Source organism: Rattus rattus, chromosome 1, assembly GCF_011064425.1.
Source record: "Rattus rattus isolate New Zealand chromosome 1, Rrattus_CSIRO_v1, whole genome shotgun sequence".
Lineage (NCBI taxonomy): Eukaryota > Metazoa > Chordata > Mammalia > Rodentia > Muridae > Rattus > Rattus rattus.
Genome location: NC_046154.1, coordinates 217,951,508 through 218,023,596, shown reverse-complemented (window position 1 = coordinate 218,023,596; position 72,089 = coordinate 217,951,508). Strand labels below are relative to the sequence as shown.

Genomic DNA, 72,089 nt, shown 5'->3' with positions numbered 1-72,089 from the left:
GTGAGTCTATAGGGTTATTTCAACTCAAACTGCCACATTACACTCCCTTTCTAGTAGAGTGCTTACAGTTTGTGGTCTGAATAGTCCAACAATGGATGTGTCCTTGTGAAAAGGCTATGGATCAGTGGGGTGTTTTTTTGTTTTGTTTTGTTTTGTTTTTTTTTTGTCCATAAAATAAAATATCTCAGTATTCCCAATGTGGTGCTGAAGTTCCAGGGAATCGCTGGACAGCAGCTAGTATTCAGTCTACGTTGGAATCTAAATGAAGTAAGTCTACCGTCAGTGAAGGAAAGACTTAGAAACAGGATAGATGAGCTTGCGGGCAAGAGTAAGGGCAAGGAGGCAAAAAACAAAGTCTCCCATGTTCCATGTACTCTTTGTAACTGCCCCAGAATGTATAGTCCAGATTTAGAGTGGGTCATCTCACCTCAAATGATCCAGTCAAAAAAATGCTTTCGAAGTGTGCCTTGCTGCTTGGGTTTTGTTAATTCTAGGTAGAGTCAAGATGACAAGCAAAGTTAATCATCACATCTTACCAGATCTGTCTTTCACATGCAATAAGTGGATAAAAACATTGATAAAGTCATTTACCAGGTGAAGAAGTAGCATACAAAATGTGGTAAAATTTTTGGTAGCTCTATCTCTGACAGAGGAATGATGGGTAATCCACGTTAATAATGTTAAAAGTAAATTCCATATATTTAAACCATTAAATAAATGACTGGACAAATGAAAAGACAGCTCTTTAAAATGAGATTCAGATATTTAGTAAGTACATGAAAAATGTTCAGTATTCTTAGGCATCAATGCAATGCAATTCTAAAGCACATTTGGAATTCCATCCCAACCCAGTCAAAATAGCTATCATCAGGAAGACAATAAAAATGTTAGTAAAAATGTAAATTAAACATAATACTAATACACTAGTGGTTGTAATATAAATTAGTCTAGTCCTTATACAAATTAATATAGATATTCCTCACACAATATTCAAACTGCTGTATGAGTCAACTATACCATTTCTGGGAGAATACTTCTAGTAATCTAAGTCAGTATGCTACAGAAAGACATACAGATCCATGTTTATTGTGCATCTAACTGTTCACAATAGCTAACTCAACTGTGGTGCCCATCAATAAATGAATAACTAAAGAAAATATACACCAGTATATACAAAACAGTATAATTTTCTATTAATTTCATTAAACTCCATGAATTTCATTAAACTCCAATGAAAGTAAAATTTATTTTTCTAGAAAATGGATAGGTTACTAGATCATTTTATTGAATGAAATAAGCCACATTCATGCATTTTCTCAATGTGCTTATATGTATAATTGATATAATGTAACATGGATAAAAGAATCCTCCATGCATAGTGGGAGACTATTTGAGGAAAAGAAAGAAATTAGTGAGAAGGGTAGGGAAAAAGGGGACTAGAGAGCAGAACACAGTCAAAGCACATGTTATACTTGAATGAAAGTATATTTATGGAACCTTTCACTGTGTGCATAAATATATTAAGAAAGAACACAGTAGGGGTCTCAGTTTCTATTTCATGAAATGAGAAGAAAAATTCTAGTTTAAATGCTTCTGTTTCAACTTCCTCCAAAAACCCCATAAACCAAATAAATGAATGGGAAAAATACCAAAGTATAATAAAGTGAAAAGGAAATAAAGATGGCGAAATCTGTAATGGAATTCTTTGAAAGAGAGAAAGGAGACTAGACCAGTGCTTAGCAATAGAATCTTTCACAAGGGTGTTCCACAGGAGACCAGACGTCTAAAGCACACTCTCTTGCTTTCTTATATGTGGCTTATTCTTATTTAATTTCTATCAATAGATCTGGGAAGGCTTTACACTTGCAAGGCCTAAGGGCTTGTATGTGGTTGTGAAGTTCAATAACAAAAGCTCGGAGTGGCTGAAAATGAGTATATTAACAAGATATCCTTTTTGACCAACATCCCGAACTAAGCAAATTCCTCCTATCATCAACATATAATAGGCCAGAACTTTTCACTCTCCTACTTTACTTTGGGTTTTCTTCCTTCTGAATGATAAGCATTAAAACACATGCAAAAGGAAACCCTTATTGTACTATTTCTATGGGAAAGAAAATAGATTTACCCTGTGATCTAGCTAGACCACTTGTGAATATTTACCCAAAGAGTCCAAGAAAATATATCATAGGGCTACTTGCACATCACTGTTTATATACAATACTAAATATGGAAACAGCCTAGGTAACCAAGGACAGAGAAATAGATAAAGAAAATACCACATGTACAGAATGGGGAAAAAGTTTAACCATAAAAATTGAATTATATTGTTTTCAGGAAAGTGGAGGAAACTGGCAATGGTCAAATAAAGCTAATTAAATGTCATGTAATTTCTCTCATATGCCTCCTAGATTTTATGTAGATTTTATGTATCTACATAAATTCATGTGTATAGGGCATGAGAGTACAAGTGAAATTATCTATTGGAAGAATAAAAACAGGACAGACTGGAGAGGACAGGACAAGGGAGGAAGATAGGTATGGAGGAACGAATATGTTCAACACAGAGAATATACTTGTATGAGAATGGCTTTGTGTAATACAATGCCATGTGCAAGGAATATAAACTGGATTTTTTTCCTTTGCACAATGTATCTTCAGAAGCCAACAAAATCACAAATACGGCTATTACTAAAACACTTACGTGGAACTCTCTTGAAACTCTCGAACCTTTTCTTGGGCATATACTGTCCTTTCTTAAGTATCTCACTTTCTTATAACAGTCATACTTAAATCTATTTTATTTTATTCCTCATCTACACTAATGTAAGAAAACCTACTTAAATTCATTGGTTCAGCAGATAAACTTGATTAGAAATGTATCTTTGGTCTATTGTTGCTGCTGTATTTGAGATGACACTCTTAATAGTGTCATCCAGTCCCAGAATGCTAAATGTCACTCTCTTCTGGTGACTTCTCAGTATGAAAAGCTGTTTTCTGACTTCAGACCTGTATCTGTCTGTCTATTGAATGCCCCCAACTAGATGTCTAGTAAGCATTTCCTACTTACCATGATTAAACAAAATTCCTGATACTCTAATCTTCCATCCACCCTAAGCACCTTCCCCAATAGTCTCCCTTCCTCAGTAACTGCATCTCTATCCTTTCAGTTTTCAAGCCAAAACCTTATCGTCTTTCTCTCATGCCCTACATCCTACCAGTCAGCACATTCTGTTGACTCTGTATTTGAAAACATATATACAATTTTACCACTTCTTATCACAAATCACTCACACTTGGATTATTATAACTACTTTCTTGCTGATTCTTGCAAAACCTCTTGTTATTCTTAAGATTAATATAAAAGCCAGTAGTTTTTTTTTTAAATAGTTTGTATTCCAGGTTTTGTTTTGTTGCTTTTAAGGCATGAAGTTCTCCTGTGTAGCTCATGCTGTCCTCAGAGTCATTATGTGGCCAATGGCAGCCACAAATTTGCAGCATATCTCCTACCTCTACCTTTTAGTGCTGAGTTTGCAAATGTGTGCTACTGTGCTGTTTCAACACTTCTCAGTTGAAGTTCATCCCACAGCTTCAACCATACGTTGACTACATGTGAGAATGCAGAAACTAATTATCTAGTGCCTTTCCATTTTCCTTCCCTACTAATCTCTCCCCTTTCTCCATCTGGCTTCAGTGGCCTCCTTGTTCTAGCCTGTTGCTCATGACATGTATTAGAATGATTCTATCCTATTTTCAAACACTCTCCTACTCACAATGTCCATCCCATCCCTGTATCCACTTTTATAATTTTTTGTATATGGTGCTAGTGGGATTGCACTAATAAATTTTCTCGTGACTTTTCTAAGGTTTGTTCTTTTTTTTTCAGTTAGAAATTTTTTAATTTTTTTATTTATTTATTTTTACACTGCAGAGTTTATTCCCCTCTGGTCCACACACTCTGACAGTTCCACCTCCTGTACCTCCTCCCTGCCTCCCCCTGTGTCTCCATAAGGATGTCCCCACCCCACCAGACCTCTAAACTCCTTGGGGTCTCCAGTCTCTTGAGGATTAGATGCATCTTCTCTGACTGAAGTCAGATCTGAGAGTCTTCTGCTGTATATGTGTCGGAGGCCTCATCTCAGCTGGTGTGTGATCATTAATGATCCAGAGTCTAAGAGATCTCAGGGGTCCAGGTTAATTGAGGCTGCTGGTCCTCGTCCAGGGTGGCCCTCTTCCTTAGCTTCCTCCAGCTTTCCCTATTTTAACCAGAGAGGTCAGCAGCTTCTGTCCATTGGTTGAGTGCACATATCTACATCTGACTTTTTCAGCTGCTTATTGGGTCTTTTAGAGGGCAGTCATAATAGGTCCCTTTTTGCAAACGCCCTATAACCTCAGTGATGATATCAGGTCTTAGGGCCTCCCCTTGAGCTGGATCCCACTTTGGGCCTGTCACTGGACCTTCTTTTCCTCGGGCTCTTCTCCATTTCCATCCCTGCATTTCTTTCAGACAGGAAGAATTATGAGTCAGAGTTTCCACTGAGATAGCAACCCCATCCCTCACTTGATGTCCTGTCTTTCTGCTGGAGATGGGTTCAGTAAGTTCCCTCCCCTCACTGTAGGGCCTTTCATCTAGGGTCCCCCACTTTGAATCCTGAGAGTCTCTCACTTCCCAGGTCTCTGGTACATTCTAGAGGATCCTCCCAACCTCCTTCCTCCCGAGGTCACCTATTTCCATTCTTTCTGCTGGCTCTCAGGACTTCAGTTTTTTCCCTCACCCAATACCAGATCATGTTCCCCTCTCCTCCCACCCCCACCCCCTCTCCCTTCCCTGTCCCTCCCTCCCACCGTTCCTCCTCCCCCACACTCCTTCCCCCCACCCCTGTGGTTGCTTTCTTCTCCCTTCCAAGTGGGACTGAGGCATCCTCATTTGGGCCCTTTAGCTTGTTGACCTTTTAAAGTTCTGTGGACTGTATCTTGGGTATTCTGTACTTTTTTTTCTGGCTAATATCTAATTATTAGTGAGAACATAGCATGCATGTTTTTTGGGGTCTGAGTTACCTTACTCAGGATGACATTTTCTAGTTCCATCCATTTGCCTGCAAAACTCAGGATGTCCTCGTTCTTAATAACTGAGTAGTATTCCATTGTGTAAATTGTGTAAATGAGCCACATTTTCTGTATTCATTCTTCTATCATGGGACATCTGGGTTGTTTCCAGCTTCTGACTATCACAAATAAGGCTGCTATGAACATAGCTCTAATCATGACTTTTGAGTCAATGTTTCTTCAGTGACTGAGGAACTGAGTAGAGCTCTTCTGAACTTACAAAAGTGACCACTACTTAATCTTCCATGTTTACTTCCTTCCGAGATGGTGCTTACTGAGAATAGGTCAGCAGCACCTCAGGGGCTTCATTCTCCCCAGCAAAACCTTCATGGAGTGTCTGAGTTACAAACTCACTGTTGTTTGTTGTGTTGTTATTGTCGTTGTCTCATTTTTCTTTTTATAATATAATTGTATAAGAAACTGCCTACTCCTGAGGCTTAGGGAACACAGGGAATAGGGGCCAAAAAGCCTGTTAAGAGCCAGAGGATCAGAGTTTGCTCTGAAACTGTGTCCTGGAAATGTCAGAAGCTACACCATAAAGTCTCACCAACATGACTACCTTACTGTAAACTGGAAAGGGACAGCAATAGACCTGTCAAAGTGGACGAGGAGATCTCACAAGGCCTTCCCTTTAAACAAAGAACTACAGGCAACTATGGAATGTGGTGAAGAGAGGAATAGTCTGCCTTAGGGACTAGCACACCAACTGGATGTCCAATACCAAGTATATTCATATAACACGAATTAAAAAAGAGACCATGAATTTGAAAGAGCAACAAGGGGCTTATGGGAGGGCTTGAGGGGAAGAAAGAAAATGAAAAGGATCTAATAATATTGTAATCTCAAAAAGAAAAGAAAAAGTTGTAAAAAGTCATAGACTTGATAGTTAGGGAAACGTGAGATAGATGTGTTAATTGGTAGCTTCAAGGAGCTAGAGTGAGGGAAGGTAAGAGGACAATTGATGCAATCCTATTTCAATTTAAAATACATATAAAAACAAACAAATGGATAAAAGATCAAGTTGACACCAGCTCTATTATATAGATTTTAATAATGTTGAATTTACTTATTAAAGCCTCTCTTATTTGTAGCTGGTCTTAACTACTTCATGGGTTCTTCTTTTTCCTACACTTTACACACACACACACACACACACACACACACACACACACACACACACACACACACACTGTTGGTTTTCTTTCCTAACAATAGATAGGACAGAAACAAGGATAGAGGGGGATAGGAATTAGGAAATCTCTGAAGCTAATATTTTTCCTCCTGTTTCTTCTTTGATCATGGTTACTAACAAACCACAAACAACTTCTCTAAATACTCTCTTGGGTCCCTGTTAGAATAGGTGAGGTCTCTGTGGAGGAGGAAGTATTTCACTAGGAGTGGGCTTTGAAGTCTCAGAAGCTCACGGTACGTCTTGTGGCTCAGTTCTCTGCCCGCTGCCTGTGGATGCAGATGTCTATCTCTAACTACTTCTCCAGTACCATGTCTGCCCTATTGCTACCACACTGCCTGTTAGGACAATAAAGAACTAAGCCTCTGAAAATATAAGCCAGCCCCAATTATGTGTTTTCTCTTATAAGAACTGCCCTGGTCATGATGTCTGTTCACAGCACATAACACCCTAACTAGACATACACTATTTCCTTCAAAATATCTTAATTGTGACAAATGTGCCACACAGTCTATTTCAAAACCACAATAATACACATCCCATGGTAATATAATGTAAACTGCCCTTCTAGCAAGAATAAAGTCACTTGGCCCTTAGATTGGTTCATGTACTGAAACATGCTCAAAGGAAGTAATATCTAATCAGAAGTCATATTAATCACCTCATTTAAGTTGGTAAGTTTTGAGTTCAGTAAGTTCTGTTTATTCTATGGCATTTTAAAAGCAGTGTATTCTCTAAAAAGATTTTTTAGTAGTCATTAAGTTTGATTTCTTTTGTAGAAACAAAGCTTAAAATGGGTTCCATACACTAAATAAAGAGCAAGAAATGGTGCGTTTTCCTAACTGTAACAATGATGGTGGCTGGTTCTAGTTCCCATGTCTGGTGGCAGATATTCTCTGCCTTCTCTAAGCTCACATCCTTAGATCACATGCTTTCACTTGACCTATCACATGACCACTTTCACACACTAGCTCAAGTTGTTTCTCACCAAAGTTCTAATAGAATGCGAAGGACTGGTGGGAATGCAAACTAAGGGCTATTAAGATGAATAGAGTTAGGGTAAGGTCATTGAGATAGAGAAAGAGAGGGATAATTAGGACAAAACGAAATTAATATTTACATTAAACTAGCCCCCACTATGTGGATTTAGATTAAAAAAATTCCCTATCTTTTTTCACATTTAGTAAATCTTAGCTAAGATGACACTTTGGGGTACTTTGGTGTAAAAAGCTAAGTGTATTTAGTAGATCAGAAGGTAAGAAGAAATAAGACATTCTTAAGGGTGGAAAAACATACTTACACACTTGGGTTACAACACAGTCCTGTGGAATGCAAATGTATTTCCAACAGCAGCACCAAGCTGAGTGAAAGAAGGAAGGTTTCCTAGGCAAAGGAGGAGTCTGATTATTGTAGCATAACTATCCTGATCAGTGATTCCGGAATTTTTAGGACCAAGATAAAATTCAACACTTTCACAAATGAGAGCTATTTTTGATCAACTCAATCAGTTTCATTGGTCAATGGAAACTTAACCCTGAGTGTCTTGGTGTGTGTGTGTGTGTGTGTGTGTGTGTGTGTGTAACAATTTGCTTGACAGGAATTAGGAAGCATTCTAGAAGCTGTAGCTATTGATCTGTCATATTTTTAAAGGCTTTCTTAGAATAACTGCTCGGTAATAGTTGCATGATGTATAAATATACATTTTCTTTGAGACAAATTTAAATTTTTTCTTTTGATTTAAGGTGTATTTAATTGTCCTTGCTCTGTTTCTGATAGTCTATTAGGTAATCATAGCCTGTGTAGCAAGCATACTTAATGGTGCCATTAAGTATGAGATGGAGACATTCCTATTAGGCTCAGGACAGGAGAGTGTATTACCTCTTCCAACAATAAATCACTTAGAGGAATTTTCAGTTTAGAAAAGCATAACATTTGAGAATAGCACATAAATTCCTCTCGAGATCTTTCAAAAATTAAGTTGACAGTATGCCTGATAAAGTTCCTCAGAGAAAATAAACTTTATCAGGAAAGTAAAATTTTATAATTTTATAATTTATATAAACACAGCTGGTATGAAAACCTGCAGCATAGAAACCTTCTTCTTTTAGGAGGAATGAGAAGTGCTTGAATAGGGTATCGCCCATCCTTATTGTGCTTAATAATTTTGGAGTGTGAGTGTTTCATGAGTCAAAAAGTAAATGCAGCACGAAGACACAAGGACTTGAGGGGAAACCACACTAGAACCCGAAAAGCCTTCATGACTTCCAAGAGGCCATGAAGCCTAATCTACAACTTTAAACATTAAGAGATTATCAGAGAGTGAAATAATAATTAGTACTGACCTCGTCCGAGCAGATTCTGTTTTAATTACTGTACAAGTATTAGTTACTCTTATCCTCAAGAGTCTATAAGATCAAAAACAATTCAATTTTATAGATAAGAAAATTGACTCAAGCATATGGCTCCATGTTACAGCTGGTAGATAGCAGGCCAAAATGCTGTCCCATATATGTTGCTGCTGGGTCCCTTAAAGACAATGGGTGGCGTTCAGGCTCTCCCTTTGCTCAGCTCAGCCTGGAGAGAGTGATCAAACAAAGACCCTTACTCTACCCGCCCTTGCCCCTAAATGAAGCCCTTGCAGGCTCTCATTTATCAACTCCTTTATAACAATTTTTATCTTTTGGTCTACTTTAAGAAAAAAAAAGGTGTAGAAAAAAGAATCTTCATTTTTAAAGAGAATTTTCTCTGAATTTTTTTTCTTTTCAAAAAAATGTTAAACCTGAGAATTACAAGAACAAAACCGGATCCACAATTTTTTGAGCCAAATTTGAAGCAAGCTTTAAAATACTAACCAGGATGCTGGACTCCATTTCTAGATTTCCAGAAAATGGCCATGAGTCACAGTTTTGCAGTCTTAGAAAGGCAAAACCATTGAGTCTTTCTCATGAGATCCAATCAGGGGCAAGCATGCATCCTGACATTCTTCCTGCTCACGTACCTCCCATCTCCACCCAATCAAGTACATCTGGTGCATAGGAGACAAACAAACCCGTTTAGGGGGAATTACAACTATGTAATCTCACAGGAACCACAGCCCCCAGCATTCAAGAAAGTTATCTTTCATTGGACAAGTGGAACTTAGGAGTTAACTTCAACCAAAGCAGTCAATGTTAAATGACATAAATAAGTCAAATGGCATTTCTACTATCACTGAAGTAGGAAAGTCATTCCCTTTTCCTTGCATTCTTGGTTACAGTGACTCTGCTCTATCGCTCAATCAAGCCTTTGAGGTATCTAGTTGAAGAGAAAGTAGGGCTTACCCAGGCAGCATAGAAAAAAGGTCCACATCCATAGAAATTGAAATATAGAAAATAAATGATAAAAAGCCTGACATGGAGCAGAGAGGAAGGGAAGAAGAAAGATGGAGGAAGAAAATAGCAGTATAAATAATACTTTATGTGCGATCCAGCAAACAGGAAAAGAGACCTTAGAAAAGTTTTAGAGGAAGTCGAGATCTTAATCTTGTCACCTTGACATAGGGATTGAAGATAAGCAAGTCTGTGGGAACAAGTGTGTATGAGGGAGTAGTACAAATATGTAAACCCCTCAGTAAAGCAAATGCTATTACTCACTCCAAGTAACTGGGAGGATTCCAGAAATGCCAGGAACTGACCCGTGAGCAAGGAAGTGAAGAATTAAAAAAATGGTAAGACAAAGTCTTTTAGAATATAATAAGGAATTTGAATTTAATTCTGAAAGAAATGGAAGTCAGTGAAGATGCTCAACCAGAAAAGAAGGATGGTCGGTCAAATTGCAGTTGGTGGACTGTAACACTGAAGGCCAGTTCTCATAGGGACATAAATCCAGATGGGGATGAAAGGACACGTGAGGTGAGTGGTGTGCTCTAGGGGTGCTTTGTAGAGCTCAGTAAGTAAATACAATGCAGAGCTTAGGAACAGGAATGGGACAGAAAATAGAAAAGGACCCAAGATTAAAACCTAAGGTTTCAATACACAAAAGGTGAGTGAAGGAAGAAAGAATAGTGAGATCAAAGAAAAATTTGGACTCTGGTCAACAGAGACTTAGCTAATGGGAAGCACATGAAGATGATGCCTATGATGTTGTCATATTCATACTCATCTAATCCACTGTCATTAAGTGTGACTTTGCCAAATAAGATTTTAATTTGAGCTTGTGTTTATTGCTTATAAAACTGAACAAATACAGCAAATAGGATAAATAGTGTTAATGATCTTGTTTTGGACAATATAAATTAGTGTCTAATAGAGGAAGGACAGAGTATGCACAATGTCTTCTTAAATACTGAAATCTTGACATTGATGACTCTGGGCACTAAAGACAACTATCCTATCAGGGCAAAGTTCGTAAGAGTTGTATTTCTTCTTGCTGTTATACAATACTCCTATGTCAAGAACAGTTGTAAGCTGCCCACAGTGCAAGCACAGACTCTAGAAAGATGGTGTGTCTAGTTATCCAATTAGTCTAGTCTACCCAAATTGTAACTGAGTTTTCCCCTTAGGATATTTTTTTATAGTTTTTTCAAAAGATTATTGTTTTAAAATTAGATTTAATATGGGATAAACTGTGTCAAGAAAGACACGAAGACACAAACAACAAAAACAGTTTCCTTTGGTGCATAAGTACCAACATTGAAAAAGCAATCTATTATCCTGCCTCATTTTTTGGCATTTCTATATCAAATTAAGTTGGATAAAAAGTTCCAAATCTTCTTCAGGAAATATTTTTGTTGTTTTCTTAAACAGCAGTTTTCACTTAATACAGAACAACTCTGTGGCAAATGCCCAGATTTTATACTGACATGTGTAATTTTCCAGAAGAAATGTCAAGTCCTCTTGCTGGCCCCTTAATTTGGATTGATTAGATGCAATGTCAGAGTTCTATTAAGAACATCTGAAATGGAGAATGCCTTGGAAAGTGGGCACATCCATGGTAATACTAATATTTTGCTTCTAGAGCTGGGATGTTTCGTGCTAAAACAGTACACTTCTCAGGGCTTGAATAAATAAGATCAAATTTCAGGCTAAATGGTGGAGTACAAACACTTGTGTTCAGATTCTGTTATTTTTACACATGTATACATGGCCCTCAAGGGAGTTTCTGATTACTGGTGATATGCATTAGCTTTGGGATCTCCAGTCACCCAGCTGTAACATAGTAATGGATGTGTGCATCCAATCCCAACACCTCCTGATCATCCTTTTTGCCCCCTGGGTCTCATTTGTCAAAGTTAGTCTTGAAATATTTGGAACAAGAGTCTTGTTTCCTTCAGTGCTGAATTAATAACCACACTGTTCTCACTATTTCTGATTATATTTGAATTTTCTGCTATAAGGAGTCTCTTACAATTCTTGCCAAGACTAGAGTCTATCTTTAAAACAACCAATGACATTTACCTTCAAGTAATAAACTTGAATAAAATATCACAGCACTTCCTATAAATTAAGGTTACATATACTAATAATCACTATAGCCACAGGGTGGTTTACTGAATCCATTAACTAAGAATTATCTCTTATATCTTTCCTTTATTCATCATGATCGTAGAAAACTGATTTTCTATACGTTAAGAGGTCACATCTGTTTACATGCTGTACTATGTTGAAAATGTATGTGTTCATATTTTCTTTCATACATCACAGATGCTAGCCCTTACATGACTGAACAGTATTGAAAGTCCTAGTCCAGCCTCAACTACAAAGTAAGACCTTATCTCAAAAGAGTAAAAACAGAAAAGTTCAAGTCTTTTGCTAAATACCTATTATATCCATTATGTAAGTAATATATATAAACAACCTATATCCATATAAACTACTTAGAAACTATTTTGAATTATACTGATATTCTATTAAGAATAACTGAGTCCTTTTTTTTCTGTCAAGAACTTTTAAAATAGTGGTTCTTAACCTGTGGACTGTAACCCCTTTGGAGGTCAATGACCTTTTCATAGGAGTCTTCTAAGCCATTTAAAAACACATATAATTGCCTTATGATTTATAACAGTAGCAAAATTACAATTAAGAAGTACCAACAAAAATATTTATGGTTGAGGGTCACTGTAGCCAAAGGACCTGTATTAAAGAATCTCAGTATTAGGGAAGTTAAGAACCACTGCTTAGGAAAGGCCATCCAGAGTCTGCCCCACCTGGGGATGCAGCCCACATACATACAACCATCAAACCGGACAATACTGCTGATGCCAAGAAGTGCGAGCTGACAGGAGCCTGGTATAGCTGTCTCCTGAGAGGCTGTACCAGAGCATGACAAATACAGAGGCGATTGCTCACAACCAATCACTGTATTGAGAACAGGGTCCCCAATGAAGGAGCTAGGGAAAGGATTGAAGGAGCTGAAGGGGTTTGCAATCCCCATAAGAACAACAATGCCAACCAACCAGAGCTTCCAAGGACTAAGCCACTACCCAAAGACTATACATGGACTGACCCTGGACTCTGACCTCATAGGTAGCAATGAATATCCTAGTAAGAGCACCAGTAGAAGGGGAAGCCCTTGGTCCTGCTAAGACTGAACCCCTATGAACGTGATTGTTGGGGGGAGGGCGGTAATGGGGGTAAGATGGGGAGGGGAACACCCATATAGAATGGGAGTGGGAGGGGTTAGGGGGATGTTGGCCTGGAAACCGGGAAAGGGAATAACATTCGAAATGTAAATAAGAAATACCCAATTTAATAAAGATGGAGAAAAAAAAGTTGTGCATGGAAATTCATTCATTTTTCTAAAAGATGGAAATCAAAATAATAAAGCTCTTTTAAAAATATTAGTTAATATTGAGCAGTAGTAAAATTTTAGCTACATTATACCTCATACTATGTCTGTAAACACAGTTACCAGCTTCCAAAGGTAATAGTGGGGCACAGTTTTGACCCTTGGGTTTGTTCTTTTTTTTTCTTTCTTTCTTCTTTCCTTTCTTTCTTCCTTCCTTCCTTTCTTTCTTTCTCTTTCTTTCTTTTCTTTTCTTTATTTCTGAAGATAACAGGTATATATGTACACATATATTTTTACAGCTTATTTTAATAAGCATTCAACCTCTACTCAGCCCTCCACCAACTAGAAGTAATGGCAGAGAAAATGTGTTGGAACAAAGGGGACGTATACATGTTTAAAAATAATTTATTGGGGGTGAGTCCAATCCTTGTTGTCAGGCTATCAGCAGTTCAGTTCAATATCAAACACTACACACAAACCAGCGACTACAGCCCAGTCCACTTGCCAGTCACCATACATGAACCAGCAAGAGCAGTTCAATCCGAAAGAAATCACAAAACTCACTAACCACCCTGAGGCTGCAGAAACAGTAAGAAGCCACAGGAATCCCAGGAGAAGTTCTTTGGCAAGTTTTTCTCTATAGCATCAACTCAAGTGGAGCTCACCAACACAATGTAAGGCGAACCGATGTGTGCTGCCATTAGCAAAGAATAGCGAGGCAGACCAAAGCAAACTAATGCTCAAGATCCCACTGTCTGTGGTGTCATATTTATATTCCTTCTGAGCATCATATGTCCTTTCATGTGTTTGCTATCTCAAAACATCCTCTCACCTGTGTCTGATTGTCTGGTTCAGGAAAACATTCTTCCATGTGTCTACTGTTAAACCCAGCAAAACATCATTTGACATAATTGACTTTCCAAAGAAAGCAAAAGTTTCCACTTTGTGTGTGTGTGTGTGTGTGTGTGTGTGTGTGTGTGTGTGTGTAAATATATCAGAAAACTGGAGGAAGCAAGATAGCAGAGTAGTAAAAGCAGATGATTGACTCCACAAAATTAAACTCTGACTTCCGAAGGAACATGGTGGTATATGTGCCCACACTTATGTACAAGGACACACACATACAAAGACACACATATGCGTGCATGCTCACCCATCACACGATTATACCCACACACAATAATAATAAATAAAATGAGGTATTTTAAAGCATTCAGTTCATTGCAGTTGCTATTTTTATTTCCCAGATGAAGCAGGGAAGATAAGATTCTTCATGACAGATTTCTGTAAATATAGTTACCAACTTCCAATGAGAAGGATGGTACAGCCTTGATTTTTTCCTTTTCTTTTTTTTCTTTTTTTTGTTTGTTCTTCTTTCTGAAAATAAAACATTTTAATGTAAAATATCTAAGAAAGATACATGATTATTTTCCATAACTATTTAGACATTTGTGTGATCTGCTGGAGCAAACACATCATGTTATAAAGCTGTTTGCTTGCTACACAGAGTTGCATAAATTTTCAGGCAAGGAAAATCTTTTAAACCTAATGACCACATTTATCAGAAACATTTGCTGCAACATCCTGGCCTCAGCTTCACATGATAGTCCCCTTAGATAACAGAAATGTGTTACATATCTTGTTGCATACCAGGGATTTACATATTATCAGAAGATGCTAAATTATAACTGCTAAAAATCTTTAAAAAATTCAAAACATCATACTTTAAATTATTATTAAGCAGGTAAATTGTGCTAGTAAATTACATCTTTCTATATAGATTAGAGATAGATATAGATTAGATATAGGTATAGATGAGATAGAGGTAGATAGATAGACAGATATTTATATATACTATACAGATATGTTTAATAAACTTTGAGTTTAAGTACATATATGTACTTAACTTAATGTGTATATTGAAAATACTGCCAGTCTGACAACTCTTCTTTTTTAAAGTATATTTATTTATTCTCTCATACATCTTGACCACAGTTTCCCCTTCCTCCTCTCCTCCCAGTCTCTTCCCAACCCACCTCTCCCCTATAGCCAGTCCATTTCTCCTCCATTTCCATTCAAAAAAAAGGCAGGGCTCCCAGGGATATCAGCCAGACATTGCCTATTTAGTTGCAATAAGACTAGGCACCTCCTCTCTTATTAATATTGAAAGAATCAACTTAATATAAGAAAATTGGTCCTAAAAGCAGGCAAAAGCGTCAGAGATATCCCTTCCCTGCACATACTGTAAGAGACCTATGAGAAAACCAAGCTATACAACTATAACACAAATGCAAAGGGTCCAGGTCTGTCCAATGAAAGCTCGCTACTGGTCACTTCAGTCTCTGTGAACCCCTATGAGCCCAAGTTAGTTGATTCTGTGACTAGTGTTTCATAAATGACATAAATGATAATCTTAAAACCCAATTACAGCTAGGCTTATTGTAACAGACCTGTAAGCCCAGCTATAATAAGTACTAAGAAAGGATTATTGTAAGTTCAAGAACTGCCTGAGTGGCAGAGTGAGTTCAAGGCCAGACTGTGCAACTTAGGGAGACTTGACATCAATATAAGAGAAAGTCTGGGGAGAGATAGCTCAGCCCTAGAGTGCTTGCCTAGTATATATAAGACTCAGGGTGTAATCTCAAGTAACCCCCCCCCCGAAATCCAGTGTTTATTGTATGAGATCTCTGAGAAGAAGCTTTTGACCGTTTTCTAATATTTAAAAGTAAAAATCACCAGAAAGCCATGAAAATAAATAGAAATCTGCAACTGACAAGGGTGGGAGGTAGGGAGCATCTCCAGGAAGAGACAGAGACCTTCGATAAAGGAGGCACCCAAGAATCAATGGGGTGTCCTTAGATGGCACTCACAGCATTGGGGATATGGAACTTGAAGAAGCCCCCCTCCTATAGCCAGGCAGGAATGCAAATAGAGTGATCAGGACACAAACCTACCCACAAAACGTTCAATGCAAATTTTATCCTGTCTACCAAAAATGCAGGCATGAGGGATGGAACAGAGGCTGAGGGAATGGCCAACCAATAACCAGCCCAACTTGAGACCCATGCCATGGGCAAGCACCAATCCCTAACACTATTAATGATATACCCTGTTATGCTTGCAGACAGGAGCAAGTTGTACTCTGAGAGGCTCCACCCAGAGCTGACTCAGAGAGATACAGACACCCACAGGCAAACAGTGGATGCAGCTTGGGGACTCTTATGGAGAGTCCCCAAGAATAGGAGGGAGGATTGCAGGCCCTGAAGGGGATAGGAACTCCACAAGAAGACCAAAAAAGTCTAGTAACCTGGACCCTTGGAGCTCTCAGAGACTGAACGCCAGTCAAAGAACATACACGGGCTGGACCTAAGCCTCCCCACATGTATGCAGCAGAAGTGCAGCTTGGTCTGCATGTGAGTCACGGACAACTGGAATGGGGGCTATCCCAAAAGCTGTTACCTGTATATGGACTGCCTTGTCTGGGTTCCATGGAAGAGGATGTGCTTAGCCTCACATATATTTGATATGCTAGTGGGAGGTCCCCACCCACTCACAGGAGAAAGAGAGTGAGAATAGGGAGAACTATGGGACGGGGTGACTGGGAGGGAGCTGTGAGCATGATGTAAAATGAATAAGTAAAATAATAGTAAGGGAGAGGAAAATAATGAATAAAACTTAGGTACAGCTCCTTTGAAAGAAACTGTACAGATGAAAGGAGCCTAAAATGCAATGTGCGTGGACCTCTCCCATAAGTTCTCCATTAACCGCACCTCAGTCTTGATTGCAGTGTGTTTCTTCTTGCCTCATGCCCGGCAATTGCAGGTGTAACATCGGGGTGTTTACTATCCATCTCACAGTTTATTCGGTGTGACCTTTGATGCAACCTCACTCTTTCTCCATCCTCCCATAACTGCTGTTGATCTCATGCAACAAAAATGCCAACCTGGTACCACTATGGGAATCGACTGTCATCGAAAACAGCTGCGACTATGCTAATTGTGACCCAATGATGAGACTCACTGCTAGGGCATGGCTCTAGGTTTGAACTGCTCTGAAAATATTTTACTCATGATCCCATAGATTTTTTCTTTTTCTTTTTTCTGTCACTGTCATTTTACATCAGGAGCTATCATCTCTTTTATTGACCATTATTTTTCTTTATTTTTATTATGTGGGATTTAAAATTTTAGAATAAGGATAAAACAAATGCATAGCAACCCCTTCAGTACCACCTGAACTGAACTCTTAGCTCCCAACTACCCCATGTCAATACTTAGAGGTAGTTTCAGTTCTACTGATGAGGCAATAAAGTTAAGAGAAAAACTAGAAATATACTAAATGTGTCACTAAGAATTAGAGTTTCTCAAATATGGTTTCCTCTCAGAAGCAGCAGTTGAGCCCTCTGCCCTGCTGCCCATATTTTTAGGCCAGTGACTTATGGGCTCTCACAGTGAGGAGTTCAGTGCGTCTGGAGACGATCTGCCATCTGTGAAGAAATGTTTAGGTTAAAAGATCTGCATCAGAGATTGGGAATGTTGAAACACAGGCAAAGAAAATAAATGTCTTGAGGAACGTTGACTTACAGAGAGCATATCTACCGCACATGAATATATTGTGTGGCTGGGGAAACCCGGATATTTCACCTCTGAGGGAATAGTTGAAGCAGAGAGTAATGGATGTGATGACAGTCAAGGGAATGTCTTGGATACTCCAAGAATTATGCTTGCTTTTCAATTTTTTTGTTAGCTGAGTCTCTAGGTAAGAAGCTCACACTGGGCTCTGTGGGCTCTGCTCATGTATGAAACACTGGATCAGTACCTACTAAATATCTGATATTGTAACAAAAGATTCCTGACTTTAAAAACACATTGCAATAGGAAAGGAATATACTCTGCATATGATGTTTTGTATTGAATATCTTGTAAGGGTCACACAAAGGAATAAGTAACTCTTGATTGGATGTGAAGGAAGACATCAGAGAAGATAAGGACCTGAGTTCAAGGGGCAGCCACTATTAATTGCTGACTTTAGTTTTCCTGAAAGCCATATTTAAGTCAAAGATTTTGGTGTAATCTCAGGATATAGTATGAGAAATGGAGATGGTGAGAAGTACAAGAGCATCACTAGGTAACTTGTGTCATTGTGTTGGTAAGACTCTGAGAGCTGTCTCAGAAATGTTCTAGTCAGCAGAAAGTCCACTTCCTGCTTTATTATGTCAGAATTGTTCTAAGGGCACACTCCCACGGGCAGAGAACACTCGTGAGCAGAGTGAAACAAGAAGCCATGGCTATGTAGGGGAGTCATTGTGACACTCAGTTTAATTGCTAACACTGCCCATCCATTGGATGCCTTGTAGATAGAAGTCACTCTGTTCAGCTATGTGGCAGTATGTCAACACAGGCCGCTCTCTTCAACTCTCAGAGTGGATGCTGATGGATGTCACTCTACTTCTCTTGTCATTGATCCCTTTAAACGCAGGAAATACTGAACCACAGATAATAGCCAACTTTCTGAGGTTTGGGGCAAGTTTTTTACAATGTTTTTTAAATGTGACCGAAACAAGGATTTGTGTCTGGTTTTAACCCTCCAGGAGAATTATGAAAACATGATGCTTAGAGCTCCAGAAGACATCTTGAAACTTATAGAAAGGGTTGCAGATGAGAGGCAGTATATTAATGATAACAGAGGAGAAAGAAGGGAAACCCCAAGTTTAGATACTTTGTTTAAGCTACTGAATTTGTAAGGTTGGAAATACCCAGACTCCTTGAACACGGAAACAAGACTGAATCCATTGGCTGTTTTAAAGGCACGTTGCAGAAGGGGCCATGGTAGACTTGGTGACCTGTTTGGATATGGATTATTGATGTCTATCCACTGTTTATCTATTCTTTCCAAAAACCCATCATTCATATGACTAGATAAAACATTAAGAATTTTATAAAGTTAAACATACATTGTTTTCTGGGACCCACACCTAACCCCATTTCTAGTGTTGGAACTGACAAAATGACTCCTGGGACTGTAGTGACCTTAATTGTGACATTCGGACTGAGTCCTCAAGTAGCTGTTGAATCATTTTTTATTTCGGTCCCCATCCAAGGCCTGACTTCCTTCCCATCCATGCTGGCTATCATCATCGTTGTCATAGAGGCCTAAGGACAATTTACACTACAAGCAACTATGTGTTTTCAGTAGAATCTGGAAGATGCTGGAGGAAGAATGAATGACACCATGTTTTTAAGTGTGATTGATGTCCCAGTGTAGGGAGGGGAATGTCAGGGTGTGAAAGAGTGGCTGGATGGGTGGGTGAGCACCCTCATAGAAGCAGGGGAGGAGGGATGGGATGGGGATTTATGGACAGGAAATGGTAAAGGGAATCACATTTGAAATGTAAAAAAAAAATCCAATAAAGAAAATAAGGGTTTAGGGATTAACAAGGAAGGAGGAAAAAGAAGGGAAACCTCTGGTTTAGAAAACTTTTTGAGCTGCTGAATTTGTAACCTTGTATACATCTTTCCCTGGACTTCTTGAACATAGGAAAGAAGCTGAACCCACTGTCTGTTTTAAAGCCATACATCAGAGGAATCAATCAGGGCCGACATGATAGGAGGTATAGAGTTTGAAGATAGGGTAAATGAAAGGGGCCACTGGCAGTCAGCTGCCTCCCAGGCACCATTTAGACTATATGAGTGTGTCAGCTTCCTCTGGTACAAATGGCGGGCTCCATTCCCAGGAACATATTTTCTCCCATATTGGGGAGGCCTTTTTGAGGCATATAACTACAAACATTTTAACAATCTTTGACATAAATAGCATGGTTGATTATCAGTAACTCCCATACTCTCATTCAAATGGTTTGAACACTGACCAGTTTTGATATAAATGGTAGTTGCTTCCCTTACCAAAGGAGAGCAAGAAATTTGAAATATGAAGGAAATCCTGTTTTTAAACTACAAGAATATCAGACTAAAGCCAAAGAGTAAAGAAAGTATATGTTGAAACTAAAATTATGTTAAGAAAATGGGAGTAATAACTACTTCCTTAAAGAGATAGGTACATAAATCCCCCAAGACAATTCTTCCATGTAGCTTCTTTCAGACTCATTAAAAGCATGCCTTCTCCCTTCCCTGCACCTCTGCTGTTGGCCTGATGGATACTGCTTGTGCTGATACACATGTGCTCTCATTCTCTCTCAAATCCTTCCTTACTCACAGCTCCCCAACTCTCACTGTGCAAGGACTCCCAGGCCCTCACTGCAGAACCTGACAGCTTGCCTGACTTCTATATCAGACAGCTTAATTTCCTCTATTCCTTTCTCTATCTTGTCTCCAGGGAGCCACTCTGCCTTTCTTATCTCTCTAGTTTTTCTTTCTATAACTCTGAATACATCATCCTTGAATTCCTTTCTGAATAAGTTTTAAAGTGCTTTATTGATTAAGTCCATAACTCTGCAAAAAGGGACTATGTATCCCCCAAATGATACCTAAACTCCACCCTTCATAATTATTCATACCCAAGGGAGGCCCTGGATCTATTGAACAGGGGCTCTTTCACAGGGATGGTCATAGTCTAATGCTAAGACACTGCATACTCACCCAAAACCTAACTCCGACTGATGTTCCTTGTCCAGCTCACTGGGAAAGTTGCACAATGTAGGTGTGTGGGGAGAGATGCACTAGCTTATCTTCTGAAAATTTTGTAAGAATTGTACTTAATTGTATACACTTCTCAAAAGAAGCCTGGCTATATCCTTAGTCTTCGTCACTTTCCCAACACTTGATAATGAATCTCTTCCTCTCAGTAAAGACAGACACAATGCAAAGCTCACATACTGGGAAACATTTATCTGAGAGAAGAAAAAATAACTTTCATCTATTGACGAAAACATTAATTCCATCTATAGGTCAGGCACCAGTAGAAGTGATAAGGTTATTATCAAGAGTGAGACTGAGAAGAGACCTGCCTTTGTGGAATTTGTATTTCAGAAACAGAATCAAATAAGCAGCCTTACTTCCGATGGTGATGATCTCTGCTCAAATAAAAACTGTAGGAGCAACAGCCGGTGGCAATCCAAGATGGAGGGACTCTTCAGAATGAAGGCCCAGGAAGTTCTCAAAAGATATAAAAGCTCAGCTCTATAAGACCCAAGGGAGAAGGCTAAGAACTGAGATGACAGATGCTATATTAAAGAGTTTGTAATTAATTATTAAATATCCTCGTAGAATTTTAGACAATGAATTGATATGATTATATTTCCACTTATGAATGACAATAACATGGAGTTAAGAGTAGGGGAAACTTTGTAAACAAACAAGTTACAAGTTAGAATCAAGATCATGGTTGCCAATATACATGCAGAAATATGCCTGAGACTTGGACAGGGTAAAGACATCTTGTATAATAAAGTTCTGTATAATAATTTGCTTCTTCGAAAGAAAAATGCACAAAGTAAAGAACATAAGAAGAATGTGGTCTGCATGTTATTCTTTATTGTTTCTCATTAGAACAATTGCTTTTTATTGTTAGAAATACATATTTAAAAGCATGTTCTACTTTTAATAATGATTGCTAATGGAAGGGTCCAGTATAGCCATTTGAGATCTGTGTAAGGAAGAGCCTTTCAATGGGTCTTCCACATGCTGCACTTAGAGCAACTCTAAAGGACATCCATTACCCAGCCCTCATCTGTGGCCAGGTAGGAACTCAGACTTTGTACGGCTAGAGAATTTAACAGTCTGGTTTTTTTTAGAGATGTGAACTGTCCTGATTTTAAAGAGTTGGCAATGGATTCAAATTAACTAAACAAAGTAAAATGAAATGCTATGAGAATACAAATGGGGGAGGGGCAAAGGAAGAAGAGGGAGATGTCAAATGCTTCTTCAATGGATTCATTCTACAAGTTACCATTCTACTACGTCTGCCATGGGATCCCCCTTACAACATCTTTTTGTGATAAATCTAGATAATATTATGGTACTTGGATTGTAGAAAACATTATTCAAATCCAGAAAATGAAAATATTCCAGAGCTCTTAAAAACAAAAAGAAAAACCCAGAAGTGTTATTAACCAGAGCCCTGGAGTCCCTATGGAAAAGAGAGTTGGCTGTGGCAAGAGTGATTCTTAACCTCTTATATACCTTACAGTCTTCAGATTCTACACTGTGGGAACCTCGAAAAGAAAAAGAAAAGAAAAGGAAGAAAAAGCCAAACCTTTCTGTTGACTCCAAAGCGGTGTCAGCAAATGCCAGACCTAGCAGGCCCTTTGTATTATAGGCTAAGGGTCCAAACAGCTGTAAATCGTTTATGCCAAGATCCTTACAAGTGTGACAAACACAGAGCATTCTAAGTGCCTCAGGGGGGCAATTAAAGCTAGGAGATCACAGATGACAAACTGAATACTGTGGCCACACCTCTTAGGGCTGACTGCCATGATGTTTTTTTCTATTCTCTCCTCATCAGAAATGAAGCTGGGGTTGGAAGTTACTTATACGTGGGGTTTCGTTTAATTTTGAGCAAAGGAATTTTGGACCTTCATAAGTCCTAAAAAGAAACGATTGCCTAGATGTTGAATTCATACATCTTTCTGTCTGTATCATCCTATACGATTTGCTCACACAGCTTTCTTCTAGATTTATTCAACCCACTGAAGAAACTAAGAACATACTCACTTGTCAGAAACTACATTGCTGCAGATGTGTAAGGGGCCTATATGGGAGCATCTTAAGTCCTGTTTTTATGATTTAGAAAGTCGTAATACTCTCGAATCTATGTATTGGTTTGATATTGATTTGATAATATGTTGTAATAAATTACTAGGAACATGGGGTTGGAAAAGCCAAAGTAATACATGGCAATAGAGTGTTGCTATGAGTATTTGTCTAACTGTCAGCTGTTCTGATGCCTTAGAAACAATTAGGGTAAATTGACATCCCTGCGGGACTTGGGCTGTATGTTATGTAAGGCAGCAGTGAAAAAAGAGAAATGGGGAAAGCAAAAAAAAAATAAATAAAAAAAATAAAGACCAAAACAAAACATGCAAAGTCTAAGGATAGCTCAGTCAATGGCATTTTACTCGGTAAGTAGGCATTCTAATTTTTGGCTATTATTCATAATATAATAAGATTTCATAAAATATAGGATCAAAATCCTTAAAACATTAAGATCAAAGTCTTCAAATCAATTAATTATATGGCTTCTAAAATGATGTGACTTCCTATTGCTTCTTATTGCCAACATTTCCATTTTCTTAGCATTTATAACCAAATGCTTCTCTTCAAGAACAGTACTCCATAAAGGACAAAGTTGCAAAAGTAGAAAAATTATGATTTCTCAATTGTATATAAAACTCACACTAGTTAGAGATTACTGTTAGTCTACTTTTTAATCAATCAAATAAATCTATGTTTATGATGAGAAACTGAGGATAAACTCAGACGATAATTAGGAATGAAACACCTGAATAAGATAAATTAGCAAACACCAGCAAGGACAAGAGTTTATACACATTAACTTTCTTTACATAATTGTGTAGGCAAATTCTTCATTTTGTTGTTTAGAATCCAAAAGCAAATGATAATCCTTGGCTATCTTTTGCTCCATGAAATAGCAAGAGATATCCAGCCAGTAATCAGTCAGCTTTGTGTTGTCTACTAATCTTGATCAGGGGGAAGTTTTGAACAAAACTGGGCCCACCCTACTGTTTGCCTTGCCAACTGCATCCTACTCTTCTGTCTTGCAAACAATGCTACAGGACTGTTTGGTTGATAATCTCCCAACCCCAGCCCCAGGAGGTAAACTTAGTACCAGTCTCTGTAGATTATAGAGTCTCTTTTCCTCTGGGCCCAAAGGTGAGCACAGGATCCTGGCAAGAAAATGAGACATAAGAAGAATCTCTTTGGGTAAAGTATCTGCCAACTTCTTCAAGTTCTGGATGTATGTTAAAAAAGAAAGAACCAGAAGCCAAAAAGAGCAGATATTGTGGGTCAGTGCATGCCAAGCCTTTACTTTTAACACTAATGAGAAACAAATACAGTTTGGAAAGAGGAGCATCTATGGAAGTAACCATTATACTTTTGTTAAAATTGATTACTCCGAGGCATTCTTCTCTGATGCTTTCATCAATATTCATTTTATTGGTCTCTGTTAAGTTAACGTGATCTTTCCAGTTTAATATGGTAAAATAATTAGGCACTGACTTCTTCCACTTACTGTGGTGCTAGCCAATCCATTCCTCAGAATCCTTGTAGATAAATGAAGAAAACCATAGTATATGACTCATGGGACTGTTGTGTGCATAAATGAAAATCTGAGTAGGAAATATACTGCTGTGATCATTGGCTTTTGGTTACTTTGCTAAATAATTTTAATGAAAAATTTTGGTGGAACTGTGATCAATATTCAATAGCCAATTCTATTATCTATCTAGCTAATAGTAAATCTGGGTAAAGGATAGATATAGAGAACCTCTCCCATGCCTAATACATATGTATAATTAGTTTATTAATTAAATGAGTTAATTAAACGTAAAATATGATACCTCAAATATAATTTAAAGTGAAACCTAGCAAAAAGACAAACACTAAGTAAACTTTGCCATCATCATTTTCAATCAATAGATTTTTTTTCTCATTTTGATTATAAATAGAAACAGAAAGCACAGCTGAAATTGGCTTTTTCAACACCAGCCCTTTAAAAACAGCAATTATCACCATTGTAACTAGAAAGGATTGCATGCTTGGGAATATAAATCAGCACAAAACTGATTTTCTCTGTGCTTCACATAAGTCATTATGGGAAAATCAAATTTTTATGGTACAGAGATCCACATTTGGCAGCGATTTATGCATAGACTTTTACATACGTAACGAACTAATAATTTTAGTATGAACATCTCATTTAGAAACTGTAATTGTTCTCCTTAGTGGTTCAGTTCCAAAGCCCAGTTCCCATTCTCTGGAATATTTTCTTTTAAATGGGGTTAAATTCTGCCTTATTTGTATTTAGGCTTCATACTTTCATCTGTACTTAGATTAAAAAATTTACCTAAGGATTTTTTTTTAATTTTGGCTTAAAAACTTTTATATAGGACTGGGTTTATGAAATGCAGTTTTCATTAGCTATAATAGGAAAAAGAAACTATGTACAGTATGGTTGTGAATATAGATTAGATATCCTCATAAAAGTACTGCTAAAAGTACTGTTCTGGAGAATAATCTCTTTAAGCATGAGTAGTAATTTTTTTAGCAGTTTTATACAATCTACATTACCAAATGATACTTGCATTTTGAAAAAGCAGCATTTCCCCCAATCTGTTAGTTGCTGTTTTGTCCTATTGACAGTGTTTTTTGCCTTACAGAAGCTTTGCAATTTTATGAGGTCCCATTTGTCAATTCTTAATCTTAGAGCCTAAGCCACTGCTGCTCTGTTCAGGAAATTTTCCCCAGTGCCCAGATGTTCGAGGTTCTACCCCACTTTTTTTTTCTGTAAGTTTGAGTGTATCTGGTTTTATGTAGAGGTCCTTGATCCACTTGGACTTGAGCTTTGTACAGGGTGATAAGAATGGATTGATTTGCATTCTTCTACATGCTGACCTCCAGTTGAACCAGCACCATTTGTTGAAAATGCTATCTTTGTACCATTGGATAGTATTAGCTCCTTTGTCAAAGATTAAGTGCTCATAGGTGTGTGTGTTCATTTCTGGGTCTTCAATTCTATTCCACTGATCTACCTGCCTGTCTCTGTACCAATACCATACAGTTTTTATCACTATTGCTCTGTAATACAGCTTGAGGTCAGGGATGGTGATTCCCCCAGAAGTTGTTTTATTGTTGAGGATAGTTTCCAGTATCCTGGTTTTTTGTTATCCCAAATGAATTTGGAAATTTCTCTTTCTAACTCTATGAAGAATTGAGTTGGAAGTTTGACGGAGATATCATTGAATCTTTACCAATCCTACATCCGATAGAGGGCTAATATCTAATATATACAAAGGACTCAAGAAGTTAGACTCCAGAGAATCAAATTACCCTATTAAAAATTGGGGTACAGAGCTAAACAAAGAATTCTCAATTTAGGAATATTGAATGGCTGAGAAGCATCTAAAGAAATGTTCAATATCCTTAGTTAGTCAGCAGGGAAATGCAAACCAAAACAACCCTGAGATTTCACCTCACACCAGTCAGAATGACTAAGATCAAAAAATCAGGTGACAACAGATGTGGAGAAAGAGGAACACTCCTCCATTGTTGATGGGATTGCAAGCTGTATAACCACTCAAAATCAGTCTGGAGGTTCCTCAGAAAATTGGACATAGCACTATCTGAGGACTCAGCTATACCACTTCTGGGCATATACCCAAAAGATTCTCCAACATATAACAAGGACACATGCTCCACTATATTCATAGCAGCCTTATTTATAATAGCCAGAAGCTGGAAACAACTCAGATGTCCTTCAACAGAGAAATGGATACAGAAAATGTGGTACATTTACACAATGGAGTACTACTAAGCTATTAAAAACAATGACTTCATGAAATTCATAGGCAAATGGATGGAACTAGAAAATATAATCCTGAGTGAGTTAACCCAAACACACACACACACACACACACACACACACACACAAACCACTCGTGGTATATACTCAACTGATAAGTGGATGTTACCCAAGATATAATCCACAGAACACATGAATCTCAAGAAGAAGGACGACCAAAGTGTGGATGCTTCAGTCCTTCTTAGACGGGGGAAAATATTCACAGTAGGAAATATGAATTTGGAGCAGAGACTGAAGAAAAGGCCATCTAGAAACTGCCCCACCTGGGGTGCCAGCTCATATGCAGTGACCAAACCCAGACAATATTGCTGATGCCAAGACATGCAAGCTGACAGGAGCCTGATATAACTGTCTCCTGAGAGGCTCTGCCAGAGCGTGACAAATACAAAGGCTCACAGCCAACCATTGAACTAAAAGCAGGGTCCCCAATGGAGGAGCTAAAGAAAGGATTGAAGGAGCTGGAGGGGTTTAGCCTCAGAAGAATAACAATACCAACCCACCAGAGCGCCCAGGGACTAAACCACCATCCAAAGAGTACACATGGACAGTCCCATGGCTCCAACTGCATGTGTCGTAGAGGATGGCCTTGTTGGGTATCAGTGGAAGAAGTCCTTGGTATTGCCAAGGCTCAATGCCCCAGAATGTCAGGGCGTGGAGTTGGGAAGGAGTGGGTGGGTTGGTGAGGGTACACCCTCATAGAAGCAGGAGGAGGGGAATGGGCTAGAGGGTTTATGGACAGAAACTGGGAAAGAGGATAACATTTGAAATGTAAACAAAAATTATCCAATAAAAAAAGGATTTTCATATTAATTCATTCTTATAAAAAGATTATTTTTAACTGATCTAACTCTCCATTTTTGAATGTCTTATTTTTGTTCCTACATTCCCTCTTCCACCTGTCCTAGGGTAATAAATCCTAAATTTATGACCAATCATTTGAACATTCTTATTAATATGTTATGCATAAATTTCATATGTAAAACTTAAGGCCTTTTTGACTGGTTTTATTGTATCTTGTTTTGTCATGTTTTACTGTTGACTATTGGAGGCCTGCTTCTTTTTTCCATTTATTGATTTATTGATTTATTCATTCATTTATTCATTTTACATCCAGATTGATGCCCCACCATCCTAGTACCCCCTTCACACAATCCCTCCCCGATTTCCTCTTCTCCTCTTCTGAAAGTGTGTCCCCATACTCCCTCTGGTGTATCAAGTTTCTGTAAGGCTAGGCACAGTATGTGCTCTCCCACTGACGCTGGGCAATCCAGTAAGGGGAATGGATTCCATAGACAAGTAAGATCTTTAGGGAGAATCCACATGAAGGTTGAACTGTAAATCTGCTATATATGTGCAGGGGTTAATGTCCAGCCTGTGCATGTTCTTTGGTTGGTGGCTCAGAGTCTCTGAGAGCTCCTAAGGGCCCAGGTTATTTGACTCTGTTGACCTTCCTGAGAGTTCCTAGACCCTTTGGAACTAACAATCTTACCCCCAACTCTCCATCAGAATCTCCGAGCTCCATCCAATGTTTGATTGTGGCTTTTTGTATCAGTCTCAGTCAGATGCTCCGAGAGCCTCCCAGAGGACAGTTTTGCTAGGCTCCTGGCAGCAAGCATAGGAGAGTATCATTAAGAGTGTCAGGGATTGGGAATTGGGTTGGGTAGAGAGTAGGGGGCGGTAGTCAGGGGTGGTAGGAGAAGGTTAAGTGTTGAATTGCTTATAAATGGCACCCAAGCAGGACCCAAAGCCTAAATTCCAGGAGGGCAAGCGAGTGCTGTGCTTTCATGGGCCTCTTCTTTAGGAAGCAAAGTGTGTAAAGACTGCCGTAAAGGACAAACAAGTGAAGTAATTTATCCATTACAGTGGTTGGAATAAAAAATGGGGATGAATGGGTGCCAGAAAGCAGAGTACTCAAATACGTGGGCACTAATTTGCAGAAACAGCGAGAACTTCAAAAGGCCAATCAGGAACAACATGCAGAGGGCAAGACGAGAGGGCAAGACGATGTCTCCAGGGAAGAGGACATCTGGTCTGCAACAGAAAAATGTTGCAGTGAAAACAAAAACAGAACAAACAAAGAAAAAACCTGGAAACGGAGATGGTGGCAGTACCAGTAAGACACCTCAGCCTCCTAGGAAGAAGAGAGCCTGGGTACATACGACCATTGAAAATTAAGTAACATCCATGAACGGAGTTGAAGTTAAAGTGACGATTCCTGAGGAGCTGAAACCATGGCTTGTGGATGACTGGGACTTGGTCACCAGACGAAAGCAGCTGTTTTTATCTTCCTGCCAAGAAGAACGTGGATTCCATTTTGGAGGATTATATAAATTATAAGAAGTCTTGAGGAGATACAGATAATAAGGAGAATGCTGTTAATGAGGTTGTGGCGGGGATGAAGGAGTACTTCGATGTAATGTTGGGTAGTCGGCTATTCTACAAATTTGAAAGACCACAGTATGCTGAAATCCGGCCTATCTCTCTCGGATGCGCGCATGCCCCAAGTGTATGGAGAGCCACAGTTACTGAGATTATTAATGCGAATTGGAGCGATGTTGGCCGATGCACCTCTAAACGAGAAAAGCCTGGCTTTATTACTGAGCTATCTACATGATTTCCTCAAGTACCTAGCGAAGAATTCTGCAACTCTGTTCAGTGCCAGTGATTATGAAGTGGCTCCACCCGAGTACCATCGGAAAGCCGTGTGTGGAACGCTCTCTCTCTCTCTCTCTCTCTCTCTCTCTCTCTCTCTCTCTCTCTCTCTCCTCTCTCTCTCTCTTGTGCTTGGATCTCTGTAAACAGTTTGGTTCTTAGTCATTCTCTTGTACAAATGGTGTACTTTGAAGTATAACAGAGTTGACGTTTGTTTTCTGTTTGATTTTAAACAGAGAAAAAAAAAGGAGTAACTGCTCCTTCTATCTTTCTTTTTTTCATTTCAAAGTTTCTACCAGTGTATCAGTGGTGGACAACAGAGAGACACTCTGTGGAGTGTTTGCCTAGTTGGCAACGCTGCTTTTGAATGCTGGTGGTTCTGTTCCTTTGACACTGCCCACTTTTATAATATGTGTTAATGCTCTATGACAAAACGCTCTGATTCCTAGTGCCAAGGTTCCCTTCAGTGCACATAACTGAACACTCATCCATCTGTGCTCTTTTTGTTTAAGTGGTGCTTAAAGGGCCTGTCCTTTGCAAGTCATCCATGTTGTTCCTTAGGCATTTTATCCTTGCTCAACAGTGAAAGAGCAGTGGCTTGTTTTCATGGTTTTTGTATTTGTGTCTAATGCACGTTTTAACATGATAAATGTATCGTGAAGATACAATTTTATAAAAAAGTCAGTCTTGTAGGAGTTGTTTTTCAGCTCTTCAATACATTTTTTCTTTCAATTTCAAAACAAGAACAATGAAAGAGTGTCAGGGATTGGTGCGTGCCTACGGGATGGGTCTCAGATTGAGCCAGTTTTACATAGACCACGCTCTCAGTCTCTGCTCCATCTTTTTCCCTGCATTTCATTTAGACAGGACAAACTTGGGATCAAAAGTTTCCTGAGTGGGTTTCTGCTTCTATCCCTCCACTAAGGGTCCTGCCTTGCTACAGGAGATGGCCTCTTCACGCCCCATGTCTCTACTGTTAGGCATCTCTGCTAAGGTCAATAACATCGACTCCTGGGAGCCTCCCTACCTCCTAGGTCTCTGGTACTTCCTAGACATCCCCCATCCCCTAGCAGATGCAGACTTCCATCCATTCTACTGGCCCTCTGGCCCTCTCTCCTGTCTCGCCCCACACCTGATACTGACCCTCCTATTCTGGCCCTCATCCCCTCTCCCATCGAGTTCCCTCCCTCCGTCTGCCTCCTATGACTAGTTTATTCCCCCTCCTATGCGAGGTTAAAGCATCCTCACTTGGGCCTCCCTTCTTGGGTCTGTGGAGTGCATCACTTTTCTACAGAGAAAATGGAGTGGAGTAAATATCCGGCAGGAGTATGGGGAAAATTAATATATCCATTAGGACGCTTACCTAAATAGTAGTAGAAAAAAAAGTAAGATGAAGTGTTGCGCTTAGAGTCTGTATTTCAGATGCCTTGAGATGCCGTTGCGTTGACTCCTGCTGTTACTCCATGCCACCTTGACTACCTCGCCTGTCTTAAGTGTGTACGTCATGGTCTTAGCTCTACACAAGCAGCACTGCAGATCGATCTTATAGCTTTCTGGTTTTCTCTGATGTTTAGTACTATTGCCATTTGCTTTCCTAACATTTTATATAATCTACACCTACATAAGATTCTGACCAAAAACAAATGAATCAAAACACTAAGTAAATGCAAAGATAATGAATCCACCAATAAAAAGTAATTGGAATAAATATCTGTGTGTGTTCATCTCTCCCCCCTTCATTGATTTCATAGCTTTAGCGTAATTTCCCTCATGCCATTGTGTACTTACTGACTGTATACTTGATATTATCTGTAATTTGCTCAATGTGTTTTGAATTCTCATTCATAGTACTCTTTGTTCTATCATAACCACCACAGTTTGGACGAATACGATTCCTTCTACTTTATACCAAAAAAAAGTATGAGTCTTTGTCAAATATGCAGTATTAGATCTTAGCACTGCCAGCATTGTTGATCCTTATTTCTTTTTCATATTCTGGAATTATTTGGGGCAGGGGTTGTTTGTTATCTTTAAAATAGTTGAAGAAAATCATCAAGATTTTGTGGCAAAAGGACAAACAACTTGGAATGTTATGTTCCCATCATGTTACACTGTCCAAATTCCTAAAGAGGAGTTGGGAAATTTTAAAAAGTTTTTCTCAATCTTTGAAACTTCAGTGAAGAAAACACATCATCAGAATATTGAAGGCATTAAGGAAGAAAAGCTTTCAGAGGGATTATAAAGATTACTTGGCTTTATTTTATAAAATAAAAACTAGCATGTACTGTAATAAGTCAAAATCATTGTGTATGGACTTAATTGTGTACTTCTTCAATTTGTACCCCAAATAATCTTAGTCATAATACAATGCCGCTAATTAATAATAATTAAGGTGGGTTTGTGTTTGTTTGTTTGTTTGTTTGTTTGTTTGCTGCTTTGAGATAACTTCTCACTGTGTTGTTCTGGTTGAGCTGAAACTGGTCTAGCTAAGTAGATCCAGCTGACTTTGAACTCACAGAAAGGAACCTGACTCTGTCACCTGTATGCTAAGGTAAAGACATATGTTACCTGCCTCACTTGGTCTCATTTTTTAACAGAGATAAGTAAATTCTGTAAAGATTATAGAAGCATTATTATGCAAGTCAATGTTTAGGGGAATTTTTATTTATTTCTATATCTCTATATTGCTTTAAAAAAAATTATCTACTGCTACCTTGCTGTTGTACTTTAGCAAATCAATATCCTTTGTCTTACCATCTCTTCAGCTATACACTTGTTTCTCATCCCTAACCTTTCTGCTGCCATTTCAGTTATTCATTGGTTTCCCTGGCTTTGTAGGAGAACCAGGAGGAGAAAAAGAAGGGGCAGGATGAGGAAGAAGCCTCCATGGGTTAGCTGTGAATAAATCATGGCTCTGAGGGCTGAACAATAGGAATCAAGAGCAGCCCTGATGAAACATAGTAGTAACACAGGGGCTTTGATAGGAAACTAGATTCTAACAACATAAGAGGTAGTTATGTGCCCAGCTCTTGTGCTATTTAAGGTTTATTGACAATATAAAGGTTGCGGACATCTTTTATCTGGGAACTAGATGGCCAAAGGTGGGGTGGAAACCCTGGGTCAGGATTAAATAATTTTTGCAACACATTTTTCATTTTGGATTGAGAATATATATTCTGTATCATGTGTAGAAATGACATCATGTTTTTATATTTTAGGGACTCACTACTAAGAAATTTTCTGAGTTACAGACAAGATTCTGAAATTAAGTTCTAAGAATCATTGAAACTATTAAGACAATGGAGACTTGTAGAAACAGATATAATGTATTTTTTCTAACAATGAGATGAACATGATTCTTTAGGATACATAAGTAGAATATTAGTGATATATTTAGGTTTCAAGTTGATAGGAGGTAGATTTAAGTTAACTAATCTTTATTGTTGAATGATTAGACTTATGTCACCTCAAAGGAAAGTCTCCGAATATGCTGTAAGGATGCTTTCCAAGAAATCTGACAGAAGTGAGCAGACCTACCCTGTACTTTACATCGCAAGGATGAAAATACTCTAATGAGATATTTGGGCCCCTCCAATTATGAAACTACTAAAATAATAGGCCTCCCACCAGACAAATTTACCCAGGAATCTCACTCAGAAGGAAAATTTGTCTCTCAGGAAAAAATTTCACAGTTATAACAAGTCATCAGATTGCCAGAGTCTGCAACCAGAACCATGACGGTGGTCAGGACTACACCTTGACCAGGACTGCCTTGTTATTTTCTGGATATTATAATACTGGTGCACTCCTGAACTCACAGTAGCCATGGTTGCCTGCACAAGATCAAGCCAGTCTGTGTTCCAGCATGTGGAGCTGTTTACCAACCCATACCTTTAACTAACAAGTTATGAAAAGTTGATGGCTTCTAGGTGAGGGAGAGTCAGTTTAAGAGTGAGGATCCAGGTAAGTTGATCATATTCCAAGATGCTATTATACCCATGAATTTATTCATGGGTAGCACCAAAAAAACTCCATGGGTTATTTAATGAAGTTAGTGGGTAAGGAGATGGAGTGCACCTAGAAGAACATAGGGGCATAAATAAGGCAAATGTGATAAAAATAAATTCTATGAATTTATATAAATATATATGGATATATGAAATTTATTTAAATTTCAAGGAATTAATAAAAGAATATATTTTAAAAAGAGCACAAGAATTTTGAGAGGAATAATGACAGGAAACAGGGAAAATTGAGTAGTGTATAATGTTGGGGTATGGGCATTATGCCTCCAGTATAGGATAACTCAATTTAAACTCCATTTATACATGGATATGTATATATTTCAGGAAGCTTCTAAAGTACATTTCAAAGGTGGCATTTCAAAGGTCTTTAGTGTCAGTTAATCACATGCTTCCTCCTCTTACCTGCCCTCCCATATCCCTACCCATTTCTCCCTTAATGCTTGTATTTTTAATTTCTAAGCATGCTATATTATTTTCAGTTTACATGATCTTCACAAATGTTAAGGTTATTATTGATTGTCAGTCTTTGTTCTCACGGCATAGGTTATGTTCCTCCAATACCTGTCATTTTTTTCTTTTCTCTTTTCCTATATACCCATAGAGAAAGTCTTTTCTCTCACACATGTTTAAAAATCTTGAAATCTGCTCATATAGAAAGGCAGGTGACCAACACTTGACAAGTAGGTTTGAGTGTGAAGTGTAATTACCAGCTGTTGTCATCACAATAGAATAACTTCATAAGGATATTTTGCTGATATATTTCCAATTGCAAGATTTTACACACTTCTTTCTTTCTTTCTTTTTTTTTTTTTTTGGATGACTTTTTTCCCAGGACTGTCTTCTACGTCCTGGTGTATTTTCCTTATGAAGTAATAAACCTCAGAATTTTATGTTAGACTGGAACCATTTACCAGCTGCACTGCGAAGAGGAGGGGTCTCTAATTGCTTTTCAGACACACTTCTGCCTATAATCACCTCATTCAAGCCACCAATTCCAAAGAGATGGGAACTCTGTGAAGCAAATTGGGTTATATACTTATTATATCTACTACTGGCTTCATAATTAGCATTCTCATTTACCAAATCATTACCACCTAATGATCTGCTTAACAGCTTCAAGAATCTTTTATTAATTTTACACCTGTTTTCTTTTACATGGGATCTATTGTTCAATACAAATTCATTTTCTCATCCTTTTTGGTAGAGCTGGGAAGAAGCTAAAATTGGGTATGTATGTTCATTTATCTCATTTTTTAGGTTTTCTAGGATCCACATGGAGTTCCCTATCCCCCTAAATTTCAGAGAAATCTCATAAAAAATAGAAAATTTAAGAGACATTTTAAATCTCCCACTTTATTTGTGTTCATCCAAATTATCTGATTTGTAAACCATTTTATTCTTTAGCCTTCGAAGATTAACCTTGGCACTTAGACTTTGTACACTGAAGACATGAGGCACCTTTGGAAATGGAAAGAAAGACAGAGCAGCTTACTTATCAGGAATTTACTTCTCTACTCCACATAGATTATTTCTTAAAACATAAAGCAAAGGCCAAAGAATCGGGACAGGGAAAAAATCAATTAAAAGCAGAGAAACAGCAGATTCCTGGTAGCAGTTCAATGTTTCCTTTACTCTACAAATTACCTTTGTATCCTCCCCAGCTACATGTATCAATAATAAATTACCATTTTCCCCCAAATCAGTTAAATTGAATATCTGTCTCTTAGTACTGAAAACATTCTGATTAATCCCATAAACTACTAATAGTTTTCTGGTGCTAGATTTAGGGAATGATTTTCATCATCACATCAGAATAGGGACAGTTATATCAACCTTGGTGTTTCTGTCCTGTAAAAGGAGCCCCATCATTGGCTTATGTGTTAATGTCTTGGTCGCTAAGTGATGGGTCTCATCAATTGAGACATGACTGAATACTGAAAGTTCTGATCTAATCAGTGTCCTCATAAGTTCAGGATATCATAGCATGAGGAGCTTTGGAGAAGAACTTTAAGTTAGATCTTCAGTGAACAGAGTAGGTTAGTGGAACAGTGTCATTTGGAACCATATCTTACCCTTCCCCTGTCTGCCTCTATCTCTCTCTAGTCAGAGTAGACTCTGTAGACACACTATTTTACCATCAAAGTAATATTCCTCTCACCCAAGGCTCAAAGAAAAGGGTCTGGGCAGCCTTACGTTGATACCTCTGAAAGTAAATCATCCTTTTAAAGTTAGGCTTCTTGCTTATTCTGTCATAGCAATGAAAATTATTATAATACAGTTCCCAAATAAACTGAATAATTACTGCACACATCGGCAAAATGTATCTTCATTTAAAGACCCCTTCTATTTCAATTGTTCATCTCTTTTTCAAATTTCCATGAACTAAATTATTCGGTCTCTTAAAATTAAAATTTTCTAGAACTCTTTTTCAAGATCATATGACTGCTTTTTCTTATCTTTCTAGCCAATATAGAAATAACTTGTCTAGAAATTGTTAAACTAAGAATTACAACTCAATAGCCAAACATTGGACCAAGATCAGGAAGCCTTGTGGAACAGTTGGGGCTAGGATTGAGGAACCTAGAAAGGATAGGAACTCTCTGTTGAAAAAAGACCAACAGAGTCAACTAAATGGACCCTTGGAGATCTAAGAGTCTGAGCCACCAACCAAAGAGCATACACAGGCTAGACCTAGGCCTTCCTGCCACATATGTAGCAGATGTGCAGCTTGGTCTTCATGCAGGTCCCCCAACAAATGAAGTGGGGGCTATCCCTAGCTTTATTGCCTGCCTGTGGATCCTCTTCCCCTAACTGGGCTGCCTATAACTTTTTGTCACTCAGAATACAGACTATAACTCGCTACTCTTTTATGTGGGAGAGGATGTGCCTAGTCCTTCAATGACTTGAGATACCAGGGTGGGTTGATGGAAGTCAGGGATAAGGAGAGAACCTCTCCCATCTCAGAGGTGAAGGGGAGAGGTGGGGCAAGGCCATGTGAGGTAGGGACTGGGAGGAGAGGCAGAGCTGTGATCTGGGTGTAAGCTGAATAAATAATGTAACAAAAATAATCACAGCAGCCTTAGTCTTTACAGTAAATTGGAAAACTGGGTCTCTAGTGTGCGTGTGTGTGTGTGTGTGTGTGTGTGTGTGTGTGTGTGTGTGTGTGTGTGTGTGTGCTTTGCTTCCAAATATATGATCTTATTGGAAACACTATGAAACTTTTGAGACATATTGATTCCCATGCCTTTAACAGTCTCAATTTGATAATTAAAATGAACCTGATCATATAATGACAATATGTGTATCTGTTTGAGGATCATAGACAGAGTCCCAAAAGTTATGAAAATAATTCTTTCAATCTTCATTTTCAAATTTCTAGAACTAATATCTTGAGGACTTACATCTCAGCAGCTGCAGCATATGTCACATACACGATGGCCTATGCAGTGCTGACCAGCACTCACGTCATTGCCTTGGCTTTTCAGTACTCAGAATATAGACTATAACCCTGTATTCTTTTATGCCTTTCTCTTTCTGCTTCCTGTGTTCTCAGTCATTATGAAAATCTTTCTGTTTATAATTGGATTCAAGATCCCCCAAGCATAAATCTTAAGCACTCACAGCTTTTGACATTTTTACATTTTCTCATGTAAAATAAAAACTTTAAAGAAGGAGACCAAATTTTCAATGAAAACAAAATAAAATGGTAGATGTAAATATATCACCAACTCAATTCTACCCCAATGATGGGTATAATATCACTATAAATGTAAATGAGAGCCTCTTGTACTCACCTGCAAAAGTAATGGAACTGGCTGCCTATAAAACTTACTTTTTAAGCAGTCAGCACTTTGGCTTCAGATAATCTCTACCATATATCACATTTTCCATCTCATCTCTGTTTGCTAATGCTCTAGGCCTGAGTGTTCAGAAAATGGTCCTGATATACATAAGCACACCGCAAAGACCACTTTTATGTGATATAAATAAGTACTTTCATTACAAAGTCAGGTACCCTAAGGTACTCTCCTAACAATCCCAGTGAAGCTAAGTTGTTAAACGTCTAAGTAACAGATCTGTGTATTACTTCTATCCACACCTACCACTCCCCACAGCATCTCTGCAGAGCAGACCAGTTTGATGCATTTGTATGTCATGAAGCTCAGTCTTCAGTGTAACAAGTTGATCGCTAAGATATTCGGAATATTTGGGAATCTGTCAGTGAACTTAACTTCAAGGTCTTAGGAGTAATCACTGAATGGAACTTGATAGATACGTTGTGTCACTGGCACATTGGTTTCCAGAAGACGGAATGGAACTGAACACACAGCAGTGTGTCCAATACAGTTCCTCTTACATTAACAGGATTTAACACATACCATAAAAAATCAGTCATTGATTTAAGATAGTACATGGTTTCTGTTGGTTTTGTTTTAACTTTACACTGGTTAAAAGAACTGATTTTGTATGTCTGAAAATATTTAAGTTAATAAAAATATATCCAGTACTATCATTTGCTATTAAAGCAATTCAAAGAATGTGCACATGCAGAAAAATTTGTCCTTTCCACATGGCTTAAGTTGCTGGCAAAATAAAGCTAAATAATGTGTGTTTAAAAACATGATGTGAGTCAGTGCCTTCCAGGTTGGTTATTTTTATTTTAAATTTATTGAAATAATTATGAGCAGAACATGAATGCTGGACTGCTGAACTTGAAAATATGACTCCCAAACGATTCATAGAGTGAGGACTACATGCAAAAGTGACTTCCCAGGACAAAAACACTCTCAGAGTTTTATGTTACATTAAGGGTCTTAATATGATATTGTTGCTAGAAAACTTTCCCATGTACTTCCTTACACTTTGATGGTTTTCCTATTTTGGAAAATGTAATTAAGCAAGAAAATGAAATAGAAAAATAAGCTGTTTTCAAAGGTAGAGTTAGTATTTACAAATGGTTAGTTACCTCTCTAGTTGGCTCCAAAAAGGAAAATCAGCAATAACTGAACATTGGTTAAAATGATAATAACAATAATAGTTATAATAATAATAGATTTCCTATACACATTTAAAAGTACTTTAAGTTTATACAGAGAAAAACTGCAATTTTCAGTAGAAACCAAGAATTAGAGACACTGTTTAAGAAGCAAAACCATTAAAGTATGCTGAAGATATCAATCAGGAATCCTTTCTAAAAATATTTAAGTATTGTTATTTCATTTACCTCCAATCTATGAGGTTAACTGTAATTCCAATTAGAAAATGCTAAAAAAAAAAGTATGTGGCATATATTATATGCATTGTATTACCAAGGAAAGTGTAAATTTAGAAAATATTAAACAGATAACATTGCTAAATTTAAAATATCATACAACTATCTAGTAGAAAAATAGTACAATAGTAAACAATAAAAAAAAATCAGTGTCCTATGTTAGAAAGTATTGAGTATATTTAGGAATTCAGAATAATTGTTGAGAAAACACTTATTAGTCAATAAATTGTGTTTTAACGACTAGCTAGACATTTGGAAACTAATTAAGCTAGATTCCTACCTAACTTGTTATCCTGAAATAGATTCCAGATGGATAAAATATTAAACTTAAGCCATAAAAGTAGCCTAAAAAGAACTTTGATAACTGTCTTTAACAAACTTACAATAGCAAAGCCTTTAAAGGGTGACACAGAGTTGGAATTCCAAGGAGAAAGGCTTATCATTCTAAACACCAACAAACAACATTTACTCTTTGCATCCAATAATGTCAAAGGTACACAGCCAAAATGTACAAGACTAGTATGGTAGACAGAAGCCTAACTTCTCCCATAAAAAAAAATAGAAAAACTTTAAACAATACATTTTATTTTGAATTCCTGGAAACTCAGTAGCAAATGGACAAAGTACTCAGTTTTTGGCCACAGAAGAAACTACTCCTTACATAAGCCTGTGAGATGACCCCCGTTATCACTTAGTTTTACAAGTGCAAAATTAAAGAGAACTACAGCAGTTTCTGTAAACACAGACTGATATTTGGTATCATGAGTGCATACAGGGAAAGATAAAAAGAACATTGATGGAGAATAAAGTAGTGTGCCTTCTTTAATGTAATTTATATTTAAGTATAACAATATAGTATAATTTACATTTGAGTATAACAGTATAAATTGCCCCTGATGTTAGCAATTTCACTGCAACAATTAAGCAACATATAAATTCAGAAATGTCCAAAGGTACATATTCATGCAAACATTTAAAATATCTAATTGGCAGAATTGTAGCCTTGTGGGCTATTAAAATACTTCCACACCTACTGAAACAGTTCCTACACTGAGTTTCTTAGGTGTCTTTTTTTATATCTCAGCCAACTGGTTCTCTGTGTGGGGCTTCTATGTGATCCAGAAAATAAAGGATTCATAACGTTCCTACTAGAGGCAACCATAGGACCTCTCTATACCATTAAAGTGGAGATCCATGTTTATCCAACAGTACCTATGAAATCTTAAAATATGTTGATATCACCTATGTGAAAGAAATGCCCATTGACAATGAAAGCATATTGCACGATTTGTGCAGTTATCCCAACGCTAGCACGAGGCACCAGTTAAAATGCTAACGAGGCATCTGGCGATGTTTGTCAGGAGACAGAGTGCCTGACTACCATGAACGAAGGCCTGGACTTGATCCCCAGCACCACATAAATTGGGTATGACTGTGAATGCCTGTAATCCTATGACTGTGCAGATAGAAGCAATACAGATGAGATTTCACGGGTTTCCTCAGCTGTATAGGCTATCCTAAGCTACATAAACCCCTGTCTTCAAAAACTATAAAATAAAAAAAATAAGGTAAGTCTATATGGACTCATATGGAGAAATGTCTGCAATAAATTGATAAAACTTTTGTGGTAGAATTTTATGTGTGCTGTGCTTGTGTGCACCTGTGTCTATAAATTGAAAATAGATTTATCTGATAAGATTTGAAATATGTCTAGAAAATCTCCTAACAAATGACCTGGGCATTTGCATAGGGAATCTGTACAAATAATGGAAGACACTTGGTTTTTACTCAGACTTGGGTTTTTGTCTATATTATTCGAGTTTTTTCCCTTTCCCTATTAACAATGATCATGTTCTGCTTATAAAATAAAAATCTACAAACATGAAAGCATCCTAACTTAGATATTTTAAATCCCCTTAACTACTAACATTAGACTTTTGTCAAAAATTTTTCTATAGAAAAAACTGAAATGTTGCTTCCAAATGAAGGTGTGTATGTATGAAATGAAATACACAGGAGCACAAAAAAGCCAATAACAATACAGATATAAAAATATTAAAATAGTAACAGAGTTGTTCTTGACACAGTTTATACCAATGTAAAAAGCAGATGCAGTATCTTATACAGTTCCAGAAAAGAGTGAAGTGTGAATGGCAAGTCACAGTGTCTACCAATTGTGATTAGTCATGAAAATATGCACAACTAACCAGTGAAATGTCCTCAAGTGTTACTAGTATTCGTGTGCTTCTTTGTTTATTTCATAATTGGGGAGAAATTCTAGAATTGGCTGAATGATAAGAAAATAAGTCTCTATTTTTTATTAATCATTTTTGTTTACATTTCAAATGTTATCCTCCTTCCCGGTTACCCTTCCACAACTTCCTCCCCCATCCCATTTCCCCTCTCTACCTTCCCCTTTGCCTTTATGAGGGTGCTCCTTCACCCACTCACCCACTCCTGCCTCACCACTATAGCATCCCCCTATGCTGAGGCATCAAGCCTCCACAAGACCAAGGGCCTCCCTCCCATTAATGTCAGATAAGGCCATCCTCTCCTATACATGTATCTGGAGTCCTGGCTCCCTTCATGTGTGTACTCTTTGGTTGGTGGTTTAGTCCCTGGGAGCTCTGAGTGGTCCAATTAGTTGATATTGTCCTTCCTATGGGGTTGCAATCCTCGTCAGCTCCTTTAGTCCTTCCCCCTAGTTCTTCCATTGGGGTCTCCGGCTGGTCTCAGTCCAATGGTCGGCTGTATCTGCATCTATTCAGCTATTAAAAACAATGAAATTCATAGGCAAATGGATGGAATTAGAAAATATCATCCTGAGCTAGGTAACCCAAACACATAAAAAAACCAAACAAATGAACGAATGAACAAACAAAAAACCCACACATCTTATGAACTTACTGATAAGTGGATATTAGCCCAAAATCTCAGAATATCCATGACCATGATACAACCCTCAAACCATATGGAGCTTAGAAGAAGGAAGACCAAAGGGTGGACAATTCAATCCTACATAGAAAGGAGAACAAAATAATCGTAGGAGGTAGAGGGGGAAGGGAAAGAGGAGGGGGAGGAATAAAAGGGAGGCAAGATCGGATTTTGGAAGGGACAAGAAAGAAATACAGAGGGTCAGGAAATCAAATGAAATTTGTAGAAGTGGGAGAACAGAGAACTGCGGATAGCCACTAGAAAGTCCCAGATGCCAGGGAAGCAAAGGACTCCCAGGATCCATCAGGGATGACTTTAGTCAAAATATACAACAAAGTGGAGACAACCTGTAGAGACTACCTCCAGTAAATTGGCACCCAGCCATCTCAAAATTGTTAACCCAGAAACGTCCCTATCCATAGGAAAAACATAGACAAAAAAATGGAGTAGAGACTAAAAGAAAGGCCATACAGAGACTGCCCCACCTAAGCATCCATCTCCTTTGCAGACACCAAACCTTCCCACTGTAAGTATCTTCAAATTCGAGCCAATAAGAAGCACAGACTCCAGGTCATAAATTCTGTTAGTTTTTCATTGCATAAAAGGCTCACATAATTGGTGTAGCTATATGATCTCTCTCTCTCTCTCTCTCTCTCTCTCTCTCTCTCTCTGCTCTCTCACTCTCTCTGTCTCTGTCTCTGTCTCTGTCTCTCTGTCTCTGTCTGTCTCTCTGTCTCTGTGTCTCTGTCTCTGTCTGTGTGTGTGTGTGTGTGTGTGTGTGTGTGTGTGTGTGTGTGTACAGTGAGACATACACAGTGAAATGCTGACATGTTTTCCAGATTGCTGCCTTTTAAAACAGGGCCTTAATTTGATAGTTCACGTGAACGTACTCAACTTTTCAAAGTATAGGGCATCTACAATAGTACCTGTTCTTTCTTTGATCTCTCTTCTTCCTTGTCCCCTTCATTCTCTATGTGGTCACTGATTTTCCCTTTTACTTTTTTTTTTATACACAGAGGTTTTGTCCCAGCTGCCTTGTTCTCTGATTTTCCACATCATTTCATTGTTTTTAGTTTGCCTTAATAACAGCCTTGATCCCGACTTGAAGATGATTGAAATTTGCTTCCTTGATATGAAGATGTTAACCTGTATGCAATATAAGACATTCCTGTAAGAGGGGTGGGCTTCTATCAATCTTCTCACACCACTGTAGGGTCCCCTTTGTAAGTAATGAAGTCAAAGGATCAAGGTGACTGACTAAGTGGAAGTATCAGTAGTTATAGATCAGGCTTAATGATTCTGTAGAACAACTCTGGATCGACCAGAATGCTTCCAACCTGAGACTTAAATGCTGTCAAAAATTGCTCTGTTCTGAAACACCTTTATATTGGGGCTGAATTTGGATGGGTGTGAGGTGTGTGTGTGTGTGTGTGTGTGTGTGTGTGTGTGTGTGTGTGTGTGTGTTCTTGTTGTGATTTTAAAATTAGATATGGCCAAAATACCATGTATACATATAAATGTATGCATATATAGATATTGATGCATATACCTATGTGCATATATATACAAGTATATAAAATACATGTTCTCAAATCAAAACAATTATAAAATATGAGTAATAGTTGCAGAACATCTGGGTCACATTAGTGCTTAAGCACAGTAATATTGTGTAGCTAGGTCTGGCTAAAGGTAAATCTTTATGATTATAACCCAAAACTTCTTACTACCAAGATCCTCAACAGTCTTACACTTTGAGTCTTCTTTGTGTAAATTTTCTCTGAATGCTATACAATATGTCAGTGTAATTTATGTTTTTTTATTGGTGTTAACTTCTATTCTATGACACCAGGAATATATTTGGAATAAGATAAGTACTAAGAAGATCCCTACTTACAGGTTTCTTTTATGATTTTATGACTTTGATTTTAGAATTTGACATCTTGTTCAGTCTGTTTTGGATATCCAGTATACATACACACATATATACATGCATACATACATAAACACACATACAGAGACATACATACATATACATACCCTAAATATAAGTATTAGATATATAAAGAGATATGTTGAAATTACTTAAAATGTTAGAAATGAAATTGTCTTCTTGGACTAAAGAATGCAATGATCAAAAGTAATCATCAAGCACCATGCCTGCCTGGACCATGCTTCTTGTCTTGATGATAATGGACTGAACCTCTGAATCTGGAGGATTGATATTTGCACTGAATATTGTGACACGGTATTCCCGAGTCATAGAGAGTCATTATTCACCTCTGATAATCACCATTGTAATTTCTGGATGTGAAAGAATTTGAAGAGAAAGGAGACATCTAGAGAAATTAATTTCCAGAAGGTGGAAAAAAGATAGCATGCAAAGAACTATTAAAACTTCATAGATGTTGATCAGCAGCCTGATACCTGACCAAATGCTACAGTCTATGTACTTCCCAGGATGTCCAGAGAAACCAAAGATACAGGTGAGAATCTTGCCCCCAAACCATGCCAACTGGGATAACCACAGGGCCCAGCTGACTCAGGACCCATCTCTTCCACCTCAGTACCCTGAGCTCCACCTTCCAGCCCACCTCCCCACCCAGGTCAGATCAGCAGCCTGATACCTGGCCAAATGCTACTATAGCCTGTGAGCCACCCAGGAGGTCCACAGTACACAAGGACACCGAAGGACCACAGTAACCAGGGACACAGGAGGTCCACAATAACCAGGAACACAGGAGCCTGCTCTAACGAAAGACATGAGAGGCCCAGCCTAACGAGAGACAACGCTGCTGGCCTCCAAAGAGACCAGCCCTAACACAGGTTACATAATTCTTCCTGCCTCCCAGGAGGCAGGTTCCAGTCAGAGACACCCATGCCAGCTAACACCAGAGAATGGCCAGGGGCAAGTGCAAGATCATTAGCAACAGAACCTAATGCAACTTGGCAGCATCAGAAACCAGTTCTCCCACCACCAGAAGCCCTCTATACCCTAACACACCTGAAAAGCAAGATAATGACATAAAATCCCATCTCATGAAGATGATAGAGGCCTTTAAGGAGGACATAAAGAACTCCCTTAAAGAAATACAAGAAAACACAAGCAAATGGCTAGAAGTGCTTAAAAAAGAAACGAACAAATCCTTTTAAAAAAAAATACAAGAAAATACAATCAAACAGGTAAAGGATTGCAACAAAATGATCCAATAACTAAAAATGGAAATAGAAACAATAAAAAAGCAGAAAGGGCAGCAACCCTGGAGATGGACAACTTAGGAAGAGATCACCAACAGAATACAAGAAATAGAAAAGAGAACCACAGGTGTAGAAGACACCATAGAAGATATTGACACATCAGTAAATATGTAAAAATCTCCTATCCCAAAGTATCCAATTCAAGACCCAATACAAAGATCAAACCGAAGAATAATAGGAATATAAAACAGTGAAGAATCCCAGCTCAAAGGGCCAGATAACATTTTCAACAAAATCATAGAAGAAAACTTCCCTAACTAAAAGAGATGACCATAATGTCCAAGAAGCCTATAAAACTCCAAATAGATTGTACCAGAAAAAAATCCTCTCATCGTATGATAATCAAAACACTAAATGCACAGAACAAAGAAAGAATCTTAAAAGCTGTAAGGGGAAAAGGCCAAGAAACATATAATGCAGACCTACCAGAATGATAGCAGACTTCTAAACAGATATTCTAAAAGATGGTCACAGACAGATGCCATTCAGACCATAAGAGAACATAAATGCCAGTTCAGAATACCATGCACAGCAAAACTCTCGATCATCATAAATGGAGAAACAAAGATGTTCCAAGACAAACCCAAATTTAAACAATACCTTTATACTAATCCAGCTTTACAGAGGATACTGAAATGAAATCTCCAACACAAGAAGGGTAACTACATACAAGAAAACATACAAAAAGAAACATTTCATAACAAACCCAAAAGAAGAAAATCATACACACATAACACCACCTCCAGCAACAATGATAAAGTAAATTTGAAAAGCAAAATAACGTTGAGTTATATTTTGGTCAGAAGCAGTATTTTCTGAATTTCTTTAAGTAATGGCCACACCCTGAATTAAGGTATATGTTTCTCCAAGAATTAATGACAGCCCTTGCCACAGGACGGTCATGGTATAAGATTTATGTTCTGTGCCATGTATTTCCTATATGGGTTTCTCATCCTGAGTGGATCAGAAGGCAGCTGTGATATGGTTTCGTTTACTAACTACAGACTTTTAAAATACCTTTTCTTTCCACAGTTTCTTTTAAATCACTTCCAATCTAAATACAATTGGAAGCTACTTCAAGTTTTTTATTTCAATTAATTCACTCTTTCCATGGTCTTCAACTAGTAATTTAATTTATGGGAATGTACCCACCAGTTCTGGGATGTCTGCCTGAGAGATTAGCTAGTGGTTGACTTCTTACTATACATACTCTATCAATTAATTATTGGCCAGAAAATTTGACAATATTTTGCTCCACATGAAAGCCAAATGGAAGAAAAAAACTCCCCAGATAGCTTCCAAATTGCTATCTCAAGTATCCAAGAACAATTTCGAGAAACAGTCAAATTTGTCTAGTTTGAAGTAACAGTGTGGTTTTGGCTGACTCTAAACCTGTCCTTAATCTAGTTAAATCTGCACACATAGGGAAGGAGTAGGACTTTACCACTAGGTACTTTCTTATCAATATAAAATGCTGCTCAACTTAGTAACTCTCCACATAACTCTCCACTTCATAATGTACTTTAGCAGTCCCAACTTCCTCTCTCCCACTTTCTGACTCATTGCCAACTAAGTTATACCTATATTTTTCAGAGGATAAACCATGAGGATTGAAGTTTTAAATGGAAAAAATTAAAATAACAGAATTTTCATATGTTATCCCTTTATTTGATTAAAAATTGCTTTCAACAAGCAGGATCCAATTGGATGGCAAAAATAAATAATACACATGCATTTGATGACATGACATGGGACGTGTGGCATGGGTGGTATGATGGGGGAATAAACTTTATTGGCCCATGAAAGGGGTAAAGAAGTGAGGACAGGCCAGAGAGAAGAGCAGTGTGAATGGGAAATTTAAATGGAATGACTTAAGATGTCCAGTATGCTTCATGACCTCATTTAACTAAGAGCCAGGTCTGTGCAGGGAAGTAAGGACGACTACAGCTGCTTCCTTTGCTGCTGCTGACAGCGGTCCTATCGTCAGACTGGTCTGTCAAGTTAGACAGAACTTTCTCTGGTTAGTATAAACAGGGTCTCCATCCTGGGCTCAGAAGGCACGCTTGTGACGAACTCGCACACTTTCCATTTCCCCACCTTCAATGGCGGCCAGGGTCTCCAGCCTGCTAAAGCACTCCAGGCTTCTTCCAAGAACTTCTTCTAGTCAACTGCATAACACCTGAGCCCTTTACAGGTCCACCTGCAGAGTTCGGTCTCTCTCAGAGTTCTCTGGTTGGGCATGGACCTTGACCAGGCTACTGTAGAGTTGCCTCTCAGCTTGCAGGGCCTAATAGAGCCGACTCTGTTCACCCCACTAGTCCTTCTAACATCAGCAGCAACTGTTGTCTCTTGTTCCCTGATACTTTCTAACCCTGGAATTCCACTGAAGCAATTTATTTGAAAGTGTGTATGTACAAACCAGAAATACAGTTAACAAAATGGGTAAGAAGTCAGATCTTAAAACGCAGTTGTTCTAGAGGTAGAGCTGTCACTCAATAAGCTACACCAACCAGCCTAGCTCAATCAATGAGATTCAGATTCAGTGAAAGACTTTCAGAAAATAAAGAATTATTGAGCAGGACATTGGATGTCAACCTCAGTTCCCCACATGTTAACCCAAACACACACACACACACACACACACACACACACACACACACACACACACACAGAGAGAGAGAGAGAGAGAGAGAGAGAGAAAGAAAGAGAGAAATTCTTTTGATATTGAAAGATTATTGACAGTGTCTTTTAGTGACACAGATTTCACCTCCAATTTTCTTTGTGCAGAGTTCAGAACTGTTAAGAGATGGCAACTTGTAATATTAAATTTTTAAACAAGAATCAACTAATACTAAATGCTAATAGAAAGGTAGTATCATCTTTACTCTGCCCCTGCTAAGCCACATTTATGCAAGAGCTACAAAGAGAAGAGAAAGGAGGAAAGAGAAAGGTAAGAAAGGAAGATGGTCTCTTCCAATCCTCACCACACTGCGTTGTAAAATAAGGATTTCAAACCTCTAATTCAAATAGCTGTTTTAAGCTATTCCTCCTGTACCACCTTGTTCGCTTATTTGAGGGCTGCTATTTGATTTTGGACATATTCAAAACATTGGTTAGCCATGAAAGCGTGCTAACCTTGGAACATTTTAATGTTTCCTAAAAGAACACCCTTGCTATTTGGAATCAATCTCTAGTCTTCTATCTCATTAAGAGCAGTCACTAGTTCACTTCCCGTCTGTATTTGCCTATTCTGAATACATATACATTTTTGTGAGTAACATTTGTTGTAATTTATCTTGGCCATAAGCTCAGAATAGAGCTGCATTCTACACTGACTTGCTAAATTTGGATCTAGAATGTGTCTTGATTTCTCATGTGTTAAAAGCTTTTCCCAGAAAATGACATTATTTAGAAATAGTGGAACCTTTTATGACATAGCCTCAGAGGAAGTCCTAGGTCACTGAGGCTGTAGCCTTGAAGAGGATAGTAATAGTATTGATTTTTCTTTTTTTATAGGAAAAACATGTGTGTGGTATATGTGTTTGTATGCACACATATATGTGTATACATGAGTGCATGTTAACATCCGTGTGTGTGTGTGTGTGTCTGTGTGTCTGTGTGTGTGTCTGTGTGCCACAACACATGTGTATAGAACAACCTGAGGTAATCAGTTCTCCCTCCCACCATCTAGGTGCTGTCCTCAGGCTTGGATTGCAAGTACCCTTATCTACTGAGCCAACCATGTTGTTTTTTCCTATCACCCTTTGAAATATGCCTATGAGGTAGATATTGCCACATGATTGCAACATTTACTGCTCCACCACAGGTGCACATCAGTGGGGCCAACTGAGCAAGAACTGAAACCCTTGAAAGCTTCCAAACAAACGTTTCCTCTTTTTAAATTTATTGTTTCCGGTATTTTGTTACAGTATCAGAAAGCATATAATTCCATGCTTATTTTTGTAAGGAACTGCCAAATTATTACCTAAGGAGCTACACCAATTGGTATTCTCACCAGCAAAGTGTGGGGATTCCAGTTTTCCCACTTTAATTTTTTTTTATTAATTCACATTGTAAAAATAAAGGAAATAAATTCACATTCTGAAAAGCAAGCAGAGAGTAGGGAAGGGAAGGAAGAAGAAGGGAGAAGGGGGAGGGAGGGGAGGGAGGGGAGTGAGTGGGAGGGAGAAACAAGTCAGCCTGCTAGCACAGTCATTATTCTACTGATGAATTAGACCACTTGGAGTGAAACATAAATATGAGCTAAGTGATGCTGGACATTCTTCCCACATTTTTGGCCATTTTCTCCATGGAATAATATAGTTATAGCAATATATATATATATATATATATATATATATATAACATAGTTGTGATATATGATGTAGCAACATTGTAAGAAACAAAACAGTTATATGCACACACGTTTTAACAGGCAAAAGATCTGCAAGAAAGTATACCAAGGTCACTGCTTTTATTTTTAGAAATCATAATCACATGTCAGTCTTTGTTGTGCTCTTCTTTGCTTATTTGGGATTATTTAAAAAGAAACAATGACTGTGTATTGTTTTATTCCTAATTTTAAAGAACAATGTGCTCCTGCCGCTGGACCTTGTACAACTGATTCTCAGCCTAACAAAACGCAATCTTCGAGATAGTTTTTAAAGTTTCCAATGTCTGGACTTTCTCTTCCTGAGAATGTCCTATTTAACTGCTTTGGGGTGGTTCTAATGTGAAGGCAGAGTGCAGAAGTCATGTTAAAACTTCCTTTTCTGCAACCATTTATTGAGTTTTGTGGTGGGGGAAAAAGTCTTCCTAGAGAATGACAGTCTCCTGACGTGAGCTTAGTAGAGGTCATTTTATTTATGGTTCGCAAGGTATTATCTTTACTGGGCTACATCTGGAGAGGTTTCCTTAGTATCAAGAGGCTACTTCAAGAAACATGTGACGAGGTGTCCCAAACTTTCTCCTGGCAAGTGTCATGGGGAGATCAGCAACTTAATGTGGAAATAAAACCATCTGGCATTTGAGGAGCTTGTACCCAGAGTAAGGTGTAGTTTAAGTGCTGCTCTGTAAAATCAAGCTGTCTTTGGCTTAATGGATAAACTATTTAGACAATGATTTGTCCCTTAGCTCTTGGCTGCATGGTGATGTGAAACTCCACAGGGGCAATACAGGGATAGAGGGGAAGGTAAGCAAACACAAATGTCCTTGCTAAAGTTAAGAATCGGCACACATTATCCATTGCCTTTGCCTTCCAGTGTATGGAAAAAAACATGATTAATTAAAGCATGTGATTCTGGAGTTTACATAGTCACCTTCAATGACGAGCATCACAAACGACTTCATAGTTAAGTCATGAGGCACCTCACCTGTCTAATACTTTCCAGTTTAAGACATTTGATCCATGGCAGACATGTCTATTACTGAAGAGTCTGACAATTTTTACCTTAAAACTGTCTAAGAATATAGGCTTTCATTAATCTCAGAATTCCTTTCTACTCTCCATTTATTGGCGAGAGAAGTGAGATTGGTAGAATGATTAGCTTTCTGTGTGTTCTGGGGAAAAACATTAATTAATTTACATAGACAATACCCCAGTGTCAGTAACTATTACAAAGAGTTTCCTTTCTTCATCTAGAACCAAATTTTAATGAATTGCATCTGTGTAGAGACAACATGGTAAGTTCATGGAAAAGCCAAAGGTGAATGACATTATTCAAGCTTTCAAATCTTATCTTCTCAAAAACAAATAAATATAAGTACTCAAATGATTACCAAGAAATGTAAAATATTAAAATTATATGAAAATATTTTTAATTTTTTAAATCATAAAGGAAACTAGAGAAACTATAGTTTCTCTACCATAAAATGATACTACACCTGACATGCACAAAAGATGCAAGGATATAATTCCATACATTTGAGGGAAAATAACTTCCAATTTGTGTGTAAAACATAGTTGTATAAGATCAAGAGAAATAGAAGCAATATTTTGAAAAAGGTTTTGTTGAGGAAGCTGAAGAAATTTAATGTTTTCCAGTGTTGTCTTAAGTTGAATTTTCTCCATTACTTTAAGTACTATACTTTTGGGCTGGGGATAGTTCATTCAGTAAAGTGTTTGCTATGCAAGTAGGGTGGTCTGCATTCAGAGCCTCAGCACTTACCTGTAACTTCAGGAATAGGGAGGTGCACAAAGGCAGATTCCTTGGGCTCACCAGGCCAGCCAGCCTAACCCAAGTCAGTGAGGTCCTGTTATAGTGAGAGTCCCTACACCACCCTAAAGTTAAAGACAACTGAAGATATGTATCATCAATGCCTGGCCTCCACACATATGTACATGCACATATATACAGACAAACACACCACACATATGAGCATGTGCATATATGTTCACCAAACACACACGTGTGCACACACTCACACACATTGCCACGCTTAAAAAGAAAAGAAAGGAAAAGAAAAAGAAAAAAAGAAGAAAACATATTTTCTCCTATCCCGTCATATATTTTATTTTATTATTTTTTATTTTAGTCTAATTTTAAAACTGCACATATATTTAACATTTAATACTAGATGTGCCTTCATGGTTTCCTTTTTGTTATGTTTGTTCCTCACATTATTTTCTTCTATTTCCAATTCCCGTCTTGCTAAAGTACATAACTTGCTAATATTTCTGTAAGAATTTATAAATGCAAGCTTTCTCACTTTGACCATGTGAATTTTTATTTTAATTTTGCCTTTGCCCGTAATTGTTTAATTAACAGAGCATATTAAGTGGGGACTTAGTCTCCCTCAAAAGCATGGAATAGTTTCTGACATCCTAGTGCCTGTCAAGTCTACTATTATTCCTTGATAGATAGGCTACCATTTCTCTAATTTCTTTCATGAATTTTAGAATGTATTTTCAATGTTCTAAATTTTACTTCTACATGTGTGGTACAGATTTTTAAAAGTTAATTTATTGGGGACTGCCTAATTCTTGAAAATAGAGATACTTGGTTTCTTTCTGTTGTGGTTTGAATAAGGATTAACCCCAAGGGTTTATATACCTGAACATGTCTCTGCTTTTAGATGTGGTCCTCAAGAATTTTAAATTTTTTCTTACACCTTTGAACATTTAAAATGACCTTGTTACCATATCCAGAAATGGTTAGGCATGGCCCCCCAGCTGAGAGATGGGGCCACCCACCCATCTCCAATGTTTTAACCCAGAATTGCTCCTATCTAAAGGACAAAGAATAGAGCAGAGACTGAAGGAAAGGTCACCCAGAGACTGCCCCACCTGGGGATCCATCCCACATGCAGACACCAACCCCAGACACTGTTGCTGATGCCAAGAAGTTCCTGCTGAGAGGAGCCTGATACAGCTGTCTCCTGGGAGGTTCTGCTAGATCCTGACCAAAATAGATACAAATGCTTGAAGCCAACCATAAAAATGATCACAGAGACCCCAGTGGAGGAGTTAGGAGAAGGACTGAAGGAGCTGAAGGGGCTTTATCTGGCATCAGTGGGAGGGGAGTCCCTTGGTCAGGTGAAGGCTTGATACCCCAGTGTAGAGGAATGCTAGGGAGTTGAGGTAGGTGGGTGGGTGAGGGAGTACCCTCATAGAAGCAGGATAAGGGAGATAGAAGAAGGGGTTTGCAGAGGGAAAACCAAGAAAGGGAATAATATTTAAAATGTAAATAAATAAAATAGGCAACTTAAAATAAAATAAAATGACCTTGTTTTCATGTTATTATACCTTTATTGGTTTTTATTTGCTGTTTGCTACAATTCCATTTTTGAATAAAGGTCTGTTTATTTGAGTGCTATTATGTCTTAGATGTTACTATCTCTGGATGAATCATTTCTAAAGGAAATGACTAGTTCCTGGTTATGACATCATTACCATGAGTGATTTCATGTTTCCCTCTAACTCCTGTGGATCTCTCAACAAGCTGTAGCTCCTTGACCGTAGTTCCTTCACCAAGCATAACATGTGATTTTCATCCCATACTCCACATACGATTGGCACAGATACTGCACAGATACTTCATTTTCAACCTTGACCTATCATAAGCAGCCCATTTTCTCTTCTTACGTATCACCGGTGTGCGCTGAGACCTTCTCTCTGCAGGCCCTCACAAAGCTTTGTTCCTGTCATGGTTCTCAGTTTTGGTTGTTGTTGTTGTTGTTGTTGTTGTTGTTGTTGTTGTTGTTGTTGTTGTTTTCTGTTTGTTTGCTTTGGCTCTGGCTAGCCTATAAATTACTATGTAGACCAAGCTCCTCTCAGCCTCAAGAAATGCATCTGCCCTGCCTTCAGAGTGCTCGGATTAAAGGGCGCACCATCATCCAGGCCCAGGCTCTCACCCTTAAGTTGGTGCTTATTTCTCTGTAAATGAACCTATGACCCAACCCCTGCCTTATTGGCCAACACTTTCTTATTACGTTGAACCCCCATCCCACCCCAGATAATATCGAGGTTGGGCCATTTGGCATTAGCTCCCATTGCAGCTTCAGTGACTATCTTCATTCCCAGTGTCATGTGGCCTTTGTTTTTCTCAAATGTAGATAGGTATATGGACATTGTGGGGTTATTGTACCTACTCAGAAATAATGACTGTCCAGAGCAGCGAAATAGAAGGCGCCAATCTACCATAGTTTAACTAGAAACCTCGGCTTCCTGTCAAATCCATGGCTGTGTTGACTTCATCCGTTTCCTCAATTTGTTCCTTTTTACTCTTTTCACCGGAATAGATCAATAAATCATTGTGCTTATTTTTGAAAATTTTTCTTTTGAATCTTATTGGTCTGTGTTTACATTTGCTCATTGTCTGAAGATGCCAAATTCCTAGAGGAAAAACATCTTGTACACAGACGCATATTAGCAGCGCTGAAAAGTGACACTGCATAAGGCAGTGTCTAGGGCGTCTCTGAATGGCCCACTTACCAGGAAAACCATGTTTTTGCGTTGACAGCAGTTTTCCTTTTGGAAACATAACTTCATCTTGATGCTACTTTTTTTATTTTTTTGTTTGGTTTGGTGGTGGTGATTGGTGCCTTTACATTAAAAGAGGGCACTTTTGAAATAAATAAGAAATTATTCTTTCTACCACATTTGCTTCCTATGACCAAATCTTCAAAAATAAACATCATTCCATACCAGGCATTACCTGGTCAAATGTCACTTACAAACCCAAATATAATGAGAACCTTTTCTTTCCTTGTTTTCTTGTTTACTTCCTTCTTTTCTTTATGTCTGTCTGTCTGTCTGTCTTTCCCTTCCTTTCATGTGTTGGGGGGCAGGATATGTGTGTATGAGGGGTAGAATTATGAACTATAAAAGTGAGGTGACAGGAAGGTGCTAGGAGAAATGTTCAAAACGCTGATGTGATTTATGAACATGTGGCAAACAGATGTGGTCTAGTAATGGGGACCCTCATCTCCTTTTATAAATTTGAGTCCCATTTGTGTCTTTCTTACAACAACATCACCCTCAGGTTCATAATATGCTTTATTAAAATTCTCTGCAGGGCATGTGGATGATTAATAATTGTCGATGACAGAAATTTCTATGGGTAAGCTGCGTAGTGAAAGATAAACACAACAGGGCTATTTTAACCTCTGTATATTATGCTTATTAGAGAAAGGCTTCTCTCTAAGATGGCCTGTGTTGAGACTGTGTGTGATTAATGGAAATGTCACCAATGGCTCTGGTTCTGGAAAACCTCTTAAATTCTCCTTTGTTGTAATCGTCACTTGAATTTCATTTTTCACCAGGGAAAATCATTTTTAGAAAAAAAGATGCGATCAAGAGCAGTTAAAATATATATTGACCAGCCATCTAGGAATAGAATACAAGTCATAAGTAGTTATTCATTGTAAAAATTTGGTGGCAATTAATACTAAATGTGCAGTGATTCTTTGAAAAAAAAAACACAAACAACATTGGAATATTTGGTTTTGATTCTTCCTATTTCCAATGTCTGAAATCTTTAGACCAGTCATTCTTTCTACCTTTCTTAGGAGAACAATTGTTCTCTGATTACTAGATATAGTAAAGTGTGGAAGAATTACTCCAATGATTTAAAAGTGTTGCTTTCAGTAACAAGAAACTGTAACAGAACAAATGCATTTATAGTAAAGAAGTGGGTTTTCTCTAGTCTTTTCCAAGTCTTGGCTCTCACTAGTCTAGATGCAACCACTGATGAGTTCTAAGAGCTCAGTGCTTTTTCAAGTGGGAATATTAAAATTTACTGTAAATTAAATTTGGCATTCTGTATTTTTTTCACAGTGAATAAATAGTCATTTGAAGAACTAGAAGTTAGAGTATAATCATAGAATTCTTATGTCACTTAGTTATCTGTGTAGGACATTTTGGGAAAGTTAAACAAAATCGAAAACAATCAAAATTAAGTGTCATGCTTACCACTGTGATATGTTGTGCTGTGGCCGAGACTTTATTAAGCAGACCTGAAAGGACATGTTGCCCAGACTCTCCCTTAACAATTTCTAAAATCCTCTATTTTTCCCTAGTAAAAATTTAGCTAGCAGTTGCCTGCAAGACACAAAGAATGAGTGCTGGCTGGGGGGCCTCCTCCACAGTGTGACAGAAATCAGCATGGGGCCATTCCACGCTTAATGTATAAAGTTAAATGAGACAAAGAAAAGAACCAGGGTCACTGTACTTCATGACCTCTGGTTTCAGCCCAACAGGAAAATTATAAAAACAGTAACTTTGTTTTAAATCTCACAATGACAACATCATAATGCGTTTGAAAACCAATACAGAAGATAGACTTAACCACCTTAAAAATATGGAGGTAATTATTCTGGGGTCTGGATGGAAATGTGTTGTTCTGATATCTCAGACAACTTTCCCTTCCCATCTGTTCATGTCAACAGCTTACCTCTCTAGCAGTAATGACTAGGAAGTTAGGAAGTCAACTTTATAATGCCATTCTTTTAAAAAAAAAATGTTTACAGTGTCTCCCTGAAGAAAAAACAAAAGTAAGTAAAACCTATTCTCTCTCTCTCTCTCTCTCTCTCTCTCTCTCTCTCTCTCTCTCTCTCTCTCTCTCTCTCTCTCTCTCTGTGTGTGTGTTGTGTGTGTGTGTGTGAGTGTGTGTGTCTATCTCTGTGTCTTTCTGTCTCTCTGTGTCTCCATCTCTCTCTTTCTCCTCTTCTTTCTTCCTTTGGGATATTTTGTCATCAGTCTGAAGCTGGGTTAAGGTATTTTGACGTGAATATCTGGAAAGTATCTTGATTTTTTTACCCCTAAATTAAAGTGCCTTGGTGGTTGAACAAAGAAAGATTTATAATTCCTGAATTACTTGCTGGGTTTGGATTTTAAAACCAGTTCCTAATGCTCAGAATACTTGGAATTTAGAGCTTGAATAATATCTAGTGATTTTTCAAACATGGAATTTGCCCCGTTACAGGTAAATACCCAGCCTGACGTTTTCTGAAATGTAAATTGCCATATTCTTTGGGAATCTTTACACCCAAGGAAGAGGCAGAATGGTTTGTTTCAAATTACAAATTAGTTCGGTATTCTAAAGACAAACACTAAGGAAAAGGCTTTCCTGTACAGGTCTGAAAAGAGGGTGGACACAGTGAAGAGCTTGAGCTCCAGGGAAAGTGTAAACACAGGTAATTAGAACAGTGTTCCCTGGCCCTCACTGAAAAGGCTTTCCACGTACACTAAGAATTCTTGTTTTCATGTCACCCAATGAAGTTTTCTAGGATGTGGAGAGAAACCAACAGGATGAGTTTTGTGTTCACAAAAACCAGTGAACAAGATTCCATTGAGGAAAAGCAAGCAGGAGCCACTGAGAAGACAGGGCCTGATCTACAGACACAGCAGAGCAGTGGCTGTGCAGAGGAGAGAAGAGAAGAGGAAGTCCCTCCATTCCATCTAAGGCAGCCCTTGGGATGTGCCCAGTACTGTGCCCCTCACACCCTCCTCAGCAAGCTTCTCAAACTGCTTGGAAAGTTTGCAAAATTCCCATTCAGAAATCCCTTTAAATATTATGATGCATTTCAGACATTTAAAGACTCTGATGCCCAATGTAATGAGCCCCCCGGAGCCCCCTAACAGTTTAGGTTGAGGCAAAGACACCGCTGGCGACCTTGACGTGTGTATGAAGGTCAGAGGACAGCTTGCAGGAGTCCATTCTCCTCTTCCTTGTTCTGGCCTCTGGGGGTGTAACTCACCGGGCTTGACAGCAAGTGTTCAGACCCCCTGTGTCATCTCAGCCCCCCAATTTTATTACTTAAACACACCAAGATTTATTTATCCATCTCATAAATACATGTTTGTATCCTTGTACTTGGTGTTGTGATAAAAAATGTTATCTGTGTCACTTCCTACACACATACACCCATCTGCACTGCAGCCAATGTAGAGAACTTTTCAAGTGGCTCGTGTGTACTGACCTCGCCTCGTGCTTCGTTTCATGTCTGCCACCACCCCAGTCCTAAGGCCAGGTGGGCCTCCGATTTCATTATAATTTCATTTTCACATAGTATGTCGAGTATATTTTTAAAGAAATGATCATTTTATTTTTAAATAGTTAAGAGACCCGAAAATGTCCTATCATTCTATCACAATATTGAAAAGAAAGCCAAACTGTGAAATGTTTTGTTTTGTAAATAGGTTTTCCTAATATCTTAGGAAAGTTTTTCCCTCTTAGATACCCGTAAGTGTATCTATGGGTAATTCTAATTAAGAGCCTGTTTATCCCAGAGATAATTCAGAAATCAAAGGGATTATTTGTTCTGTCAAACTGTCTATGCCTCTTAGAATGTTCTCCAAATAACATGTGCTAGCACACAGCATCTCTCGTCCCACATAGTCAATCACATATACTGCCAACGTTGTTTAATGTAGGAACAACATACTTCTGTAAGAGTAAAGATCTGTACATCTATGTTCTGTCATTTTAGTTCTGTGAGAAAAATTAAACTTAGGCAGAAGTAACATGTGAATGAAATAGAATAGTCATAATTACTCATCGACCTCATGCCTCATTCTTGTGCATAGTGTATATGTGTGTGCCTGTTTATACCCACATTGATGCTAAAGTCTTTTGCTCCTCTTTAGCTTAGCACTGTATGTTGTACGCAGATCTCTAACAGAAACTAAAGCTCATTGATTGGCTAGACTGACTGACAGGGTTTAGGGCTGTGCCTATCTGTGTCCCACCAGAGCTGAGATTATGGACACACTCAACCATGTCAGCTTTTTAACATGGTTGTTGAGCAACAGAATTCAGGTCTTCACATTTGCATGGAGTCATTTTATGTACTGAATCATATCCCTAGTCCCTATGAATCAATTTTTATATTGATCGCTTTACTCAATAGAGTTCAGAGTGACATAAGAGGATGATTGGGATCCAAAAATTTGTATCTTGATTTATCAAAGGCTTTGGTATAGCAGAGGTAACACGTTTGAACATGCCTTAAGTAGCATATCAAAATAATTTAAAGAGTCTATCCTTCCTAAGTTACCAGAAAACAAAATTCCATCATGATTCTTCAAACTACAGTTGACACATCATATTGATCAGTGCCTACAGTAAGAAATTACATTAAGTTGCTTCCAATCATATATTTATATATCAATCTCTAAGAAAAATCATTGCTTTTATTGTACTTGTAAGATGAATACATCTATATACACATATATTCATATAAACACACATCCACATATGTGTGTGTGCATGTGTGTGCATGTGCGTATGAATATATGTGTGTATAGATACATTCATTTTAAATGCACAATAAGAGAAATAATTTTGCTTAGAGATTACTTGCCTCTCTTGTTATGCTGAAATGACTGTTGGATTTGATCTAAAGCAGTGATTCCAACTCCATAAAACTGCTGTGCTTGGTAATTTTTTTCTAAGGTTCATAGCATGAATAATGGAGCATGAATTCTGGGAAAGGGGCAGAATCTCCAGAGTGGTACAGACAAAGAGCCTGTAGCCACATTTGGAGGGTGAATCTTGGGGGGGATCTTATTTTCCTTGAACCCTCAGAAGGTTGGTGTCGATACATTTAAAGTGCCAGTTTTAAAGTTGTACAATAGAAAGAATGATGCGTGAAGTCAAATTTCCATGGTTTAATGACATTTTCACAAGAGAAACTCAATGGCCACTGAATTGAAGTCCTCAAGATATTGTTCTGCCTAGATTCTAGTGGCAACCTTACACTTTCTCCCAGCAATCTTGTAAGTCAGTTGGCTCTTTGGGAACCTTTCCCTTTGTAATTTCTGTTTTCTCTCAAAGTACTGTTAATGTGAAGTTGAAGGTAAATACATATTAGATGGACTGGCCTGTGTGAGAAAGCCCCAGTTGTAAAACAGCAATCTTGGGGAAAGAGGAAAGGAAGTTGAAAAATAGGTGGTTTACCCTGATTCTAATCCTGCCCTAATCCTGCTCTTTCAATAAAGTGCATGTCTGAAACAAGAGTAGTAGACACAAGCGTACCAGGATTCCAGAAAGAGTCAGAAAGGATAGCCTAATTATCTTTCTCCAAACATGTGATACTTGTATCACCATGTTTAGGAGTTCTAAGCAGCTACTGGAGAGAAGACATATTTGTGTTTGTCCTTGCCCTACCCACAATGTCTCCTTCCTCCTTTCCATTGCAGTCAAAGCTAGTAGATCACTAAAATTTATGTCTCAGTAGCAACAAGAGACACTCTCTAACTTGCCCTGAAATACTTAAATTTCCTTTTCCTACTTTTATCCAGAAAGTGACTTTTTCCACGTTATAGAGCTCATAAAGTTAATTTCCCTCTCATATAATGATTAGCACATATTGAAGCAATATGAATTTGATACAATTCAAGTGCTATTGATAATTTCAGCAAACGAAATCAGTTGCTTTTCCCTGTGCGTGTTTTTATATCTAGTCTAAAGGACAGGAAAAGGATGAAATATAAGCTGTTTACAGCATAGGAAGAAGGAGTGCGTCTGATTCTGAGGAGTTTGTGCCTGGATACAGGTCAATTCATTTACATTCAGGGCTGTTCTGCCAGGGCTTATAGTTCCAGCTGCAAAAGGAGAAGCAATACAATACTGGACTCAGTAACTTTTCCTTTTTTAAAAAAATTTTTTGTTTTATTTGTTTGAGGGGGCATTGCTTTTTTTGTTTGTATGTTTGTATTTGCTTTTACTACACACCGCCACTGTTAAAATGGCTAGGTGTTTGATCAATAAGTGTAATAAGTCTAATACTTCAAAAAATAAAAAAGCCAATTAATCTGTCTTGATTCCTACCTAAGTGTTTTATTTCTTATTTGTTTGTTTATTTGTTTTGTTCTGTTTTTCATGTTGAGAAATGATGTACTTTTAAAAGAAAGTTCTCTGCCTTATCTTGTTTTTTAATTATTTACTTTAATTGTTTTTGAAATTTTCATACACATATAGATAATGTATGTTGGTCATCCCGTCCCTTACTCCCTTCCTCCAGCTCCCTCTGTGTGCCTTTCAACATAACTCCCAACTTCATATATTTTTGATAAAATAATACAATATGTGCATTGATGCTGCCCACATATACATGTGGGTGGTATCACTGAGATATGGGCAACCTACCAAAGGCTGTCCCTAAAGAGAAGTGACCCTCACTTAGAAGCTGTCAAATGCCATTAGCTCTTCAGAAAGGGGTGGGGCGTAGAGGATGCATCTAGAATCCATGCTGGAATCTTTAAGTCTCTTAATCTTGTAGTGGTCTTGTATGGACAAGCACAGTTACTAGGAGCTTATATGCAATAGCCATGTCCTGCCCAGCAGTCGGAATTTCACAGCAAACTTTACCTTCCTCTACCTTAACTATTCTTTCTGCCCACCTTCTGCAATGTTTCCTGAGCCTTTCAGTTGTCAAGTATGGGTTTCTGTATCAACTGATACCCATGGTCATAAGAAACTTGTCTGAACAAGGTTCAGAGCAATGCACATTACTGAATATGACCCTAAATATTTAGAGGTGAGTTTGACAACATGATCACTTAGTAAAACATCAATGGCTTCTCCTCTAGGGCCTATGGCTTCCAGAGTCATGTTCTTTATCCATGTGTGCTTCACCAGTCATGACTTGTCATGTGGAACAGACCTGAAATCCAGTCATGTGAGTGAGTGACTACCTCCATAAGCAATTTTGCCATTATTGTTCTACTGGACACATTCTGCCTGTCAGGTCATGGGTACAACATGCAAGTCCAACACTGTGTAAGATCACTCGTATCTTTTCTTCCTTAGCAGCCTGCATAATGCCTTTAGGCATGGAGAAGGAGAAAGCTTTCCATCCAGGAGAAAGATTCCTGGTTAGTCCAAAACTGATATCTCTATGACTTGCAACAAAAGTGTGTGTTTTCTTCAACAATATGATCCTATCATCTAGCTCTCAGAAGCAGTCAAGAGCAATGGTGATACACTTTCTTGTTTCATGTACCTCTGAGAGTTTCCTACACAGTAACTAGTAGAAAGATAATCTGTGACACTGAGATTTTTATTTAACAAATCTATGTCTTTTGGGAGTAGCATTGTTTGTCCATGTGGAATCAGCTCAATCCTCATGTGAGCCCCTCAATAACTAGAGTGGAGGCTCTTCTTAAGCTGTAGCCTGACTATGGTATTTGTTCTCCAACAGACTGCTTTGTCTGGCTTCAATGGAAGAGGATGTGTCCAACCTGACTTAATGCACCAGGATGGGGAGATACCCAAGGGGGTCCCATCCTCTCAGAGACAAAGAGGAGGGAGGATAGAGAAGGGTCTCAGTGAGGGGGGAACCTGAGGGGACAGTACTTGGGATATAAATAAATAAATAAATAAATATTCTTTAGAAATTATTGTCTTATAAGCTAGTGGGTTTTATAAAACTTATTCATTCATCCTTAGTTTTGATTTCACCTCTTCTTTCCCCATGTCCATCTAAACCTTTAGTTTCCAGGATTCTTCCTGCAATTCCTCCATATTCCATATGTTCTAATGTCCTTTTTGTAAAAATATTTTTTTCCTTGGGCTGAGAGATCCTTCACTCCCATGTGGTTTCTCCATGCAAATTTCACTATGTTTCAGCTTGCGCTAACCCCTTGCTTTCCCCAGCTCTGTCAGTCCCTTATCTGTTTGAACTTTCCCTCCTCTCTTATTTCTCCTCTCCTTTCATCTAAGTTCCTCTTTCTCAATGCATCCACCAACCCGCTTGCCCATTGCCAGTGAGCCTGACTTTCAAATGCACTCCAAGCTAACCACACAAAACAACAATATTTGAAGGTAGCACACAAAGCAGTTGTCCTTGGGGAATAGAACAATTTTCAAATAAGTTATGCGTTTACTTAGAACCCATTGTTGATAAAAAATAGAATCATTCCCTTATAGATGGACGCATGGCACTACCTTCAGTTAACTTAGTCATCTTAGTGTCTATGATCTGTAAATATGTGAAGGTAAGTGTCAGGAGTTTGATATGAAATTTATTTTGTCCAGCTGTCTCAGAGCAATTAAATCCTGAGACTTCCCTGAGTACTAATTCTTCTTATTGGACATTATTCATCTCAACTGATCACACTAGAGTTCCTAATAGTGGGATCTTATGGTGGGGTGCCTAATTATCCTTAGAATGAGGTTATTTGACCAGAACAAACAAGTTATTAGAGCCCTACTGCCTGTACTGGGGAATGGGTAGGAGATTAAGCGCTGTAAAAACTATCACATACGATGTGTGCTATTATGGGAATGCAATACTCCAGAGAGGTGTGGGGATGAGAGCTCCATCCTCCCCTACTGACAATTTATTATTTTATTTTATTTTATTTTATTTTATTTTATTTTATTTTATTTTATCTGTGTGGATATTTGGCCTGCACCTATGTCTGTGTACCACTTGCATACCTTATGCCCATGGCAGCCACAGAAAAAGGCAATTGAATCCCTTAGAACTGTAGCAGCTATATGAGTGCTGGGAATTAAACTCTCTCCCCTGGAAGAGCTGCCAGTGCTCTTAAGCGATGGCTCTACTGAGTCATCTGTCTAGCCCCAATCCCTCCCTTCTTTTTGTCCCATGCAACCATTCTATCTGCTGCCTCTTAGCTGATCTTTGCAACGATCTGGTAAATATTCAGCCAGGCCTCTCCCTGAGTTCTGAGCTAATCTAGCAAATTATCTAACCAGAAGAAGGGGAGAGCATGGAAACATGATTTATAACCTATCACTGAGCGATGGGGGTGGCCCAGATTTCATAATGAGATCTAAAGCAACTGTCTTATGGAACTGAGCTCTTAAGTTGCGAGTTCTGACACTAACATCAGACAATGTGAGAACTGCACTAAATTATAGGACATTTATTGTGCCACTGGAGAACTGCTTCGTGTGTGTGTGTGTGTGTGTGTGTGTGTGTGTGTGTGTGTGTGTGTAAGCAAGTATTCTTCTCATGGCTTAGTTCAAGTTCTCGAAATCTAATACACTCTACTTCCCTCTTCCCTCATGTAAAAAATTTTGCTTATTTTTTCCCAAGGAATATTTTCCGTGAAATTGAGTTTTTGGAAAACCAGTTTTATCCATAATATCATATGCAAAATGTCTAGCACAAAATCTTTCTGTCTACTTCTGCCTAGTATGTTTGTGTATCTTACATTCTTCTTGTAAATTAGGTGACTTATTTTTTAATCTAAATCTGACTAAGGGAAGCTTGTTTGTTTTCAAATTTCAAGTGGGAACAAGAATATAGCAATAACATAAATATTAAAACCTGGAACAAGGATATGGCTCAGTAGTAGAATGTTTATCTGACATATACAAAGCCCTAGGTTTGATCTCCAAATTTATACACACACACACACACATACACATACACGCACACACACACACATATATATATACACATATTATAAACTAGTAACCACAATTTAGTCTAACAAATTTGCATTATAAAGGATGTGTGCTATAAATTTTGTATTAAAAAGCCAATGCTATAATAACCCAACATTTGGAATCAATTGATGTGCATGGGTACCATTAGAGTGACTTTTGAACTCCTCTGATTTGTGACACAGATAAGAATAACCGATGGGCTAATTAATTTGTGAGCAGTTTCTAAAGTCTCCACATCTTGACAAGTTAACGAATATGGTAAATACACAATCATTTCAGGCTACCCTAAGTGCACCAAGCACTTTAAACTCTGTTTAAATGTGAGTACCTGTCAGTTGACACTTCCAGAGTGTTTTCACCTTCTTAGTCTTCCTTGTGAGTGGACTTTGATTGTCCAGTACCTTATAAGCATTAACCCCTGCTTGTGTCCCCTGATTCTGACTGTCTGCCATGCTATGGCCCTGTCTTCTTTTCTGATCAAGAGATTGAAACACAATTACTACAGCACCTCAGATGTACATGTAGTTTTGTCAGTATGATGTTTTCTTTTCTGTCAACTGTAGAGAAGAGAAGACATATCACATGCTATGTGCATGCACTTCATATTAGCTATGCTATATTCTTGAAGCTTTATTATGTATGAACGAAATCTTTGTTGTTGTTGTTGTTTATAACTTGTCCAGTTAAAGCTGTAAGGAAATATACAGGAGAAAACCAATGTAGCAGAGGGGCTATGTATCTCTGTCAAAGTTATCCCTAAAGACATGAAGTCAACTTTACATATAAACATATACATATATACATTTTTGCACATTCCTTTCCCAGAGTATTTCTTGGTCTTCTTGTGCAGGATCTCGTCAGAACACATTTTTAAGTGTTCTCGAGTCTCATAGAAACAGAGGGATGCATTCCAGAGGCAAAGCATTGGTGCAAATATAAAGTACCCAGAAATGATGGACTTTTAAATGATAATTGAGAAACTCTGCTGTACTGGACTTGAAGTGAGATCCTCTTTTCTACTTGAAGCCTAGTTGTGGAAAGTGTTTGGCATCTGAATACAAGCATTTATAGTGACAAATGTTTTCTCGGGGATAATTACAGCTTTACGCTAAGTTAATGCTAATAAATCTTCTCTACAAAGCCCAAGCCTTAGCTGCCTGCAGTAACTCATCATCTTACCACTGAAACTTCAAAAGGGAATCAAGCGAGGACAGTGTTGGCAATGACATTTCTTTGGCACCAGATTTCCGAGATGTGCATTGGAACAAATTTATATCATGAGTTATATTTAAATTAAGAATAGATATGTACAGTTATTCTAATAATTGAATTAGGAAATGGGAAAGTAAACAAAAGACTGACATTTCCAAAATAAACCAGCTGTGTGCAGCTAAATAGGCAAGTCTTTCTCTCTCCCCGCTCCTTCCTTTCCTCCTTCTCCATCCTCGTAAAAGCAAAATAAACCTCATTAACATTCAAAGAGAAATAAAAGGAAAGAAAAACAATATTGGTTTACAAAGCAGTTTGTTAAACTGCTAATTAACACTAATTTGTTTCTTTTATTTCTAAATTAATTTCTCTCAAAAAAGAGAAAATGTGATTTTGCATTTATTTCACCATTTCAACTTGAATATAGTAAAGATTATTTTTTTTAAAAAAAATTGTGTGGCAGAAGAGCTGGCTCATTAAGCAAAGTATTTGCCATGCAACTGTGAGGACCCAAGTTCACATCCTCTGAACCAACATTAAACTCGACTTGGTAGTCTGTAATCCCAATGTTCCTAAGGTGATCTGGGAGGCAGAAAGAGGAGACCATTCAGAAGTTTGCAGGCCAGCAAACCTGGCATATTTAGAAGCAAACAACAAGAAACTTTGTCTCAAATAAGCAGAAAGTAATGGCTTTCATCTGAAGTTGACCTACATCCTCTGCATGTGCACATACGCACATGCACGTGCACACACACACACACACACACACACACACACACACACACACACACACACACACAGGGCAGGGGATTAAAAGAAGAAAAAAAAAACCTCTTACTGTCTCTAAAATCCCAATGCATGTCAATTAATCATTAAAAAACAATTCTTTTCCAGATGCATTCAATTTGAAAGAAAGGAAAGACAGAAGGGAGAAAGAAAAATATATACATGCATTATATATGAAGATTAATGTCGGGTAATAGTTGACCAGAACAGTTAATATCAACCAGAAACAAAGGAGTGGGAAATGACCCCTTGATCATAGAAAAGAAAAACCATGGTTGTCTCATGTCTAAGTAATTTGAAGTAAAAGGAGAGAGTTTGGTTTCACGATTGATTTCTCTCATATGAACAAAGCATAATCACATGGGATTTTGTATGGGCCAAACACACGAGGATTTCTTGATTAATGTGAATTGGAGCCTGAAGAGAAATAATCTCATTTACAGACTTCCCTCGTTCTCTACTCACTAATGCATAGAAATAAGTTAAAATATAATCACATTTTTCACTTTTTTAAAAAAATGATCTTTTTTAATGTATATGAGGCTGATTTTCCTGACAGACTGGGAAAATACGAGAGAAGGGAGCATCTATTCTATTTTGGCTCACCTGGCTGGATGTAGCCAGTTCAAAATGGAAAGAGAAGGTAACAAGCTGGATTTATTTATGAAGAGGTGACAGCAAGAATGAACTCTTGAATAATCCGCCTGATTATAACAATTCTATTACTAACAGGCACAGAATATGTACGTAAGTCAAAGACAGAGAAACACGTGTAGCCTGTCCTCACAGCTGTGCTCAGTATTGTGGGTGCCTGAAATATTGGTATCATGATACCTGTATATTCACTCTGTGGGATACTTTCTTGTATTTCTTTGATTATATAATATGTCACAGACATGGGGAAATATTTTTGAAGCAAATTATATAATTTAGACAGAATGTGAATACTTCATAGAATAAATGATTCTACTTAGAGAATTAGCATTTAACTACATTAGCACCAGGGTAGGGCGGTAAAACTCCCCAAATGAGTACTAACTTGTCCTTTTCACCTCTGCCATTTCAAAGAGGTCCTCTCATAGCCATACATGGTTGGGAGGCAATGATTGCTGGGAACTGGGCCCACATCCTCTGAAACATCAGCAAGTATTCAACTTCCAGAGCTATGCCACCAGCTCTGTAAGCGTTTGTTTTAATGACAGGCATTCTGATGGCACTGTGGTATGGCTTCCTTCCATCAAATAACTTGTTGAATGGTAACAAGACATATTAATTATGTTAGAGGTCTTATGACTGACATTTAAATTTATTTTGCTTGTTTTGCATGAAAGTTAACAAAAGATGGTCATAAACACTTCATGGTAGATAAAAATGATAAACGCTTGTGAATATATGTATGGACATCAATACTATAGTATTTAATAGTATTGAATAAATGAAAGCTAAGATGTTTACACTGGCCCAGTACTCATTACTTCAGCTACTCAGGAGACTTGGGTAAGAGAGTCATACATTCAATGCTATCTTGGACAATTTAACATGATTTTGTTTCAAAGCATTTTTAAATGGGCTGAGTATATTAGCTCAGTGGTAAAGCATTTGCTTAGCATGGAAAAAGCCATGGGATCCATTCCTAACAATACAATCTTTTGAAAAGAGTGAATGAAAATGAATCCATACCTGTAATCCCAGCACACAGGAAGCTAAGAAAAGAGAATGGGAAAACATAAAACCAGTGTGCTCGACGAGTACCTAGTGCCAGTCTGGACTAACACAATGTCATTCTAGACAGACAGACAGACAGGCAGGCAGGCAGATAGTGATAGAGAGGATATCAACACATAAAAGGTATTTTAATGATTTAAAGTATGGACTATGGAGTGTCATTGATGTAGCTAGCTTTACTAAGCACTATGTATTATTAAAGGTACTTGATTTTCTTTTATATGTATGTTTGAATGCTGGCATATGCGTGCAATACTGTGTGTGTGGTATGCACAGTGGACAGAGAGGACCATTAGGTCCCTTCTTTTGTAGTAGAGTTATGAGTAGTTATAAGCAATCATGTGGGTGTAGAGAACTGAACCTGGGTCCTCTGCAAGGGCAAGGGCTTTGACCGCTGAGCTATGCAGGTGTCTCCACCTGGTACCTTTCAAAGTTTCCATTTTAGTTGAACCACAAGGCAAATAAAAGTACCATCTCATGGTACTTTGTACAGCTTAGCTAAGAATTAACATAGTGTTGATATATGGTGATAATACAACTAGAATTTACTATGCATTTTTTTGATGTAACAGTTTCAAAAATTTTAACATAGTATTCAAACTCCAGTAAGCCAGATTTTTAATTAAACACACAATCTTCTCATTAGGAAAGGTTAGAGTTTAATAATATTGCTATCTAGAATCCAACAGATGTATTCAAAATAACTTTAGGAGAAGACTACTTGATCTAATTTTTGTTGTTGTTTAAGATGGAGACTGACTTTGTACCCCAGGTTAACCTTGAACAAATTTTTATGAAGGATCAGCTAACCCTACTCCAGGTCATCATCCTGCCTTTGAATTTGGGACGTTAAGGATGTGTACCTTAACACCCAATATTAAACTATCTATAATGCAAACTCAAACTAAAACTGTATTCCACCTTGGATTCATATTCTCTACATATCTACTCCAACCTGCTGTGCTCCCTTGTTTTCCTCATTTAATTTGCTGGTAGATGTTCAAGCTCATTATACCAGAGCAATCCTTCAGTCTTTTTTCTTTCACACTCATCCCATCCTTCCAGAAATCTCAATGACTCGCCCAAACCCCTTATCTCCACATCCTCTGTCATCCCATGTTGAACTACTTTGAATCAAAGAATTAAAAATCAAATTCAATGTGGATTGAGAGTGTGAGGATGCAAACTCCCAAATGTTTCTTAGTGATAAATGCTCCTTAGCCGTGCAGTCTGTGTTTCTGTACACTGCCATTCCTCTGTGGTTAGCCAGGGGATGACATCGTATTTATTTCTTTGTGTGTCACTCCTTACTGCCCTTTCTTTTGGGCATGAACTTGAGCCATGAGCATGAAGCTTCTCTGAGGAAGAAGACATATGTTACTTGGCCTTTCAAACTGAACCTCGCTAGCCCGTGTTTTCATGAGTACCAGATTCACTGAGTTTTCAAAGAGGAATGGCAAGTGTTTCCTGATGAAGGAAGTTTGGATTTAATTTTCACTTTGAGACATATGGATATTATTGCCCAAATAAACTCTGCTGTTCTGAAGATGTCCAAGGGCTCTGTCCCCGGAAGCCACCAGCAGTAACAGCTGCCTGTGAGGTGCAGTGCTGGTAGCACCAAGAGCTGTCAAGAAAACCGTTGATAGAAACTAGCTGCCTCTTAAGATCAGACAGGGCACTGTGGTCTCGCCTATTACCTCATCCTTGGAGTAGAAACCTGCACACAGGATTTGCTTCTACAAAAGAAGATGCTACTAGTGTTATGGCAAATGAACAGTAGCAATAAGAGAATCACCTGCTTGTGTCATTTACTGTGCACTTTCTCGAAATTCGGGATGATTTTAACCATAACTCATTAATTATTTAATTTCATCTCCATAGTATAAACAGGTAAAAAATGGTGGCCTTCCCCCACAAAAATATGCCAGAATAGTTATAAATAATACCCTAGATCTTTAGGGTAGTTCAAAAATCCCCCTTCATACTAACACAAGTGTCAGTAGCTCAAATGCCTTTTCAGTGGAGGGGTGTGTGTGTGTGTGTCTGTGTCTGTGTCTGTGTCTGTCTGTCTGTCTGTCCATCTATCTCTCTATGTATGTATGTATGTATGTATGTATGTATGTATGTATGTATGCGCGTATGTATGTATGTTATTAATTTTTTTCCAAGTAGTATCTCCTCATCTCTCTATGGCAGATTGTAGGAGAAAAACATGTCTGTTACTCAGTAGTCTCTTCATCTTTCCTTATAGCCCTGCCCACAAGTAAAGAGTTCAGCACAAATAGAAAATTCATGTGTGAATGAGTCTTGTGTTGGCCTTCTTCTTAAGACCAAACTAAAATTCCCAAACAGCCAAACAACAGCAACCACAATAATAAACCCTGAATATTTGTTATTCTGCTAGTTCCCTCTCCTTTGTGTTCCCCCTTGGATCAGATGGTCTTCGGATAGTCATTTACTTATCCTCTGGCTTCCTGTGCTTTAGGGAACTTTGACTTTACCACTTTTCTGTGAGTGGCGTGCGAGTTATAGATCTAAACCTGTTATCCCGAATTATAACCAGTTCAGAAACAGTCCAGAGACAGTGGCATGACCTAATTTACTGCAAGGAGAATAAATCTTAAGATTTTAAATCAAAGGTGACGAGGCCAGGAGGAGTACCACATGCTGAGGAGAAATGATGGTCATAGCCTTGAGGAGTGCTGACCACAGCCTGGAACACAAGCAGAAGATTCCAAGATTGGAGCTGAAACATTAGCAGTTGTTAATAATACAGGACAAATGCAAGGAAAACCTAGCTAGCCCCCAAAGATGGTAACAGGTACAAATCTAGATATTTAAAATTTGTCTTTCTGACTTATTCTAATATTGGCCATGAAAAGTTATACCCAGGCATAGCAATGCATTCAGAATGTTAGAAGAAACAACTTTCCTTTTTGATCAGGTTGCTGATCTTGAAAATTCCAAATCTCATGCTAGTGGCCATTCTCCTGTGGCCATGGAGCAGCTTGTCTTCATAATGACACTGAGCAGAGACAAATAGTAATGAGAAACATAGTGAGTTGGGTCGACAGTGGGGGGAAAAACAGGGGGAAAGGGAGAGTATCAGGAGCAGAGTAAGAGAAGTGAGAGAGAAGGGAAGAAGAAATGTTGAGAGAACTATTAGCATATAGATATAAAATTCAGGTATTGCCAAAACATATTTTAAGTTACTCTGACCTTTCAATAATCACTTTTCAGGTACAAAATATAGACTCAGAAATTATATGCTTAAATCATCTAAACTGTCTCATAAATCCTAAAGGAATAGAAGCAGTAATTAAAACTCTCCCAACCAAAAACACCCCAAGACCAGATAGGTTTAGTGCAGAATTCTATCAGACATTCATAGAAGACCTCATACCAATACTTTCCAAACTATTCCACAAAATAGAAACAGAAGGAACTCTAACCAATTCCTTCTATGAAGGCATGTTTAGGAGGTCAAAGGGATACAAATTGGAAAGGAAGAAGTTAAAATATCACATTTGCAGATGATATGATAGTATACTTCAGTGACCCCAAAAGTTTCACCACAGAACTCCTAAGCCTGATAAACAACTTCAGCAATGTAGCTGGGTATAAAATTAACTCAAACAAATCAGTAGCCTTCCTCTACTCGAAGGATAATAAGGTTGAGAAAGAAATTAGGGAAATGACACCCTTCACAATATTCACAAATAAAATAAAATACCTTGGCGTGACTCTAATCAAGCAAGTGAAAGCTCTGTATGTCAAGAACTTTAAGTCTCTGAAGAAAGAAATTGAAGAAGATCTCAGAAGATGGAAAGATCTTCTATGTTCATGGAATTGCAGGATTATTATTGTAAAAATGGCTATCTTGCCAAAAGCAATCTACAGATTCAATGCAATCTCCATCAAAATTCCAACTAAATTCTTCATAGAGTTATAAAGAGCAATTTGCAAATTCATTTGAAAAAATAAAAATCCCAGAATAGTAAAAACTATCCTAAACAATAAAAGAATGTCTGGGGGAATTACCATCCCTGACCTCAAGTTGTATTACAGAACAACAGTGTTAAAAAACTGTATGGTGTTGGTACAGAAACAGGAAGGTAGATCAATGGAATAGTTCAAAACCCAGAAATGAACCCAAACGCCTATGTTCACTTGATCTTTGAAAAAGAAGCTAAAACCATCTAGTGGAAAAAAGATAGCATTTTCAAGAAATGGTGTTGGTTAAAGTGGAGCTCAGCATGTAGAAGAATGCAAATAGATCTATTCTTATTCCCCCATACAAAGATCAAGTCCTAGAGGATCAAGGACCTCCACATCAAACCAGATACACTCAAACTAATACATGAAAACATGGGGAAGAGTCTCGAACACATGGGCACTGGGAAAATTTCCTGAACAGAACACCAATGGCTCATGTTCTAAGATCAAGAATCAACAAATGGGACCTCATAAAATTGCAAAGCTTCTGTAAGGCAAAGGACATTATCATTAGGACAAAATGGCAACCAACAGATTGGAAAAGACTTTACCAATCCTACATCTGAAAGAGGGCTAATATCTAACATATACAAAGTACTCAAGAAAGTAGACTCCAGAGAATCAAATAACCCTATTAAAAATGGGGTATAGAGCTCAATAGAGAAAGCTAAATTCTCAGCTGAGGAATGCTGAATGGTTGAGAAATACCTAAAGAAATGTTCAATATCCTTAGTCAGCAGGGAAATGCAAATCAA

The 72,089-nt window shown here is 38.1% G+C and overlaps 1 pseudogene; it reads left to right on the top strand.

Annotated features, from left to right (window-relative positions):
- The first annotated feature begins 28,505 nt into the window (after nucleotides 1-28,505).
- LOC116886933 lies at nucleotides 28,506-36,800 on the top strand (annotated as a pseudogene).
- The last annotated feature ends 35,289 nt before the right edge of the window (nucleotides 36,801-72,089 follow it).